We start from the raw sequence: 52,968 nt of genomic DNA, 5'->3' as shown, positions 1-52,968 counted from the left end.
CATATGTGTATTTTAATTTAATATCATTGATAGATACTTAGTATAATCATTAAAGGTGCCCTAGAATCAAAATTTGAATTTACCTTGGCATAGTTGAATAACAAGAGTTCAGTACATGGAAAAGACATACATTGAGTTTCAAACTCCATTGTTTCCTCCTTCTTATATAAATCTCATTTGTTTAAAAGACTTCTGGAAAACACGCGGATCTCAACATAACACAGACTGTTACGTAACAGTCGAGATCATTAATATGTACGCCCCCAATATTTGCATATGCCAGCTCATGTTCAAGGCATTAGACAAGGGCAGCCAGTATTAACGTCTGGATCTGTGCACAGCTGAATCATCAGACTAGGTAAGCAAGCAAGAACAATAGTGGAAAATGGCAGATGGAGCAATAATAACTGACATGATCCATGATATCATGATATTTTTAGTGATATTTGTAAATTGTCTTTCTAAAAGTTTCGTTAGCATGTTGCTAATGTACTGTTAAATGTGGTTAAAGTTACCATCGTTTCTTACTGTATTCACGGAGACAAGAGCCGTCACTATTTTCATTATTAAACACTTGCAGTCTGTATAATTCATAAACACAACTTCATTCTTTATAAATCTCTCCAACAGTGTGTAACGTTAGCTTTAGCCACGGAGCACTATCAAACTCATTCAGAATCAAATGTAAACATCAAAATAAATACTTTACTCACATAATTCGAAGCATGCATACAGCATGCATGACGAACATCTTGTAAAGATCCATTTGAGGGTTATATTAGCTGTGTGAACTTTGTAAATGCACTGTATTATAGTCGAGAGCTGGTGTGGCAGGGAGCACGAGAATTTAAAGGGGCGGCGCGCTGCCAAAATCAGTGTATAGTTAATGATGCCCCAAAATAGGCAGTTAAAAAAATTAATTAAAAAATATCTATGGGGTATTTTGAGCTGAAACTTCACAGACACATTCAGGGGACACCTTAGACTTATATTACATCTTGTGAAAAAGCATTCTTCGGCACCTTTAACTGAAATTTCGAGGGAGGACCTGACTTGTCATGACACCGGTCAGGTGTTACAAGTAGGAGCACTTAGAAAATTCCCAGATTACAAGTTGAATGCTTTTTAAAAGTTGGAATGTCGTAATTGCGACACAGTGTGAGCGCACCTTTATACTCTATGAAACAAGCCTCCAGTAATGTAACAGAAGGTCACAGACTGTGGCAGTTTATGTAAATGTAATTGTGCCCACCTTCCCGTCAGTGCTGTGAGTGGAGTGGGCGCAGAGACCGAGCGCCGCCAGCTCAAGTTCAGTGCGTCACAGATGATCATTCGCTCTGACAGATTCAAGGGTTTGAACCATTCAGAGCCATTATTCAGGCGCACACAAAGACGGCTATGGAAATTAAAGGTAATTACGACAATTCTGTAATTGTAATAAGACGTAAATCGTCTTATTATAGTACGTCCATATCTATAAAACCATATAAAATGTAAAATATTTTTTTCTAACATATCCCAGTCCTTGGATCAGATTTGGTATGTATCGTCTAGAGACCCTCCTGACAAAAACCTTCAGAGGTGTCTAATTAGCAGAAGAATTGAATTCATTTGATGTTATCCAAATTGTGGTGGTTAGTTCCAGTAAGTGGAGACAAAAGCCACAAGCCTAAAATTAGCAACAACTGTCCAATAAACGAACACAAACACATAAAGCAATGCAGCAAGCATGTGTGAAAGGTATACCAAAAGTCTCAAAGAGAGGGGAACTTTATTATAGTAGTTCATGAACAATGAAGGGTTTCACTATGACATGGTTGCTGGTGTGTCAATGACAGTGTAGGTAACAGTGCAATTACTAAAGAAAACGTCTCGCCATCCGCGTCACAGTGACGGCTCACAGCGCTCGCTGGAGATGCGCAATCGATGTTTGACACCATCAAATTTCCTTGACACCTGTAAAGTGACGCTGAAATTTAAACATCTCTTCAAACATGAGTTCATGAGATTAAAACACCAGTTAAACATTTAGCAAATGGACACGTCCCTCCTTTGCATAGTTAAACTTCAAGCAGATGAAAAGTAAAACGTTAATGTAACCACAACTACAAAAACAACACTTTCAAAACATGTTTTGGATGTACTTGAAATACCGCAGGACTTAATTTTTCAGTCACTATTAGGGAGAAAATGGCTAAATAATGCAATGTATGTATTTAAATACCTTGCATGTTCAGATCAAAAGACCAACCTGTGGTCATTCTTGTATAAATGTGAGCGATGCCATAACATTTGCATTCCTGATCTCAAACGCACATTCTGTTCACGGTCACAACATCAAGATTATAAACCAGCCAGCATTCAAAATATTAATCATAAGAATCCAGTATGCAAAATATGCAACTTCACAGTCAGGTTGTTTTTTTCCACACATATGCTTTGTTCCAGATAAATCACATGTTGAGTTAATATTAAAGACAGCAGGACCACACTGACATTTCCTCCAAATTCGATATACTTTTTCAAATAATGACCAGCAGTCAAGGATATGAGGGTGAATCTTACGAAGAACATGTCTGGGTCGTATTTCACCAAAACATTTGGGAAAATGGGAGAATTTTACCAATGTAAACAGATAAACAGATTTCCTCAAATTATTATTACTGTAACCCTCTGATGCTGCTCACGTGGCGATCAAAAATGACTTTTTTTTATTTCAATGAAATTAATGTACTGTATTTTAGTTCGATAATGATTTGCATTTAATATTTAGTATTTTTAGGGGATTTTATGGAGCGACATTATATTTATGATCCATTTATTACTTGTTAATCACTTTTTGAGGATACACCTGAAAATTTAATTTTAGACAAACTGTTGTAAATCTTGAATGCTTTGGAGCAAAAGACTGAAGTTCGGTTTCTTTTAAATAAAGACACGTAAAAGTTAAAAAAGTTTATTATGAAAAATGCATTGCAAAATTGTATATGACATATAAGTAACACTTTATTTTAGGGTCTTTTAATTAGTTGTTTATTAGCATGCATGTTACTAAATATTGGCTATTTATTAGTGCTTATAAAGCACATATTAATGCCTTATTCTGCATGACCTTATTCTACATTCTTAATCCTACCCAATACCTAAACTTAACTACTAACTTACTAACTATTAATAAGCAGTAAATTAGGAGTTTATTGAGGGAAAAGTCGTAGTTAATAGTTTTTGTGTGTTCCCTATACTAAAGTGTTACTGACATATATATTTTCTAAAACTGTGAGAAAATCAAAGCCATAGATATAAACAAGTTTTGCTTTAAATTTGAGGTTGATATCTCAAAAAATGAGCTTTCAGTGAGATTTTGTTTGGGCGCAGTACCAAACGCTTCCACTAGATGAAATTTGTCTCCCATTCTATTTTTATTTTTTTTTGACTGCAAACAATACAAATATGACCTTTTCAGGGCCATTTAACCTTTACCAGTAAAAAAAAAAAAAAAAAAAAAAATCTAAAAAAACAAAACGTGAAATTTTTCGAAAATGTCTGAAGAGCACCAGAGGGTTAATGTGCTATTTTAGGGTTAATTGCCATCAGCAGCAACAACAAAAAAAAAATATTAAAAATTATACATTTTTTGTTTTTAATTCAATTTAATTTAATTAAATTTTAGGGTGACTCTTACACTTCACATTTAAGAGATTCACCCATCTGCATGTGAAATAACTATTTGAAAACGAAAAGTGTTGTCCTAATCTAGTTGTCAAATAAACCTAGCATTGTGTATTACAGATATTGTTGGCTTTTGAAGAATTACTTTTGTAAGTCACTTTGTATAAAGTGTCTGCTAAATGCATGAATGTAATGTAAAAGTACCGTCATCATCATAAATGTGGCCTCACATTTGATCTCTTTTACATGCTAATGAAGAGGGAACTTCAAACTAATTGGACTGATCCTGACCAGAGCTGTTTTCAAGCATCATTCCCTCCAAATAACACTATAAACTTCAGATATAGTTCTCATTGGGGTAAAGCCTTGTCGTTCATCTGCACATATTTCAATGACAATAATTAATCGGCACAGATAAACTGACGAGGATCTCACAGAGGGCCAGTGAACTCTCCCTAACAAAACGAGACGTTTAACCTAAAATGAGCCTTTGCAATTTCCCAGCCCATCCACAAAAACAGGGCACTATGGGTGTAATGAAGCAGAAACGATGTGAACAGATTTCCCTTTCGCCCTCTGTGAACGGTTAACATGGCTTCAATAGACTCACTCCATGTGAGTTCATCATCTATTTCAAATTTCTACCCATAAAAGAGATTCTTGACCCATTAAACCATTTAGATTGGAACAAAGCAGTTTCCCGCTAGACTAAAACGCATGAATCAATGTCTACAGTACGCGACTCCCTGCTTTTTGGGGTCTTAAGATTGGGCGACGGGATTGATGTCATGTGTTGGCTTCCATGGCTAATTTGGGAGCACCTGCTCTCCTGAAGGTCAAGGGTCGCTTCCACCTCAGATCATTGCGACCGAGGTCCGCTTCAGCCCGACACGACCTCTCGCGGAATACACGCTTTTCAAAGAAATCTTCACATCCTGACAGGTTCTTCAAAGCTCTGTCGGGTAGAAAAGTCCATTTCTTCTTTCGTTTGAAATCCCACATCCCATCAGGACGCGTTCTCTTTGTTGCCCCTCCATAGCGCTTCTATGAAACAATACAACTGGGAACAGGCAAGAAAGAGCCGTCCTGAAAACAAGCAAATAAAAAAGAACCGTTTCTTGAGAGCGTCTTCAAGGCCGCGGGGCGTTTTGCGCTCACTGTGACGGTTCGCTGTGGTTCTTCTTCTCGGCGCTCTTGAAGACCTGCTCGTACGAGGGCGGCGGGTGATTGCAGTAGGAGGGCGGCGGAGGGTACGAGCTCACCAAGTGTGCTGGAGCGGTCTGACCGGGGTAGGCAGGGGCCAGGGTCGTTGTCATGGCACCGCAGGGGTCAGCGTAGCCTTGCATGCCCGGTTGTTGGGAAACTGTTGGAGAAACATGGAATGAATTCAGTCAAGGTTTACTAGCGCTATAAAATGTCAACATGCTGTTACTGGAATAGTGCTTTTTCAAAACATCAGTCTGTATGTGAGCTAAACTATGGATCATTTATCATTGCTTTGGCCCAAAATCCATTCAATTAGATGAATTCATTTTTCACTCAGGCACCAAAACTCTTTTCAAAACTGTTAAACGTAAGTTCAAAACCTATTCAAGCTGCAAGCAGCACTGAAAGGGCCCTCGCACCCGGGTCACCGCCACCTGGTGGCCTTAGGAAAACAGTGAACAGTGACATGCATTTAAGTGGGTAAATATAGGAGAAATATGGAAAAGTCATTTTGATGTGCCACACTTCCTGCTGCCAGCAGGTGGTGCTTTGACTATAACTGAATATTGACATGAAGATGTCTTCAGGCCAGGACTCTTATCAAACGTGAAGTTTGGGGCAAATCGGACATTGTATGCCTGAGTTAAAACAATTTCCTGTTTCATGGCGAAACATCAGACTTTGTCAGGCCGCCGCAGACACGAAAAACTCTAGATCTTCGCAAGTTAACATCTCAAAGATATGGAGTCAACTTAATGCCTTTGCACAAAAATAAAGTTTTGCAAAGCAAAAAAAAGAATTGAGCAATAAAAAAATATTTTGCAAACAAAAATAATAAATTGCTAAATAAAATAACGTAGTGCAAAAATAAAAATATAATCAATTACAAAAATCAATGACAGCTGTAATCCTAGTTTATCTTTGCCACATATTTTTCATGCTCAAACCTACTAAATCATTTGCAACGCTCATTTTATTCTGCGTTTCAGTCAAGCGTGCGCTCACGACACCGGTTTTCCTTTGCGCTGCACTTTTCTGTGCGGTTCTCTTTATGGCACTGGTTTGACGTGGGGGTGGAGTCAAGAAACGGGGGCACGCCTCCGCGAAACACGTCATCGGCAGGAGACGCAGATCGGAACAGAACAGATCAAGCATAGAGACAGAGCGCATTTATTATAATCTGAAAACCACGCCCACCGGGGGAAAAACAATCCAACCGTCTCCATTGACTTTGTATTGCGTGAGGCTGCCTTCTTGTCTTTTCTGACTCATTACAAAAAACAGAACAATGCCTAAAAGCTGCTGTGTGACAAGGTGTACAGCTAACAAGCTAAAAAAAACGCAGAAATAAGTTTTTATAAGCTGTCGACCCCAAAAAACGAATGTTTAAGGACACAAAAGTGGATACAGGCAGTGAGACCGAGCGCAACGGGTCATATTACTATAAGAAATGCAATGGAGGGGGTCGTAATCGGCGACAACATATGCTAAACAAACCAACAAAAACAAACCATTCATTATTTTTAACCATGTCAAAGAATTATTTCACCTGTCGCCGATTACGTTCCCCTCCAATGTATTTCGCGGGGGCGTGCCCCCGTTTCTTGACTCCACCCCCACGTCAACCCAGTGCCATAAAGAGAACCGCACAGAAAAGTGCAGCGCAAAGGAAAACCGGTATCGTGAGCGCACGCTTGACTGAAACGCAGAATAAAATGAGCGTTGCAAATGATTTAGTGGGTTTGAGCATGAAAAATATGTGGCAAAGATAAACTAGGATTACAGCTGTCATTGATTTTTGTAATTGATTATATTTTTATTTTTGCACTACTTTATTTTATTTAGCAATTTATTATTTTTGTTTGCAAAACTTATTTTTTTCCGCTCAATACTTTATTTTTCCTTTGCAATTCTTTATTTTTGTTTGCAAAACATTTTTTTATTGCTCAATTCTTTTTTGTGTTTTGCAAAACTTTATTTTTGTGCAAAACTTTAAGGCATTAATTTGACTCCATACAAAGGCCTTAAAATTAGACGGATCTGATTAAAGCTCTAGGACGAGTTGGTTAATGTACGTGTGGAAATGGCAAAAATTTTGCAAAGAAAATTCAAAATATCTGACTTCCTGTTGGGTTTCAGATTTTGCTCCAAGAGACTTTTTTGTAGGTATTGGGCTGTTAGATGTGTGTACCGAATTTCATAGCGTGAAGGGCACTTCGTTGAAATTTTGTAGGTGGCGCTATCGAGCCATTTTGCCACACCTAATTCTGAAACCCATATCAGACGTAAATTTTCACTACTTCTGACGCGTATGCAAAGTTTTTCCACACGTTTAGGCCCTCAAAAATGCGATTCATTTCAGAGAAGGAGAAGAATAATAAACAGAGCAATTCCAATAGGGTCCTCGCACCATCTGTGCTCGAAACGAAATATTTACACATCAGAACTGAATAAGACAAGAATTTGCTACATTTCTACAGTAACACCAATTTAAAATTATTCAGAATCTAAACAATGAAAACAATTAGATGCAGCTGAACTATACAATCTATCTATACAAAAATGGAAACAAATAATTTGGTAACAAACTGCAGTGAATTCTGAAGAATAGAGAGCGTCATTCTTGTTTTGTAAAGATATTTTACCAAATAAATCATTGTATAATGCTCCTGATAGTGCTTTTTAGGACTGTGTTTTATGAGTGACAAAGTGTGTTTGTTGAGTGAAAACTTTTAATGCCTGTTGTGAAATGTGAAATTAACTACTGTGAAGCTGAAAGTTGGTAAGAAGAACTGTGTGAAGAGTTTTGAGAAATGTATCCTAATGATTTTGGATATAGGATAAATATTAGGGCTGTCAATGTTAACGCGTTAATGTATGCGATCGATTCCAAGTCCTTAACACATTAAAATAATTTAATGCAAATAATTTTTTTCTGTAATGTTTTTTATTTTATTTATTTATTTATTTTTTCATGGGTGTGCATAAATGTATGAATTACATGGACTCCTTATATCTATATATTTGGTTATTTGGTGTCCTTTTGGAGTCTCCAATTTCCCTTTTTTTCTTTTACCTTGAAAAAAGTTTGCAGAGAGTACAGTTTTGTGTGAATCAGCCTTCAATCTGATTGTTTACTTTGCTGGATAAAGAAAATGATGACAAAATGACCTTTAGACAAGATAATTTTACAATAAGTGTGCGAACAAAAGGGTGTGATTAAAACTTTTAATCTGACAGAGCTAATATAGATTTTTTTTTTTTTTTCCTCCAAAACTTTCACTCTCTCTGTTCCTCTCTGGTGAAATGAACTGCCGGCATGTTTACAAATATAAGATATCATTGGGATTTACTGCAACCTTCAGGAACTAGACCTCTAGCAGCTCTGTGGATTTAGATTCAGTCTCTTATTGATGCAAGTAATGCTTCATTTGCTTAAGATGGAGCTCAAGTGACCCATTTTATTTTGTTTTTTTTAGTTAACTATGTACTGTAAGATAAACAAGAGAGTGCTTTTTCTTTTTTAATGTTAATTTGTCCTTTGAACAAAACTGCCTCAGAAATAAAAACCTAAGGAATTGTAGCTTTATTCAGATTTTCAACTCAATTTTCCACTCAAGTAGCAAATATAACGACAGTTCATTTTCCCTCAGAACAAAGTCATATAAAAGTGACCTATTTTCCTAATATGCCTTTTAGTGGTTGGGAAAATAGTTTGCAATGTTTTATTTTCAGTATATAATCAGTTCTGTGCACTAAAACTATTCAATAAGCAAAACAGGGTTGTAATTTAATGAAAACTGATGTCAAAGGTAAACCATATTATGTGCATCTGTCGCATGCTTTCTGAGAATTTCGACTCATTCCTCAGTGTGTAAAAATGAATGTGAAACATTTCATAATAAAAGTCTAGTAGGAACGTGTGCAGCACTGCATATAAATGTTTCAAATGTGCAACTATTACACTGTTTTAAAAACAAAGTATTCCACATGCTGCATGAGACTGTGACAGAATCCTTCATCAGCCTGTATGGACTACTGTCACTCTTTCAACTCACGTCTTAACCAGCTAAAACCTGTTACTTTCACTTGGTGTTCATGCAAGGATACCAGAAAGAAAAAAACAGACCAAAATCCACCCCAAAACAAACAATTTATAAAGAACCGGCAAAAGTAATGATTATGAATGTGACAAAAACAGTAAGTTAATAAAGTAATGTTTTCTGAATCAGTGTCTGCTGGGAAGATGAAGTTGACATTGCTGACTCTCATCATCTCCACATGTGGACGCGCTTGGAGAGAGAATGCACATTTCATTCGGATTACATAATAAGAGTAGCCTATTTCTTTTTGTTTTGAATTATTTCTATAAAAAGTAGACATTTCAAGCTTTCTATAGATATATTTCTCATGTCTGTGAGGCAAGCTGCCGCTGAGTTTCGGTTCATTTAGCCTATAAGACGCAAGTGATCGCGCCGGCGCCTCCATGTCATGAATATATTGTCTGCTATATTTACTTCTTATTTATTAAATCCAGGCAATTGGTTGATAAAACATTGATTAAAATTAAAATTTTTACAAAATGAAATTCACTTTAAAGAGAGGCTTTCTACAAAACAAAACTTAATGAAGTGGTCAAAATCATGTCTGACCCACTCCTTGTCTCCCGATATATTGTGCATCTTATGATGCATCCTATCTTACTCGTGCTGTTCACTTTTCATAAATAGATTAATTTAAAACATAACAGGGTTATTTAAACATAAATATTAAACTACGTTTTCTTTAATGGCTAACAACATGTAGTACAGTACAGAGAAATTTCATGTCGTGAGCAAGAGCGAGTCACGAGTCGGATCAAGCATTATTTATGTTTAGACATATTTAATATTGGGGGCATCCAAGTTATTTGACATATTTTGACATTTTTTTAAGTAACGCAATAGTTACTTTTCCCTGGTAATTAGTTAGTTTTATAATGATGTAACTCCGTTACTAACTAAAGTTACAATTTGTGAGAAGTAACTATTAACTATAACTAATTACTTTTTTAAAGTAATGTGTCCAACACTGCAGCTCACATGCCAACATTTTTTGTTTTTGTAAATCCTTCGACAAAAGTCTGAGCTTGGTATTTCTGGTATTAAAAAAGGTAATTGCGATTTTATATCTCACAATATTCTCAGAAAAAAATTCAGAATTGCTAGATGGTACATCACAATTGTAAGGAAAAAGGTCAGAACTGTGAGATAAAAAAGTCTTAATTACCTTTTTTTTGTTATTCTGTGTTGGAAAAAACAGAACTGTGAGTTATAAACTCGGAATTTTAAGAAATAAAGTCAGATTTGTAAAAAAAATAAACTTGTAATTTTAAGAAATAAGGTCAGAGTTGTGAGAAATTAACTCCCAATTACAACAAATAACGTCAGAATTGTGAAAAATAAACTTGCTATTTTACAAAATAAAGTCAGAATTGCACGAAAAACAGATTATGAGTTTAAACCTTGCAATTGTGAGAACGAACTGTGAGTTATAAACTTGGAATTGTGAGAAATAAAGTTAGAAATGTGCAAAAAACTTACAATCATGAGTTTGTACCTTGCAATTGTGAGAAATAAAGTCAGAAATGTGAGAAATAAACGTGTTGTATTCCGTGGCAGAAACAAGCCTCCATGCCAACATGACACAGACGCAGTGCAGAGGAAGAGAAAATAACTGAATACTCCTTTGAAGATCCAAATTACACCCTTGTTTTGCTGCCAACTGAAGCAACAATAGATATGACAGGGAACGCATGAAAACAGCTAGTAACTAACAATGCACTAGCTTACAAAACAGGCTGTCCAGAAACACTGTTTACTCCATCTATTGAGAACAGCAGGGCGTTTCTGGCCATATGTTGGCAGCGTATCTGCTCACACACCAGAATGGCTCATTTGCAATTTTCTGCTGGTTTGGCACAGAGACGGGGAAATAAATCAAGTCTGTGGTGAAGTGCCAACCTTGGCTCCGAGCAAGAGCCGACTAATAATAACTGCCTGTTACGAACCTAATAGTGAGGGAGAATTCGGGAGGTGCGTTTCCAAACCTTGTTTGGCTCAGAAAAAGGCCAAATTGTGAGATGAGGGACATATTTTGTAGCAGTAGCATCATAATCATAGTCAATAAGGTCCTGTCATAGTTTCCGAATACAACATGACTCGGGCTCTGTTCCAAAACATAGTGAGCTGTTCACAAAGGCAGCACCCTGACCTCACAGACACTGATTTAAAATGCTCTACATATCAGTGACCACACAAACAGCACTCAAAAAACAGCACAAAAATACACAGTACTCACAAAAGTTGGGAGTAACATTTAAAAAATGCACTTAGGTGGTGTCAATCAATGATCCTGTAGGCAGAGTTTGGGAAAGACATGCATTTTTGTTCAAACCTTCAACTTTTCTGATTCTTTGGGCCTATAAGATGGATCCTCACCTGGCGTGCTGACCGGCTGTCTGGTGAAGGACACATTAAAGGCGGGCTCCTCGCTGAGCGGAGACGGATACATCCGCCGGCGAATGAAGAAGCCTGCGCCGCAGCAGAAGAGCACGCCCATCATCAGCAGCAGCCTATCAGAAAGAGGAACACACAATCTTCCAATCACAGCTTTCTTGAAGCAAAAAGTCACAGATTTTAAATTCAGCCTTAATTAACTTCATGTTGCAACTTGCAACAGATATTAAAGGGGTCATGAATTGAGAAATCAAATTTTCCTTGAACTTTTGATATATAAGAGTTCATCGTACTATAAGAATAATCTGTAAGTTTCAGAATCGAAAACGTCCTTGTTAGTCCAAAAACAGCTTTTATTGACACCAGACCCAGATAATGACTCATCCCAGAAGATGAAACTCCGCCTCCACAGAAGAAATCAACGCCTACTCCATCATTGCAACATTAGCTCCGCCCACTGGTGTGTTAGTGAGATGAGGAGGAGAGAAGAGCGATACAGGACTGAAATAACATTACCTTTCAAAGGATCCTAATGCTGGTTATTTTCATCAATGTGAATGTCTCAGTTGAGCTTTATTTATTAGTATTCGGTTCATTTCACTGTGGATTCTTTGGTAAATCAATCACATTTCTTTGCAAACAGACTTTTACGACATGAACTGGACAGTAATGCAACAACATGTCAGTAACTGTGTTCATTCTAATGCCTGATCTGATATTAATGATTCATGTACAGTCAGATGATCTTTGTCTGTGTGTCAGTAAATCAAACCCGTGACTAAACGCTCAACTTCACCTTGTTTCTCTTAGTAGGATGAAAATAATCTTTAATTTAAAGTTATTTAACGTGATTAAATTATATATTTACAATCACTGGAGCTGTCAATCAAACAGAGTGAGTTTATCAGTGACTAAGTTCTGAACTCAAGCCAAAACTCCCGTTTTATTCAACAAATCTCTTATTTACATCGCGTTTGCACTGTTAGTTATGATGAAAACATTCGTTAGTGTGCAGAAACTGAGTTTCAATGACGAGATCACTGCTTTCATGAGCTCAACAACATGACTGTGATCGACTACAATGTTCATCACTGCAACCTTTCATGCCACGATCTAAATATAGAACACCATAATCATCACTTTTCACGATTAGTAAACCTTGAGAGCTGTAATAGTAAAAACGTGATAAAAGTTTTCGACAGTTCCACATAGAGAGTAATACTTTAGCTATTTCATATGCAGAGATGTCAGCCAATCACAGCAGTGGGCGTTTACATTGAAGTCTCACACAGACACGCCCCTTAAAACAGAGCGTTCAAATTAGAGGCTAAAATCATTTTATTTCTAAATTATGACACTTTTTGATATAAAAATAATACTAACTTTATAAGTGCAACAGGAAACATTATAAAACAATAAAACAACACAGTTCATGACTACTTAATAAAATTCTGTACAGTTTTTTAAATACACTGTCAAAAATTATTTGTCAAAGTGGTGAATAAAACAAAGATTATTGGAATACATTTTCTTTCTACTTAAAAATTTCACATTTAATTCAATGCCATTTCTTTGTAATTATTTGTGAACAATTATTTACTAACAAAAGTTTTTCGTACTTTTTTTTTTCCAGTGTACACTCTTCAAAATAAAGGTTCCACCAGCTTTATTTCCGCTTGTTTCCGCCACTGAATAATAAAATATAAAAGGGAAATTGCAAGTTTATATCTTGCAATTCTAACTTTTTTGTCTCAAAATTGTGAGATATAAACTTTCAATTGTGATTTATAATGTCCAAAGTGTGATGTAAACAAAAATATTTACAATTTCCTTTTTTTATTTTATTTTTTGACTCCCCAAAGAACTTTTCAGTGATCAGTTCTTAAAAGAATTCTTTTTCTTAGTGTGAAGAATGTTTTGTCCAATGGAAAGTTTCCACGGATGTTAAAAGTTTTTCATGGAACCATTGATGCTAATATCCAACCTTTATTTTTAAGAGTGAAAACATTTAAACTGTCGAAAAGGAGAAGAAAAGGCAGTTGTTACCAGAAGTACCAGAGCCTCTGGATGGACAGGGCTCTGACGCAGCAGCGCGTCCCACAGCAGTCCTCGTACGAGCGGCATCTGTGGAGGAAACCAGAGGTCAAGACGACATGATTGAAAGATGCTATCGGATCATTTCCATTTTTTACAACAAAGCGTGCTAGAAGCCCTTCATTCAGAGCCGATATGATCTTGCTCAGAAAACATGAACAATGATGAATGAAGCAGCGGGAAACTGGACTGAATACTAATATTTCACTAGATGAACGTTCAAAGAACATCAAATGTCCTTGTAGGATTTGAATTCATGATGAAACCATTAGTGTAAAGTTTCTCTGCAGTATTTGCATTGTTCTACTGTAAACAATCAAAATTCTCCTTTAATAAAACCATGGAAATGCTTCTCGATTGCAAAGGAAAGTAAAGCGGTGTGAAGGAACGACAGCTGAAGAGACTCATTTTCATCACAGCAGGACTTTTCCAAGTGGTGAACAGGGATTTTCATTTTGTAAGTGTGTTATAATGAGGGGCAATTAAAAATGAGATTATGTTAATCAGATTTGCTGAGGAAATGTTATTATATTATAAATGTTTTTGATGTTTTCTTCTGCTCTCCAAGGCTGTGTTTATTTGATAAAAAATACAGTAAAACAGTGAAATATTATTCCAATGTAAATCAGCTGTTTTCTATGTGAATATATAGTAAAGTGTAATTTATTCCTGTGATCAAAGCTGAATTTTCAGCATCATTACTCCAGTCTTCAGTGTCACATGATCCTTCAGAAATCATTCTGATATGATGATTTGATGCTCAAGAAACATTTATGATTATTATCAATGTTGAAAACAGTTGTGCAGCTTCAGATTTTGGTGGAAACCATCATACATTTTAGTTTTTCTATTCTTTGATGAATAGAAAGAACAGCATTTATTTGAAATAAAAACATAAATGTCTTTACTGATCAATTTAAGGAAGAGTACTTGATGAATAAAATAATTACATTTAGCTGCAAGCAGCAATTATCGAGGCCAAGCACAAAGAACATGATAAGTCACGCCTACATGGCTGGAGCATCAGACCAACTGCAACAACATGCAATTAAAGATATTTTAAGATGATTTTAGGCAAAAAAAAAAAATCATAAAAACAGTCATTTGTAATCTGATTTAATGGTTTATCACTTTCAACCAATAGGTGTCGCTATGACTAAATTGATGTGGTGTGGTCAGAGTGACACCCAAAATGGCTGATATGGGAAAATTGGTCTCTTTAGATTCGGTGAAGCATGCCGAGTCGTAGGGCTGGACGATTAATCGAAAAGTAATCGAAACCGAAATTCAGAACCTCTAACCGACGTAATTTTCCCAGGTCGGTTATTTCGTTTTTTTAATCCTGCTAATGCTTCCCCCTTAAAAACATACTACCGCGTGTGTAGCCACGCAATCGCTCTCATTATGTACTGGTACTGTGCTAATTTATCTTTAACTGATTTACAACAAGCAGAAATCTGTAAGAAATGTTACAAACCATATAAAATAACTTCTGAAAGTGAGCTGTTATGTCAGATCACTCTTTTAATAGGGAAAAAATATCCCACCTTTATCATATTTACAGTACAAACCTTGTCAGTGAACTATGAGGGCGAAAAAAAAAAAACCCAGAAACAAAATAATCGTTTTCATTAATCGTAAACGCACGGAAGAGGATTAGGGCCAAGCAATAATAAAAAATAAAACCATCTCGAGATTAAAGTTGTTAAATTTTGAGAAAAAAGTCGAGATAAAATGTTGAGAATTAAGTCATTAAATTACGAGAAAAAAGTCGTTAAATTACGAGAACAAATTCGTTAAATTACGAGAACAAATTCGTTAAATTACGAGAAAAAAGTCGTTAAATTACGAGAAAACTTGTTAAATTTCGAGAAAAAAGTCGAGATAAAATGTTGAGAATAAAGTCATTAAATTACGAGAAAAAAAGTCGTTAAATTACGAGAACAAATTCGTTAAATTACGAGAAAAAAAGTCGTTAAATTACAAGAAAACTTGTTAAATTTCGAGAAAAAAGTCGAGATAAAATGTTGAGAATAAAGTAATTAAATTACGAGAAAAAAAGTCGTTAAATTACGAGAAAAAACTTGCTAAATTTCGAGAAAAAACTCGTTAAATTTCGAGAAAAAAGTCTAGATAAAATGTTGAGAATAAAGTAATTAAATTACGAGAAAAAAAGTCGTTAAATTACGAGAACAAATTCGTTAAATTACGAGAAAAAAAGTCGTTAAATTACGAGGAAAAAACTTGCTAAATTTCGAGAAAAAACTCGTTAAATTTCGAGAAAAAAGTCGAGATAAAATGTTGAGAATAAAGTAATTAAATTACGAGAAAAAAAGTCGTTAAATTACGAGAACAAATTCGTTAAATTACGAGAAAAAAAGTCGTTAAATTACGAGGAAAAAACTTGCTAAATTTCGAGAAAAAACTCGTTAAATTTCACGAAAAAAGTCGAGATAAAATGTTGAGAATAAAGTCATTAAATTACGAGAAAAAAAGTCGTTAAATTACGAGAACAAATTTGTTAAATTATGAGAAAAAAAGTCGTTAAATTACGAGAAAACTTGTTAAATTTCGAGAAAAAACGCGTTAAATTTTGAGAAAAAAGTCGAGATAAAATGTTGAGAATAAAGTAATTAAATTATGAGAAAAAAAGTTGTTAAATTACGAGAACAAATTCATTAAATTACGAGAAAAAAAGTAATTAAATTACGAGAAAAAAACTTGCTAAATTTCGAGAAAAAACTTGTTACATTTCGAGAAAAAAGTTGAGATAAAATGTTGAGAATAAAGTCATTAAATTACGAGAAAAAAAGTCGTTAAATTACGAGAACAAATTCGTTAAATTACGAGAAAAAAAGTTGTTAAATTACGAGGAAAAAACTTGCTAAATTTCGAGAAAAAACTCGTTAAATTTCACGAAAAAAGTCGAGATAAAATGTTGAGAATAAAGTCATTAAATTACGAGAAAAAAAGTCGTTAAATTATGAGAACAAATTCGTTAAATTATGAGAAAAAAAGTCGTTAAATTACGAGAAAACTTGTTAAATTTCGAGAAAAAACTCGTTAAATTTTGAGAAAAAAGTCGAGATAAAATGTTGAGAATAAAGTAATTAAATTATGAGAAAAAAAGTCGTTAAATTACGAGAACAAATTCGTTAAATTACGAGAAAAAAGTAATTAAATTACGAGAAAAAAACGTGCTAAATTTCGAGAAAAAACTCGTTAAATTTTGAGAAAAAAGTCGAGATAAAATGTTGAGAATAAAGTCATTAAATTACGAGAAAAAAGTCGTTAAATTACGAGAACAAATTCGTTAAATTATGAGAAAAAAACTTGTTAAATTTCGAGAAAAAAGTCGAGATAAAATGTTGAGAATAAAGTAATTAAATTACGAGAAAAAAGTTGTTAAATTACGAGAACAAATTCGTTAAATTACGAGAAAAAAAGTCGTTAAATTATGAGAATAATTTAACGACTATAATTTAAAATATAAAATTTAAAATATAAAATATAATTTAAAATATAAAATATAAAAAATAATTTAAAAGTCATTAAATTATGAGAATAAAGTCGTTAAATTACGAGAAAAAAAGTTGTTAAAGTCCGAGAACAAATTCGTTAAATTACGAATTTGTTCTCATAATTTAACAACTTTTTTCTCGTAATTTAACGACTTTATTCTCATAATTTAATGACTTTATTCTCAACATTTTATCTCGACTTTTTTCTCAAAATTTAACGAGTTTTTTCTCGTAATTTAACGAGTTTATTCTCAACATTTTATCTCGACTTTTTTCTTGAAATTTAATGAGTTTTTTCCCGAAATTTAACAACTTTAATCTTGAGATGTTTTTTTTTTTTTTTTTATTATTGCTTGGCCCTAATCCTCTTCCATATAATCGAGGTAAAATGTTCAATTAATCAAGGTTTTGATTTTAGGCCATAATCGCCCAGCCCTACCGAGTCGAATGTGATTTTTGGCCAAACCGTTCAGAAGTTAAGCAAAAATAACAATTTTTCATATCTCCTGACCACTAGGTGGCACTGTGCTGAAATGTTGCAAGTAGCCTCAGGTCATGATTGTCATAACACACACCAAGTTTGGTCAGAATACTCTAAAGCGTTGCAGAGATACAACCTCACGTTCATTTTGGTGGGCACTTCGCTGAATTTTATCGCACATTATTCGAGAATAATTTGACGAATCAAATTGAATTACTTAACTTTTTGTCAGCATGATGTGTAGATGATCTGGTTCTGGTAGTTTTTTTTTTTTTTTTTCAAAACATTGAAATGACGTTATAGAGTGCAATCGAATTGCTTTGAGCCAAAATAATTTTGCTTCTAGCCCTTATGGTTCAAAAGTTACATAAACACAAGTGAAAATTTGGACAGTAGGTGGTGCTAGTGGGATTGAGTTAGAGACTCCAAATTTGCTATGGTGACAGTTCAGACTGTCCTCTATCTGTGTGCCAAATTTCATAACTTTCCCACAAACGGTTCTATGGGACGCCATAGACTCGGAAGAAGAAGAAGAAGAAGAGCGCCAACGATTACAATAGGAGCTTACACACCTTCGGTGCTTGGCCCCTAATAAATAAAAAAATCTTACTGACCCCAGACATTTTATTTTTTCAGGATTCTTTGGTGAATAGAAAGTTCAAAAGAACACTGGAGAGAGGATTTTCTCTCAGGATGAGGAGCAGGTCCTCCAGGAAGTTACATCATTTTTGGCGTGAAAACGAGCACAAGCATTAGCTGCACAGAGACAGAGACTTCATTAGATAAATCCAGCATTTTACTTTCCCTCAAACGTCTTTCTGAGCTTTGCTAAACAGCACAACACTAAATGTGACGTGAGAGACGGGAAGCTCATCGGGGCTGATTTGATACGTAATGAAGGTTTGTTGAGCGGGTATTCTGTCCCGTGACGGCCAGAGATCAAACAAGGATTCGTGCTGGAAGCTCTTTAGCTTGACAAAATGACAAGGAGGCTGTATGAATCAAAGGCAGGAGCTTCAGCTCAACGGCAGCCTGCTAATGACTGAGACTCGCTAATCAAAGCGCTCAGAAACAAAGCTCTCGTCACAGTGCCTGAAATCCCAGCTCATTCAGGCCTCTGGAAATCCTTTTTTCAACCATATATTTTTTGTGACCTGAGAAAGCTCCTTCTGATGGGCTACAGCTTTCTTTTTTTCATGCTGTGCACTATTTTGAAAAGAGCAGAGAGGAAATAAATGAGCCCCATTAGAGTGACGTGGATGTATTAACATACTTAATGGGCCATTTCTGAGAGAAGCAGAGGGTGGAGCACATGATTATCACCATTAGACGAGCAAACAGAACAATCACAATGACACCTCCATTTGCAACAAACAGGCCAAAATTAGAACTGTATTAATAACAAAACAAACAAAAATAAATCAGTAGCCTGTACACAAGACATACCTTTTAATGTCAACCAGGTTAATATATTCATTGATTTAAATGATGATGTCATACCAAACACCAGAGAGATCAACCATGATCATGATTCAGTTGTCTGGAGTCAGTAAGATTTTTATTTATTTATTAGGAGCCAAACACTGAAGGTGTGTAAGCACGTATTATAATCGTTGGTGTATTTTCTTATTATTATTATTCCATTTTTTTCCACTTTGGAAGTCTATGGCAGCCCACAGAAACGCTTGGGGGAAGTTATGAAATTTGGCACACTGATAGAGGACAGTCTGACTCTGAACTGTCAGCATAGCAAATTTAAACAGGGTTCCCACTCTTTTTCAGCGATCATTTTCCAGGACTTTTCCAGGACATTTTCAATTTTACAACAATGGGAGTAAAAGACTGGGATTACGCCCTAAAGTAATATATTGCTCTCTAAGTCTTTGAAAGGTTTATTGCCATGACTTAACTATAAAATCAGTTTTTAATATGAGCTCTTAATCATACATTATGACTATGGAAGATTGTTTCCGTAAAAAAAAAAAAAAAAAGGTAATTGCGACTTACTTTTTATCTCGCTATTCTGATTTTTTTTCTCGCAATTGCAAGTTTATATCTCACAATTCTAAGAAGCAAAGTAAGAATCGCAAGATATAAACTGTCAAATGCCAGAAAAAATAATAATTGCGAGAAAAAAAGGTCAGAATAGCGTGATATAAACTCGCAATTCTGACTTTTTTTCCTCGCATTGCAAGCTTATATCACAATTATGTAAACTCGCAATTGTAGGAAAAATATTTAGACTTGTGAGATAAAAAGTTGCAATTAGGCTAACATTATTTATTTATTATTCAGTGGCGAAAACAAGATTCCATAGTTTATTGTCATTATTAACTACTGATGCACACTTCTATTTTTTGGCAGTAGGTTTTGGAAGATCATTATCTTTGCAAGGTGGACTTTTCAAGATAAAAGATGGACTAAAAATAAACTCCAACACCTTACAGCTAGATTCTGGAAGATAAATTCTTCAAAGAGTGGTACAAGAGGATGTGGTGCTGGTCCTTCAAGAGTCACTCTCAATCTGTCTGTCTATAAAGCCTATAAAAAATTCTGTCTTCTTGTATTTTACTACAATTCAGTATGTGATTCTTAAATGAGGGGCATTTTTAGGATTCTTTAGCTAATCTAAGTCTCTGAGATCCTGACACCTCGCACTCCTGGAGAATCCAGGTAGGTTGAAGTTCTGGAAAATGGTGGCGCTGAAGACTAAAGGGTTTCTGATGGTTTCACACTTAATTCTTCATTATTTTGCAGTTCTTATCCACCTGTTTTTGTCTGACCCTGCTGACCCAATGAGCATTTTGCTGTCCAATGGTCATGCCTTAACTGCAATCTCTAGTATTGCATTAGTATTGCATCCTTCTTGTGGGAATTTGATCATTTTTGACTTTTCAGTCTGAGATAAATCTCTTTTTGGCTCATTTTATCTGTTAAAGAAAACAAGCCTTCATAAACTAACCTCATGACTAAATACAAAATTAATAGTAGTTATTAAGATTGATTGGTTTGGAATTGGTAAAATGTGCTTGGGAAAAATATGATCAGAAAATCAACTTGCATAATAAATAAGCAAAAAATGATGCATTTAATCAGTTAATAACATACTATAACAATATAATTACTGCTGCAAGTGGCAACACAAGACTAAACATCATCATTGAAAAAATACTACTCTCACATGTCAAAACGCAGCATTTATGAACATTGCGCTTTCTGCAACTAATGGTGATTGTTTTAGGTCAGTGATAAACTCTTTGGTCTCGACTAAAGAAAAACCCAAGAACTTTTTAAAAAATAATTTTCCAGGACAACTACAAGATTTTCCAGGACATTTTACATTTTCTATAATTTTCCATGTGTTTTCCAGGACTGGAAAATTTGTCATAAATTTTCCAGGTTTTCAAGGTGGGAACCAACTGTCCAAAGTTGCACTCACATTTATGCTAATAAGCTGTGAACCGTAAAGGCTAGAGCCCCTTTTCGTCTGATTCCTTGGCTCAAGGTGATTCGATTGCACCCAGCGTAAATTTTTCCACTATTTTGAATCTTTTGACAAAACTACTACTAAACTACGATTTTCACAAAAATTGAATTAGATAATCTTTAGACCTTGAATTCAAGTCGATTCGTCAAACGTTCTCGATTAATGCATGATCGAATTCGACAAAGTGCCTGCCAAAATAAACATGAGGCAATATCTCCGCAACGCTTGAGCATATTCTGGCAGAGTCGAATGACACCCAATTTTCCCATTTCAGCCATTTTGAATTTTGCCATAAAATGCTATATTTTACAAGCGCATTGGCGTATCGTTACGAAACTTGGCAAGTGTCTTTTGCACCATGCTTTGACAGTACTCAAAAAGTTTTGGGGCAGCTCCACCTTGTGGTCAAAAGTTATAATGAAATTTCCAAAAAAATGCTAATAACCTTTGAATAAATTCCTTGGGTCATGCCGAGAACATTTTGCCATAGTCGGCTGAACTTCCTGTCCGCCATTTTGATTTTCTTTAAAAACCTACTTTTTCGAACTCCTCCTAGACCAGTGTTTCTCAACTCCAGTCCTCGGGACCCACTGCTCTGCACATTTTGTATGTATCCCTTATTTAACGCACCTGATTCAGATCATCAGCTCATTAGGAGAGACTCCATGACCTGAACTGAGTGTGTCAGGTAAGAGAGACATACAAAATGTGCAGAGCAGTGGGTCCCGAGGACTGGAGTTGAGAAACACTGTCCTAGACCATTTGTCTGATTTTCACCAGATCATTTTCAGACTGTGCCGACAAAAAGTTATGGATTTAGTTTTGATAGACGAAATCATTTTCGTATACTGCAGCAAAAAAATTGAGGCATGATGCCAAAACGACCCTAAAGGCTGCATCTCTGCAATGCTGTGGCATACTGACTCCAAACTTTGCATGTGTCACTGTCACCTCACTCTGACCGTACCGCATGCATTTGGTCACCTATTTAATAAACCATTAAATCAAATTACAAATGACTGTTTTTATGATTTTTTTTTTTGCCTGAAATCATCTTAAAATGTCTTTAATTGCTCATTGTTGCAGTTGGTCTGATGCTCCCAGCCATGTAGGCGTGACTTATCATGTTCTTTGTGCTTGGCCTCGATAATTGCTGCTTGCAGCTAAATTTAATACTTTTATTCATCAAGCACACATTAATTTGATCAGTAAAGACATTTATGTTTCTCTTTCAAATACATGCTGTTCTTTCGAACTTTCTATTCATCAAAGAATCCTGAAAAACTCAAATGTATGACAGTTTTCACAAAAATCTGAAGCAGCACAACTGATTTCAACATTGATAATAATCATAAATGTTTCTTGAGCATCAAATCATCATATTAGAATGATTTCTGAAGGATCATGTGACACTGAAGACTGGAGTAATGATGCTGAAAATTCAGCTATATTAAAGTAGAAATGCAGCCTTGTTGAGCAGAAGAACATAAAAACTAAACATATGTTATTTTTTTTCAGGTTGGTCCAGCTAAAGTTTATCTTGATAATCTCTTTAATCACTACATAATGGAACATGATGTGAATTATATGTTGCTAGCAAATCATTTATTTTTCTTGGAAAGCAGGACTTCATACAGTTTCATTTATTTTTCACTGAGTGACATATCTCATCCTTCTCTGTCGTGACACTTCATATCATAAGAAAATCGCGGCAGGAGCTGTAGGCCTCCAACGGAGTGCAATAAAGTTTAATCTTCAGTATGACCTTATTCATAAGTAATTCATATGCACTGAATCTGCTGAACTGGAGCAACTGTCATTCAAAGTTCCTGCATGTTCATTTATTACATATTGTGGCTACTTTTAAAATAGTTCCAGAATGACTTCATAGTTCTCACATTTCTATGTTTAAGCAGATTTTTTCCTCAGTATTCAGAGCATCTTTGGGTCGATCTCCTCTCTCAAGCGGACAGACGGACGGCTGATGGAGTCCACAAGCACTCAAAGCAGTTTTGCTAAGAACACAAATACAGCCACTCGAGCTGAATCAAGCTCTCTAAGTGCATGTAGATGTGCCAAACTCTCCGAACTGTCTGAAACACACGGTCTGAATCTTCAGCACATTAACCCTTTAAGCCCTGAAGCCATTTTTAGAGTTGAGTGACATACGCAAAAGTAAAGACTCATAACTCCAAAACTAGAGCAAGAAGAGTCAAAAAGACTTTTTCATTACATTTGGATATTCTTATGCTGAGAAACTGCTGATAAAAGACAAAAATATACTTATAATTTTACATATTTTGGTAACACTTTATAATAACTGCACTCTATGAAGCATTAGTTAAGCATTAGTTAATAGTTATTTCATCACTTATAAAGCATTAATAGACATTAGTAAGTAGTTTATAAATACAGCTATAATTGCTTTATTCTTGATTTATAAGCATATCTATAATGAGTTTAATAATTGTATTTTCATACTTTATTAATAATCAATTTATCATTTCTAAATTAAGTATTACATTATTTACAAACCAGTTATTTAGGAGTTGTCAGTAGTTCATTTAGTAAGTGTAAGTAAATGATTAATAAACTATTTAAACATTCATTTATACATCTTATTATTTAGACACATAGTAATAGTTACTTAGTGTGTTAGTAAATGCTTTATTAACATATTCCTACTGCAATTCATGATTAATTCAGGTAATTATAAAACATTTAGAAGCAGTCAGTTAACTATTTTTGTGAGGTCATCTAAAGTGACGACTGTTTATGCTTTCTAAAGCTTTTATAAATGAGATTTAAAGGTTCAGTGATCTTCTGCACTGCTGTTCTCTAATGTTTTAAAGTTAGTACCGAGGTAGTTTTGACACTAGGAATATGTTAATAAAGCATTTATTAACACACTGAGTAACTAATACTATATGTCTAAATAATAAGATGCATAAATGTACATTTAAATATTTTATTAATCATTTACTTACACTTCCTAAATGATCTTATGAACCACTGACAACTCCTAAATTACTGGTTTGTGAATAATGTAATACATAATTTAGAAATGATAAATTGATCATTAATAAAGTATGAAAATACAATTATTAAACTCATTATAGATATGCTTATAAATCAAGAACAAAGCATTTATAGCTGTATTTATAAATGGCTTACTAATGTCTATTAATGTTTTATAAATGATGAATTAACTATTTACTAATGCTTAACTAATGCTTCATAGCGTGAGTTATTCTAAAGTGTTACCCATATTTTTCTTATTTCACATGCATAACAAAAGTTACAGTATTTTTGTTTAGCCCTTGACGCCCCCTAATGGACATTTCTAAAATCGTTCCTCCATGAGGAATATCTCGTGATCAACGCAATGCATTTTGTTGATTTCGGAATCATTTCAATCCACTGTAAGTAAAAATGTGCCATTTTCTACAATCTATGCATGTTTCATGAAGTTATAAGCAGAAACGCCACTTGAAAGCTACATCTGATTTTAGTTAACACCTGTGTCGTAACTCTGTGAGGAATATCTGTGATCGACACATTGGATTATGTTTACTTTAGACTCATTTTAATTGTGAAAATCTGCCATTTTCCACAGTCAGAGCATGTTTCATGAAGTTATGAGTGAAAATATGACATAAATGCCGCATCTGTATATCATTTACACATGGGTCTTGCGGGGCTTCACTTAAAAAACTTGCTCAAATTTAGTCAAAGCCCAAAATGCTTGTTGTATTCTACTCTGTGAAACCTTTCAAATGACATATGACACACAATTATCTGAGCTGTATGATGTTTTTGACACATTGCAGTACATAGTACAAAAAAATAAATTACATGCTTTACACTTCGGGCTTAAAGGGTTAAAGTCTGAGCAGCCAGAGGAACGCTTCACGTTCTTGTTTCCTGTTCTGTCTGCCAACTTTTTAGTCTTTTTGTAGTTTTTCCATGTTGATTATTTCCCTGATTGTTCCCATGTGTGTCTTGTTACCCTTGTGTTTCCTTTGATCTTGGCCAGTCGTTCTGTAACGCGGGGAGCAAGAAATGCAGGAGAAGACGAGGATCTAAATGCAGGGATTTATTAGTAATCCAAACAAAACAACAACCAGGAACACAGGGAGCAAAGAGAACAGGAATCCACATGAAACTCCAAACAATGACTTCTGTCTTCGAATGGCACCTTGAATAAATTAATTGCCCAAAGAGCACAAGCTGCACTACCCATCTGATTTAGACAACCAGATAACAGATAAGCATGAGTATGAAATATAACCCAATCCTATTAAGATACGAGCGATAGCGTCAGTCTGTGCTCGAGTGTTTAAAGAGTAGTGGAAACCATGACAGTTAATCTCACAGTCCACTGCCAAGAGCAACGCAAATCTGCTCATGCTTCACACAGACAAACAAAACGAGTCACGGTCAACTCATTCCTCCTACTGTAAAACAAAATATCAAAGTGTCACATGTAAAGGTCAGCATTTTGTGCTGACCAACCGCAAATCTCTGCAATAGGGGTTTCCAAAGAAAACGTGTGTTTGCCTGTGCAAACCTTGCCAGCACAAAAAGAAATGCTCCAATATCTCAAACAGATCATTTGCATAATTCTTCTTGTGAACTGGGTCCAATGTTTGATGTAGAGAATGAAAATAATCCCTAGTTCTACTGTGGTTTGCCTTGATCTTCTTATCTGGTTCTTCAGCATCCAAAAGACCTTGAATGTTGATGCTATGACGGGTCGAAATGTTGTTCTCTTTGATTGTACCTTTATGCTTCAGTGCTTTAACTGTGACGGATGATTTTTGGATTGACTTGAGAAGCTAAAAACACAAACATCTCCACAAAATGACTGTCAAGCAAGATTTTCAATGATTCGCACTTTAAATGTTAGTCTTTTCCTCACATGTATCATAATGCTTCAGAAGACTTGGGATAAAGTTGCATGGTCTGATTTTACAGTATCATTTTTTGACATTCCCATTTCTAGTTCACTTTAACTGTACTGTCAAAACTTTTGTTGATAAATATGATTTCATTGTAATGTTGCTGTTTGATCATAAACAACATCTGCAAAGTTACGACACTCAAAGTTCAATGCAAAGAGAGATATTTTCTTTTACAGAATTCTCTGTTTAAGGACTACAACAAACGGCTGGTAGGGACTACAACGAGCTTCTTTCTGGGTTGGTGACATCACTAACCCTAAAATTTACATAAACCCCGCCCCCAAGAACACGCAACAAAGGGGGCGGGGCCATGTTGGGCTGCTTTAGAGAAGAGGAAGAGTTGTTGTAGTAGAGTGTTGTTGACATGCCGTCATTTTACGCCGGACTGCTTCACAAACGAGGGTCAATTCAACACAAAAGATGAACATGACGGCACATGCTAGTGGATGAGTTGAATCAACTCCACAGCAACTACATCAATTTATCCACTAACCATTCAGAAACGTCTAAAAGTTGTAACTTCTTCCTGAGTCTCTCCATCAGTGTCGACTCCGGTTTGAACAATGTAAGGCTGAACACTTTCGTCATTTTGGCTGCGTGAGATTCTCCAGCTTTGTTGTTGTTGAGCTGTTAAAGCTCCGCCCTCTTCTGGAAAGGGGGCGGGAGCAGCAGCTCATTTGCATTTAAAGGGACACACACAAAAACGGCGTGTTTTTGCTCACACCGAAATAAGGGCAAATTTGACAAGCTATAGTAAATGATCTGTGGGGGATTTTGAGCTGAAACTTCACAGACACATTCTGGAGACACCAGAGACTGATATTACATCTTGTGAAAAGGAGCATAATAGGTCACCTTTAACTGAAATCAATGTTTTTTTTTTTTTTTGTTTTTTTTTCATCAGCCAAAAGTTCAATCAAATCAAAAGTAATTATTAATGCATGTGCTCATCTGAAACTCAATATGTCAGTCAATATTTTGCATCGGTTTTGAAATTGTAATATAAAACCCAATTCTTGTGACACATTAGCATGCTGGGTAAATACTTCTGCCACTGTGGATGCTGAAGTGGATAATTACCCACTGATGATGACCTTTCAACAGAACATCTGTAACCGAACATCCTTATTATTACCATCACACTTTAAAAGCTGCTGCCCTTTGAGCAGAACCGTCCGGACTGACTTTGATATTTACAGCAAGTCTTTGTTCAGTGAGGTGTAACTCTGACGAAAAGTCACACTGCTTTAAAAATTAATATTTTTAAGAGTGTGCATGTGACAAATAATCATTTCATTAACACTCTGGGGTCGGCGGTCACGCCGGCGTGATCACCGCGTTTTTTTTTCTAACCAGTGTGAAAGAGACTCAAAATACTCCGTCAGTGTTGCACATACAATTAAGAGTTATACACCATTTTAATCTGTGGAATATCTTCTTTTATTTGTGTACACTCAGAGTAAAAACTAAATTTTGTGCTTTTTGTAAAATAAAGAAAACTAACATGATGCGTGATCTCTCCTCTCCCTCTGAACGAACTCCAATCTGATAGTTCTCAGAAAATGAACTGTAACTTATGAATACTAATGACAAAAAAATTAGACTTGTGTCTAAAGAGATGTTGAAATGTCAGGTTTTAAATCGTGTAAGTCAAAACGAAAACAAACATTCTGTGTTTATGTAATCTGTATGAAAAGAGAGCCATGTCAGAAGTCCTTGATTCAGCTCATTATCCGCTAATGCGGCCACACCCACGGAGCCAGCGCTATTCAGACGCAAATTCAGTCTATACATGCATACATCGTCTTAATCGTGTATTTATTGTCTTGAAAAGTGTTTTGAATAGCCATAGTTAGCGATCTCTGTCCTCTGTTAGTTCAGTTATTTCCTGGATTGCCTGTTCTTCTTTAGCATTGGCATTTGTGGACTAAAAGTGCACAGAGCGCCCTCCGGCTGCAAGTATGAATTGTAAACACAGTATCCAGCGTTCACAGTGACGACAATAAATAATGAATAAATATTACTCCTCTGTATAGAAAATTGACATAAACATGAGAATCCATCAATATTTCTCCAAATGTGCATGCTTTTAAGCTAAAAGCCTATATGAAATGCCATAGAGGTAACATAACTGTTCAGACACTTTGTATCATAGAAATGCATTATATTTTAATAATAGAATACCATTATTTTAAATTGTAATAATATTTCACAGTATTGCTGTATTTTCTGTATGTTTGATTTACATTATGATGAGCTGAGACATGATCAACAGAGGTTTTTTCACAGCCTATCTGACTGAAAGGCCTCATTATTTATGCAGGTCATTAGAGCTCTTTATGCGATTCTTTTGTCTTCTCAGGTGAGAATCACCCATTATTCATGATTATTCACGCCTCCACGCATACTGTGTTACTTGACCAAAGATGTTTTAGAAAATTTAAATCTCTCTATTGTTTTATATGAAGGAGTAGGAATGATACTTTTTACATAATTTTGAAGCAAAAACTCTAGTTTACAACCTCCAATACCCAGAAGTCTTGTGAACACAGATTTAATATATATTTTTTGGCTTTATTTCAGTAACTTAAGTTTTTTGTTTTTTCAATAATCACGCATAAACGTTATTCCTTCAAAAACACAAACATGTACATACATGTTCCTCACATATTATTGTAGCCTAGTTTGTGCTGAATACAGTGTAATGACACTTTTTCCATTAATATGTTTATGAACAACTGAAAAAAGCACAAATGTCAGGGCATGTCAAAACTTCTCCAGGCCCCAAATCAGCCTCAGACTCCAGAGGGTTAAAGGAATTGAAGACTGTAACAAATACACCATCTTGACTGAAACTTTAATGTTGCTGCTTCTGCTCTCAATAACAGAAACACTGACTTGAGCACAACAGACTCAAAGTCCATCCAGTATAAAACAGAAAACAGCGAGCTCTGATCCTCCAGCACAGCCTGTTCTTGTTTTGCAGAAGTTAATTGTTGGTTTACGGACTCGATGTCCTCGCCCCGGATAGTGACAGGATTTGATTATTTCCAGAAGAGACGCATCTGCTGCTACTGAGGAGGTTTACCTTCACACACACACACACACACACTGCCTGATCCACATCCTCTAAAACAAGATGATAACCCTTCAAACTGAGAATAAACTTACTCAGACTTTACTCTTCAGAGAAGTGGAGAGCTGACAGTCAAACCGCGAGAGGAAGCCGCTCTCATGTAGAGCTCCAGTCAAAGCGGGGAGAGTCAATGGACCGGATCAAGTGCTCAGACTGGCTTCATTTCCCATTCAACTTCAAATAACTGATACAGCGGATGAGCGGAGCTTTGCTCAAGGACACTGCACGGTTAAGAGACGGCAGGAGGTCGATGTGACCGCTGAAGTGCAGAGAGAGGATGACGATTCTGATTCTCTGTGCTGAATTACTAAAATAATCTGCTTAATAAATTCCCCACGTTAATGTCATCAACTAGGTCTAAATATGCCCTGCCATGTTCGTATGATTGTCTATGAAACATGCAAGACTGTGTCCAGGCACATTTAAAGTCTTCATAAATTATAAAGGAAGGCTGTGTATTTACAGGCCTTCAAAGAAAACTTATGATCTATATTTAAAAGGTGACATTCACCATATAAGTCCACACAACAACCGATACTGCAGCATTTCAGAGTTAATTCTGTGAAAATACACCCTTGATGTGATGATAAATGTGTAGTCGTCGCTCATATCTGAGCACCAGCGCAGTGATTTCTGCTCGGATGCACAGCACGGACTGAAGGGATTCTCAGCCCTTAATGCAAGCGTTTAATCTTTCAGGAAGGGTGCGTGTGAATGCACAGAGGCGGTGAAAGAGAGCTGAATCATCAGAAATAAGACGATTTGCCTAAACATCTACAGTTTGGGAGGAAATAAATTCACTGCCACTGCTGCAGAGAGAGAAGTTTGACTTGATAGTTTAATAGCTTCAAGAGAAAATGTCATTTTTCTTGGTTATGGGAACGTTCCATTTTCTCATTCTCCAAACATTACGGGAATGTTACTTTTGAATGTTCTCTGAGTGTTCTGAAACAAGGAGTAACATTAAAAAACGATGTATAAATAATGTTTTTGCAAGCTCTCATTGGGTCCACTTACTTTCAGCTCTTTGATAGATGCCCTCAGATTCTTCACAAGCGCTCTCAGGCTCAATGTGAAACTCTCTCTGACACTCTGCAGCCTAATTTTCTACACGGCAGGTTAAATCATGGGTTGATGAAGCAACTACAGTCAAACCTGTCAGATCAGATCAGAACTGTTGAAAAGACCTGGTCTATATAGAGTGGTTTTAATTTTCTTCTCTTTAAAAACACTCCGAATCAGAATATTTGACTCTAAATGAGTTCAAAACCCTTTCCAGATAGACATCAACAGTCTTTCTTCCTTCTTTCTTCTGATGGACTACATATAATGTTCATAACGCACCGTATCATCTCAACCAGAGGTCCCCGGATCACATTTTTGATTTTGTTCATTTTTTTTTTTTCTGTAGAAAGACAAACATAAATAGTGGTAAAAGCCCAAATATTAAATGAGATTTGGAGCCAAATTAGCAACATGTTCTCCAACCAATACGACTCGTTTGTCACTTCCCTGAAATACAACTCATAGGAGCGTTTGCTAATGCTGCGCCCCTTTCGACAGCAGGACACTTTCATTTTAATGCATTGTTCCCTTTTATCTGCATCATATTTCAGGTTTCGCATATAGCTCAATTGGCAGAGCGTTGCAATCATGTGATCATGCGATCGTGGGTTCGATCCCAGAGAACGCATGTGCTCATAAAGTGTAAATGCACTATAAATCACTAAGGTTAGGTTAAGGGATGGGTTGGGTGTAGTCGTTAATAAAAAAAATAGTTTTGGTAAATGGAAATAGGAGAAATGGTGTAAAAAGTCCACACACTGCATTTAAATGAACATGCATTTTGATTGGTAATGACAGTCATCATTTCATAACGACAGATGTAACAACACACTGTCATTATTTTTACACCCGCTAGAGGGCGCATGACTTCAAAACGTAAATATAGGTCGTAAATATGGTGCTTGAAAAAAGACCTATAGGGTGTTTTTTTTTTTTTGTTTTTTTTTTTTGGAGGGCAGTCTCCAATTTAGAGGGGTGTAAAAATGACTTTATAAAGATGGCAGCATCATTATTTTATTTTCACACAGAGATTGGTAGATCTATTAGTAAAATCTGTTGACTTTATCAATCTTTGATTCATTATATGCCAACAGTGACAGCTCAAAAATGGCAAAAAGCACTTCTTGTGTTTTTTTTGTCTCAAGTTTGCATGTCTGTAACTCAAGAAGTATTAAAGATCTATTAATATCCTTTTAGATTCTGGTTCTTAAACTTTTCTTTTGGTATTTTCATTTTAAAGGCCCTCGATGGTTCAGTTCCAGAGATATGGAGATCTTACTCCATGAGTAAATTGGTCGATTGCACACATTTTCAGTGGTCAGAAACCAAATGCATTCAGTATATAATATATAATATCTGAAGAACAAATAAGGTTAAAACTAGAAATGTATCTTGTGTTTTTCTATCATCTCAATTGCATAGAAGATATGTGTCCGAGTGCCATAAATATTCCTTTTCCAAAGTTTGCATGCCTGTAATTTAATGTTATGTTAAAAAGTATTCAAGATATCTTAATATGCTTCTAGATTCTCATTTTTAATAGACTTTTCTTTTGAAATCTTCATTTTTAAGGCCCTATATAGTTCAGTCCTATAGATATGAGTATCTCAACGTGACTCCATGTCCAAATTGTTGAATTTGACCCATTTTCAATGGTCAGGAACCAAATGTAGACAGATAGTTATTGTGTTCAAAGAAGACTAAAGAACAAATAACACTAAAACTAGAAATGTATCTTGTTTCCTCTAGATATTCCTCTTTAATTAAAAGAAAAGAAGAATCAGCTGAATGCATTTGGTTTTTGACCACTGGAAATGTGCAATTGACCAATTTACTCATGGAGCTGCATTAAGATCTCCATATCTCTGAAACTGAACCATCGAGGGCCTTTAAAATGGAGATACCAAAAGAAAAGTTTGTTATGAACCAGAATCTAAAAGGATATTAAGATATCTTTAATACTTCTTGAGTTACAGACATGCAAACTTGAAACAAAAAAACACAAGAAGTGCTTTTTGCCATTTTTGAGCTGTCACTGTTGGCATATAATGAATCAAAGATTGATAAAGTCAACTGATTTCACTAATAGATCTACCAATCTCTGTGTGAAAATAAAATCATGATGCTGCCATCTTTATAAAGTCATTTTTACACTCCTCTAATTGGCTCCAAATCTCAGGTTGAAAATGGTCATTTTGATCCTCCTCTACAAAATAGTGCATTACTCAATAAATATACATCTGTGATGTTTAATATTTTGGTTTTCATCACTATTTATGTTTGTCTTTCTACAGAAAAAAATATAGAAATCTGGTTGATTTGACACGGTATGACCCGCTTACAAAGACTTTGCTTACTTTCTAGATATATTAATCCCATGACATGTTTAGATGTAAACACAAAATGTGCCAGTCTGAGTTCAAACACAACATGACTGATCTGAGCTAGAAAGCTCATCATGCTCCTGGTTAAGATCGAGTTCTTCCTCTTCCTTCACTAGATCAAAGGTGCCAGTCACTCAACAGAAAATGGGCCTGCAGTGCAGAAGAACCAGAGAGGAAAACATAAAAATTCTGGTCCAATTTCTGTCTGTCAGGGTCTTGGCTTAGGCTGTGTGATGGGTTTGCTATCTCACACGGAGCCGGCGCGAGCGCTGCATTATTCCACCGTTTCCCACCGCGCCCAACTCCTACATTATCTTCCAACCAAAGCCATGCAATCACTTCCCCCAAATGAATACCACTGCAGGTATTACACGAGGACACACTCGGAGATAAAAGCAGGCCAACGGGATGTTCAATTCGCCGCAAATCCTTCGACTTGTTACGAGCGGAAAGAAACATGCAGCATTATAATTGGAGGCCTGCCGATGAACTCCTTACAGACTCCCAGCGGGCGCTTCATCCAGCCCCGGGATTTAAAGGGACAGTGCGCGCACAAATAAAACATGCATCATTCTGTCACTGTTCCAAACCCTCCCGTCGAAAAAACAAAAGGAAAATGTACTGGTTGTTCTTTTACATACATAAATGGGACTTGGTGCTTCAAAACGAGCACAGACTTCTGAAGGCATTCGATAACTCTGCATGAGGAACATTGTTTTTTTATTATTAATATCCAATCATACATATGAAAAAAAATCATTTTTGCTTAATCACTTTTAATGATTTTTTAGCAGCTATTTTGAGCCATTTTTTGAAGCTTGAAAGCTCCACTTATTGTAACTGGATATAAATCAGAATTTCTTCTTTTGTGTTCCAGAGGGAAAAAAAGTCACATGGAGTTTGGAAGGACATGATTAAACAATAACCGAACTGAACGCAGCAGATGTTTGTTCTCGTCAGAAATCAGCCCTGATATTTGTCTGTTTCACTGTAGAATGATGTGAATAGCCCGTGAGAGTGTTTTCAAAGTGCTGCTGTGATGATGAGGTCACTGAGCTGGAAACATCCTCCGGCCAATCACGTGTCTCCATCAGTGCAACTTCCTGTCGGGTGAAGATCTGCAAACGCTCACTGATTTCTGTGTCGTTATTGTTAACTAAAACTATTGAAATCCTGGTAACACTTTACAATAATAACATGAACTAATCATGAAGAATATATTTATTAATATTACACTCTTAAAAATGCTGGGTTGAAAATGGACAAACCCAGTGATTGGGTTAAATGTTTGCTGGGTAGTTTTATTTAACCCAACTATTGTTTAAAAATGACTGGCTCAAAATGAACCCAAAATATGTTGGAAATTAAAAATCAGACACATAATTACTAGAGGAAACAATAATAATCAAAATGTGAACATTTATTAATAAGAAATTCAATCAATGTTTATTGTTTAATAGTTATTCATTAAACTTATTAATAAATGTTTTTCCAAGTTCAATGCCATTATAAAGCTTGGATATTTATTAATATATCTCCAATTGTGTTCATCAGAAAGAAGAAGTCATATACACCTAGGATGGCTTTAGAGTGAGTAAAGTTTGGGGTAATTTTCATTTGAAAGTGAACTAATCCTTTAAATCTTTGTACATACAGTGGCACAGTTAGATTTTAGGGCACTTAAATATTTAATATACCTTTATCCACAAGAGCGTAGAGCTAAAAGTCAGCCTGCACTGGTGTGATCTCATTGCATGGTGTTAACAAAGACTTCAGACGGCATGAATGTGAGAAAGTGCTATGAGCAATATGGCGGAATAAGTCCCGCCTTCTAAATAAAAGAGCCAATCTCTGATTGATCAAGTTTTTTCGTCATAATTTGAGGCCTGATTTATGAGACAATTGATTTCATTGGTGATTTTCTTCGTTTAAGGGACTGCACTCGTGGTCTTCAAAATGCAATTTTTTAACAATATAATATATTTTTTAAAAAACAATGTAATTTTATTCTGTATATTAATGTTTTTACTCAACATTTGTGCAGTTTTTGAAGGATTTGTGATATCTTTTAAATTTATATAAATAAATACAAAAATATTATTTTAAATAGGTTTTTATGCAAAAGCAGCTTTTTATGTAAAATTCACTTTATAAAAAGGCCCAGATTTCTAACTTTCATTCATGTGGATAACATGGATAATTTGACATGGTTTAGTGTAAGATTTTTGCCCATCTTTTGGAAAATGCAGTTATAAAAGGAAAAAAACTAACATTTTTACCAGTAGATGGCTCCAGAGCTCCACTATTTGCTATTTGAATAGTCCAGCACTGAAAGACATCTTTTCACAAGTTTTTTTTTTCAGTTGGATTCATATCTAAATGTTATGAAATCACAATTATAACAATAAAAATTACTTTTTGTCAAAGTTTAGCATTTTTTGTACTGAAAAAAAAAATCAGTTTTTCAATAATATCACCAATAATGTAACCCACAGAGACCCCACTTAGAAACTGGACAAAATCCATTCTCAAAATCAGAAACAACGCACAACACACAGACAGAAATGAAGTGGAACACTTCCAAAAATGCAAAAACATCCCCAATACAAAATGGACATGCTCACACACACGCGCGTGCACACAAAAATAAAAATTATTTATTTTATTATTTTTATTATAAAATTATTATTGAAAAACTGATTTTGCCCTGCACAAAAAATGCTAAACTTTGACAAAGTAAGTTTTATTGTTATAATTGTGATTTCATAACATTTAGATATGAATCCAACTGAAAAAAAAAACTTGTGAAAAGATGTCTTTCAGTCATTCAAATAACACATAGCAAATAGTGGAGCTCTGCAGCCATCTACTGGTAAAAGTGATAGTTTTTTTACTTTTAAAACTGCATTTTTCAAAAGATGGGCAAAAATCTTACACTAAACCATGTCAAATTATCCATGTTATCCACATGAATGAAAGTTAGAAATGTGGGTCTTTTATAAAGTGAATTTTACATAAAAAGCTGTTCATGCATAAAAACCTATTTCAAAAAATATTTTTTAATTTATTTATATAAATGTAAAAGATATCAGGAATCCTCCAAAAACTGCACAAATGTTGAGAAAAAACATTAATAAACAAAGCAAAATTACATTGGTTTTTAAAAAATATATTATATTGTTACAAAATTACATTCTGTTGCCCAGGGTCTCCAGAGACCCCGAAAACCACAAACGTAACTTTTTTTTTTACACTAACATAAAAACAATTTTATTTGTAGATCTTAAAAGTGTTAACCACCGTACAAAGTCTCATGCCATTTGGACAAAGAGAACATTTTTTAAAATTTGAGCAAACATCATTTGCGGGTCAAAAAGACCCAGAAGACCGCACAAGGGTTCAATTGTAAAAAGCTTTGGAGAATTTGATGTTTCTCCATTCAAAGATAGAGGAGCTGCACTGCATGAGGGAAACAGCTGCGCGAGAGACTTTCAAAGATGGCCGCAGAGTGAAATGACTTGACTTAAAGGGACAGCTGTGTTAATGAACAACGCTTGACAGATGGCAGGATTAATTCAAGGTAATGTCAGATTTTGCGAGTTATAATGGAGATGATGCATGATGATTGTGGAGATGAGTGAATGTTAGAGCTAATAACATGTTTGAAGAAAACAGTTATGGAAATAAAAGTGATTGTACTTACATGAAATAGATGGGGTATCCTCCTTCAAAATACCAGCAATACTTCTTGGCTTCTATGCACTGCAACAAAAGATAAAAAATATAATTAAAATTAAAGATATATCATTTGCAATTATACATTATATGTAGACGATGTTTTGAAAATGTTACAAAATTAATTATTATTTTTTTTATATATATATTATTATTATTTTAATAAAATCTACCACATCCTGGGTAAATCAATGACATATACACATTAATTTTCAGTGAGTATTTGGACACTCAAGTCTGAATATTACTATATTATATAAAACATATCAAACCGAATGTCTGTCAAATGATGAAATAAGACAAACCAATGAAACGCACTGTAACTCTGAAGTCATTTGAGGTATTCGCTCTCAGGAAGACCTTCTAAAAGACCTTCCTCTGGTTTATGGGGTCATTGATCCTAGAGGAATGACCTCTCAAACAGGACAAACAAAACAAACCGAGCTGAGTCAGACGCTCGCTCATGTTCGACAGCCACAACAGTTTGAGGGCATACGAAAAGAGATTTCATTTGTACATACAGTGCCATTACAGTGTTATTTCATTGGAAAATGTATTCTGCTTTTGTCCATGTTCATGTTTCTTCAGTGTGTAATGTTGCTGTTTGAGCATGAAAAAGTCCCTCCAGCATGAGTTCTTCACAATATTCCTCATTTAAATAATTCATGCGCAGAATAAAGGGGCGGAGCCTGCTTGAGTTAGTTAGTAGTGTGGAGGTTATAGTAAGGGGCGGGACATTTCCCAAACACCAATCACAACACACTGCTCCAGCCGACCAATCAGAGCACATTATGCTTTTCAGAAGGAGGGGCTTCATAGAGACAGGAACTAAACAGAGCGTTACTGACAGACTGGGAAGAGAGGAGCTGCAACAATGGAGAATATGAGGAGAATAATCAACATTCAATCTAGTAGAGCACAAAAACAACATCAAGACTTTGAAGAAGGGCTTAATATGTCCTCTTGAAAAGAACTCCTATTTGTATTAATGTAGAATATTGCACTGGTTTCATCTTTTTGTGTGTGTGTGTGTCGACTCCCCAAAATGTTTGTCGAGACTTGGTATATTTATTTATAAACAGCAAACTCTGCCTCTGCTTCCAGGAGGACTGGACTTCTGCTGTATCTCATTACACCGGGACTCATTCATCCATTATGACGGACTGCAGCACAGCCTGTCAGTCGGATAATCAATACAGCTCAGCCGACATCCCTCAGCTGCTGTCAAACGCCTGCCATTAGGCAGCGGATCTTCATTACACTGAGGAATGCCGTCTAACTTCAGCCACACCATTAAAACAGTGTGTGTCTGCCAGAGGAAGCTGCATCCAGTCAGAGGAATGACAGCAGCATAAAGGAGAGAGAGTGATGGAAACAACTAGAAACAGCAGTGGCAGCAACCAGAGACCCACTTCTGAATTATAGCAGACTATGTAGGCACTTCCCACAAATAGAGTTAACTTTGGTGAATTTGGTGTCTGTATATATATATATAACACCTATAACATGGGAAAAAGTTAGTTTTAACTCATCAAATGTCTGTTTCCCCTTAAAACAATGAGTTTGGCTTATAAAAAGTCTTGATTTTCTGAACTGTATCCACTAATTAAAATAATAAAAAAAAATGCCATAATATTGACCATATTTTTAAAATTATTACGTAATAAACGTTCCTTAAAATAGTGACACTGAGGAACATTTGGACCCTACAAGTAAATTATCTCATTTTATAATAAATTGTAGTGTTGGCTGAATTTATCAAGTTTAATGATTCATTCCTGTTACTTAAGTTATTTTAAGTAAAAATAATAATAATAATATATATATGCATACACACACATATGGAAAATAAGTTTATTAATAGTTAGTCATATTTAGTCAATAGCTATCAGTAACTAGGCTAAATTTGCAATGTTGTTACTCAATTCAATTTAAACACAAACTGTGTTTGGGTCATTGACGAATAAGATTTTTAAAAGTGCAAAAAAAAACATAATGGAGATATAATTAATTTTGAAGTTTTATTAAGTGTTAACAATGAGATTATGTGGTTTTTGTAATCAATTAACACTGCTTTTGTCATTTTTTACAAGCTGGACAAAATTTGTCACCAAAAAAGTCCATGTTTTATAGCGGTTGTACTGAATGACCTGATGTTTCGGGACAAGTGAAAACATGAATCTTTCAAATAGTTAAGAGAGAGTTAGTTACTTCATGCCCATGTGGTCCTTTGCAGGTGTCTGAATGATGTCACATCCTGTAACATGATACTGACCGCATGACTTGATCCAAAATTGTCCCTTTATATTGGTTACTCCGAATGACATCAATGAAATTCATTTTTCCAGACATTATTTCTCATAACAAAGCAATGACTTCTACACATAATTTTAATGCCATTTTATATTTGATGTTATAAAATTATGCCGGAATAAAAAATATATACATTTATTATGTTTTAAGATGTTTTAATCACAAATGAAATGGCTGTATTGGTCTTTGGACGGTTAAACCGAATGACCTTTTGACAATTCAAAATCTTTAAAATACCTTTAAATGTAGCAAAATATAATTAAAACCTTTTGTATTCAATAAAAGAGATCTAGTTGCACTACTTTACATACTTTGGATGTCATATCTGTGTTTATTATTATTAAGGCCTTTGCACAAAAAAAAAAAAACTGACCCATCATGTCAATGACCCGAATAACAGACATTTCATATATAAATATAAAATTTTATAAATAATAATAATATATATCATTTTGATATTTATTGTAAAATTGAAAAAATTCAGGTATGAAAAAAATGTCCCAAAAAATGGCAAACCTCAGATACAATTAATAGTGCTGTCAATCGGTTAAAAAAGTTTTTTTTTTTTTCCCTGTAATTAATCGCAATTAAAAACATTGGAGTTTTTTAATATTTTTATATTGTAATAATTTCACAGTTACTCTCCAAATTAATGTAGAAACAACTTAAAGACAGTATATATTATAAATATTTGTTTAATGGCATCTAATGGGCTACTGATGTCTCTATGAAACTTTTTAAACATTAAACATTTAAACATTAATTATAGACATTCAACATTACAGTATAACTAAAAACTATCAATTTCAACATTTATTAGACTTTAAAAAATAACTTTTACCCATAAACCCATTATAATAAATGTCACATTTACCTGTCTAACAGGTAGGAAATATACTTGAATAAAGTTATCAAACACTTTACAGTCTTCACTGCATAAATTATAAATGAAATATAGATTAATCCGTATTAAAGCTACACTTTTCTCTGTTATCTTTGTTCTTTGATGAACATTAATGACAGACATCACAGAATCTGGTTTATTAGGCTGCTGTCACTTTAAGAGCTGCCGCTGCCGAACATGACGCGCATCTCATTTTCTCACAACTCTTTAAGTTCATTTAAGACATTATTTAAGAGGATATTTGACAAAATGGGCATTTTGTCATAATTCTGTGGTTTATTGTTTGTTCAAGGTCGAAAGAGAACTCGATACTGGCGCGTGTCTTTCTGTCACATGACACGACATTCACAGACAGCGCGTTCTCGATTGTCTTGTGGCGCTTGAATGGTTTAAAAGCATTTCATATAATGCACGATCATATAATGTAACGCTAGTTAGTTAAATGCGTTAAATATTTTTAACGTGTTAAACTGAAAAAATTAATCGGATGCGTTAACGCGCTAATTTTGACAGCACTAAAAATGAATAAAAATAAATAAAACAGCTCATATAATATTTGGTTTGATGAGCTGATCTTGAGCTCGAAGCGGCCTGTTTTACTGGCCATTTGTTAAAGAGTTTCAGGCCAGTTTTGTGCCCTATTGTAAACAAACATCAGGAAGATTAAACAAGGCCATTCTCCGTCGCAGGCGTGAACACTTTCGCATGAGTCATGTAATGACTAATACTGTGAACAGTAGCAAAGTTAAAGTTTACAGACTGTTTGCAGAGCTGATCTGAGTGTTTGCCAAGCAATTCCGGACTGATGAATATGTATTAGACAAGCAAACTGTGCTGCTTACATGTCTCACTGAATTTGCATGACGAACGCTATCTGATGCCCCGGGACGGTCTCAACAGCTAACACAGCAATCTTACGCTTTACTTTCCGGTGTTCATCTAATGACCATTTCTCCACTTACCTATAGAATCAATATTCATGCACTTATGAGAACAGCAGCAGCATAATGAATACAGAAAAGGAACATGAGCAATTCCTGAAGACTGTCACTGCTGTGGTCGACTGATTTGTGGAGTACCAAGCGTTTTTGTCCTGCTAAGCACTCTGTTGATGACAGTAGCTTCGCACTGACATGATATATAAGCTGCTCAGTTTCTTCTCCTGATCCTGGCCAAAAAACAACTGCAAAGTGGACCAGACTTTGTGCTGATAGTCCGTGGAATATTGTGTCGTATACGACCATGAGATTGTTTTTCTTGTCTGGGTGAATCAAGGCAAACTCGGTTTCAGGCCAGACAAAAGATTTAGCAATCAGAGGAACAGCTTCATTTGCCCGAGGGATCAATGTGTGTGGGCGGAAATATCCAGAAACCAAACATCTCCCCTGACTCTCCATTTGTCACGGGGTGAAACAAGCGAGATCTGACAGTGAGAGAGAAAGGTCACAGACGGGTAATTAACCCTCCGTGTCAGACGAGACCTTTCACTCGTGCCATGTAATTTGCGCTGTAGGTGTGGCCGCGCTCTCCAACGACAACATCGGTTTACTGTGAACTTACATAATGCTGAATAATGGATATGCAATTTTGTAAACACCTTAAAAATACACTTTGAAAAGCATAAAATGCTGACTTTCACACCTCACGAATATGACACATCAGGATGCTGATACAGCAGGACAGATTTAACCACCGGACGCCATGACAAGACCTCTTTTTGTCCTAACCAGACGTGACAGTATTTGTTTGCGCTTGCAGAGACTCCGCCCACACACTCTTCTGATTGGCTGTGAGTTTTGATCGATTTGGTTACGAGTGCAGTGTGCTTTCAGAGGGACTCCGCCCACACTCTCTTCTGATTGGCTGTGAGTTTTGGTTGATTTGGTTACTAGTGCAGTGTGCTTTCAGAGAGACTCCGCCCACACACTCTTTTGATTGGCTGTGAGTTTTGATCGATTTGGTTATGAGTGCAGTGTGCTTTCAGAGAGACTCCGCCCACACTCTCTTCTGATTGGCTGTGAGTTTCGATCGATTTGGTTACTAGTGCAGTGCGCTTGCAAAGAGACTCCACCCACACACTCTTTTGATTGGCTGTGAGTTTTGATCGATTTGGTTATGAGTGCAGTGTGCTTTCAGAGAGACTCCGCCCACACTCTCTTCTGATTGGCTGTGAGTTTTGATCGATTTGGTTACTAGTGCAGTGCGCTTGCAGAGAGACTCCGCCCACACACTCTTTTGATTGGCTGTGAGTTTTGATCGATTTGGTTACGAGTGCAGTGTGCTTTCAGAGAGACTCCGCCCACACTCTCTTCTGATTGGCTGTGAGTTTTGATCGATTTGGTTACTAGTGCAGTGCGCTTGCAAAGAGACTCCGCCCACACACTCTTTTGATTGGCTGTGAGTTTTGATCGATTTGGTTACGAGTGCAGTGTGCTTTCAGAGAGACTCCGCCCACACTCTCTTCTGATTGGCTGTGAGTTTTGATCGATTTGGTTACTAGTGCAGTGCGCTTGCAGAGAGACTCCGCCCACACACTCTTTTGATTGGCTGTGAGTTTTGATCGATTTGGTTACGAGTGCAGTGTGCTTTCAGAGAGACTCCGCCCACACTCTCTTCTGATTGGCTGTGAGTTTTGATCAATTTGGTTACAAGTGCAGTGTGCTTGCAGAGAGACTCCGCCCACACTCTCTTCTGATTGGCTGTGAGTTTTGATCGATTTGGTTACTAGTGCAGTGCGCTTGCAGAGAGACTCCGCCCACACTCTCCTCTGATTGGCTGTGAGTTTTGATCGATTTGGTTACTAGTGCAGTGCGCTTGCAGAGAGACTCCGCCCACACTTTCTTCTGATTGGCTGTGAGTTTTGGTTTGCGAGTGCAGTGCGCTTGCAGAGACTCCGCCCATACGCTGTTCTGATTGGCTGTGAGTTTTGATTGATTTGGTTTGCGAGTGCAGTGCGCTTGCAGAGACTCCGCCCACACTCTCTTCTGATTGGCTGTGAGTTTTGATTGATTTGGTTACGAGTTCAGTGCGCTTGCAGAGAGACTCCGCCCACATGCTCTCCTGATTGGCTGTGAGTTTTGATCGATTTGGTTACGAGTGCAGTGCGCTTTCAGAGACTACGCCCACACTCTCTTCTGATTGGCTGTGAGATTTGATTGATTTGGTTACTAGTGCAGTGCGCTTGCAGAGAGACTCCGCCCACACTCTCTTCTGATTGGCTGTGAGTTTTGATCGATTTGGTTACTAGTGCAGTGCGCTTGCAGAGAGACTCCGCCCACACTCTCTTCTGATTGGCTGTGAGTTTTGATCAATTTGGTTACTAGTGCAGTGCGCTTGCAGAGAGACTCCGCCCACACTTTCTTCTGATTGGCTGTGAGTTTTGATTGATTTGGTTGCGAGTGCAGTGCGCTTGCAGAGACTCCGCCCATATGCTGTTCTGATTGGCTGTGAGTTTTGATTGATTTTGTCGTGTCTCGTTTTTGTTGTCTTTACAGCTAAATGTACTGATAAGCATTTATGGTAAACTAAAATATACTTTAATGTAATTTCTACTGAAATTTGTGTGGCATGAATTTAAATATATTTGTAATAATGAAGTTGCAATTTAGTACATTTAAAAAATATGAACTATATGTAATATCGAATTACACACATGCAGTTAAAAACATATTCAAGTTATTTCACATGTGCATGTTAGTCAACACCAAAATAAGTGCACTTCTTTAAATGACAAAAGAACATGAAAGTTATTAATGATTAACTCTCTTTAAGTACACTTAAGTGGCCTTCATTAATATTATATTATCTGAAAGTGCATTTTTAAAAAACTGTATTGTACTATTTAAGATCCAAGGGCTCGTACCGTCTGATTCTCTCCGAGATAAAAATAAATCTCTGGTCATGCTGTGTTAAATGCTACACATTATTCCACTATATATGACAAAAGGCTGATCTCAACAGTCCATAATATGCAGAAATTTCTGTTCAAGATCTGAGAGGTCGCTATCATGGTGTCAACAAGCGATGACGGCAGCTTTCTCCCATAAGTCCTTTTGCATGGCCGCATAATGATGCAAGCTTTAAGGCTAAATCCAATCAAACCTCAAGTCCTTCTCACCAGGGAAATCTAGTGGAAGAAGCAGAATAATTTCCTCAGTCTGTTGTTAGTCGAGCTTGAGTCGTGTATTCTGTTTAGAGAAACAATGTCAGTACCAGCAGAGGGACTCGTGCCAGGCCTTTCATTCACTGCGCTGCGGCATAAACACATAATACATGCAAGGAATCACAAATATGCTCTAATTGTTCTTGGCGTGGAAAACAACAGATTCATAAACGAGGCCGATATGGGATGCTGATCCCATGGGAGCTTGCTGGATCTTGGCTACAGTAAACCGTGTCCCAATCCCATTCCACCTCCAATAATGCCCTGACTCTCTGCTGTATTGAAGCATAACTTGGAAATAGTTCCAGTTAATTGGGAGATTACAGGCCACACTCTGAGACAGCACAGCCCACAGTCTGTTCCCTGACCGTCTCATGCATATTCAACAGAGAAATCAAGCTTTTCACTGATTGGCTGACATTTTTGGCCAAATGCATAACCCATATAACTTATTCAACAGTTCATTAAAAATGCATACATTTCATGCACACAACAGCTTCATGTTTATCAATTATCATGTTTTAAAATTCTGAATTAAAATCCATTTTGGTATTTTATAATAAACAGGGAAATAAAATGATATAATGATACTTTTTCATATGGCAATATTAGTTCAGGCTGTAAAATGTCATAATGATATTTATGCATTAATAATACATAATAAATAAAACACTTTTTTAAAAATAATGATTAAGATGCGTTCTAGACGTAAATATAATATTTTACTGCGTTTTACTTGATGGTTACGTCACATGACCGTCAGAGCCATTCAATTTGGGAACTTTTCTCAAGTTTTTCAAAGCCACATGAAACTAATATGAATACCAACATAAATTTTTAAAACATGTCTTTGACCCTTTATGTAATTTCAACTGGAAACAATCCTGTGTTTTTACATACTAGATATGAAGCACAGTCAGTTAATGCAGAGACGATAATAAACAAACACTAACACTTTACAATAAGGTGTCATTAGTTACCATTAACTAACATTGAAAATACTTCTACAGCATTTCTTAGTATGCATATATGCAAATGTTAATTTAGTAATACATTATTAAAATCAAAACTTTGTGAACTAACATGAACAAAAAATGAACACTTATATTTTTAATAACATTAACAAAGATTAATAAATGCTTTAAAAATATATTGTAATAGTTCATAGCTAATGCATTAACTAATGTTAACAAATGGGATCTCATTGTAAAGTATTAGCAAAAAAATAAAACAAAACATTGTCAAAGAAACTATACTACACTCTAAAAAATGCTGGGTTAAAAACAACCCAAGATATGTTGAAAATGGATAAATAATACAAAAAAGATCTGCACACTGTTTCAGTCAGGCACACACAAACCCAGCGATTGGGTTGTTTAAACCCAACAATTGGGTTGTTTTAACCCAGCGATTGGGTTGTTTTAACCAAGCAAAAAAGGTTGTTTTAACCCAGAGATTGGGTTGTTTTAACCAAGCAAAAAAGGTTGTTTTAACCCAGCGATTGGGTTGTTTTAACCAAGCGATAAAGGTTGTTTTAACCCAGCGATTGGGTTGTTTAAACCCAACAATTGGGTTGTTTTAACCCAGCGATTGGGTTGTTTTAACCAAACAAAAAAGGTTGTTTTAACCCAGCAATTGGGTTGTTTAAACCCAACAATTGGGTTGTTTTAACCCAGCGATTGGGTTGTTTTAACCAAACGAAAAAGGTTGTTTTAACCCAGCGATTGGGTTGTTTTAACCAAGCAAAAAAGGTTGTTTTAACCCAGCGATTGGGTTGTTTTAACCAAGCGATAAAGGTTGTTTTAACCCAGCGATTGGGTTGTTTAAACCCAACAATTGGGTTGTTTTAACCCAGCGATTGGGTTGTTTTAACCAAACAAAAAAGGTTGTTTTAACCCAGCAATTGGGTTGTTTAAACCCAACAATTGGGTTGTTTTAACCCAGCGATTGGGTTGTTTTAACCAAACGAAAAAGGTTGTTTTAACCCAGCGATTGGGTTGTTTTAACCAAGCAAAAAAGGTTGTTTTAACCCAGCGATTGGGTTGTTTTAACCAAACGAAAAAAGGTTGTTTTAACCCAGCGATTGGGTTGTTTAAACCCAACAATTGGGTTGTTTTAACCCAGCGATTGGGTTGTTTTAACCAAACAAAAAAGGTTGTTTTAACCCAGCAATTGGGTTGTTTAAACCCAACAATTGGGTTGTTTTAACCCAGCGATTGGGTTGTTTTAACCAAACGAAAAAGGTTGTTTTAACCCAGCGATTGGGTTGTTTTAACCAAACGAAAAAGGTTGTTTTAACCCAGCGATTGGGTTGTTTAAACCCAACAATTGGGTTGTTTTAACCCAGCGATTGGGTTGTTTTAACCAAACGAAAAAGGTTGTTTTAACCCAGCGATTGGGTTGTTTTAACCAAACGAAAAAGGTTGTTTTAACCCAGTGATTGGGTTGTTTTAACCAAACGAAAAAGGTTGTTTTAACCCAGCGATTGGGTTGTTTTAACCAAGCGAAAAAGGTTGTTCTAACCCAGCGATTGGGTTGTTTTAACTCAGCAATTAGGTTGTTTTAACCCAGCGAATGGGATGTTTTAACCCAGTGAATGGGATGTTTTAACACAGCGTTTGGGTTGTTTTAACCAAGCGAAAAAGGTTGTTCTAACCCAGCGATTGGGTTGTTTTAACCAAGCGAAAAAGGTTGTTTTAACCCAGCGATTGGGTTGTTTTAACTCAGCAATTAGGTTGTTTTAACCCAGCGAATGGGATGTTTTAACCCAGTGAATGGGATGTTTTAACACAGCGTTTGGGTTGTTTTAACCAAGCGAAAAAGGTTGTTTTAACCCAGCGATTGGGTTGTTTTAACTCAGCAATTAGGTTGTTTTAACCCAGCGAATGGGATGTTTTAACCCAGTGAATGGGATGTTTTAACACAGCGTTTGGGTTGTTTTAACCAAGCGAAAAAGGTTGTTCTAACCCAGCGATTGGGTTGTTTTAACCAAGCGAAAAAGGTTGTTTTAACCCAGCGATTGGGTTGTTTTAACTCAGCAATTAGGTTGTTTTAACCCAGCGAATGGGATGTTTTAACCCAGTGAATGGGATGTTTTAACACAGCGTTTGGGTTGTTTTAACCAAGCGAAAAAGGTTGTTTTAACCCAGCGATTGGATTGTTTTAACTCAGCAATTAGGTTGTTTTAACCCAGTGATTGGGTTAAATGTTTGCCCAACCAGCTGGGTAGTTTTATTTAACTCAACTATTGTTTAAAAATTACTGTATTGTTGCTTAAAATGAACCCAAAATATGTTGGCAATCAACATTTATTAATATGTTTTTATAAATGAGCATTTATTAATAAGTTTAATGAATAATAATTAAACATTTATTAAATTGTTTATTAATAAATGTTCACCTTTTGATTATTATTGTTGTCTCTAGTAATTGTGTCTGATGTTTAATTTCCAACGTATTTTGGGTTCATTTTAAGCCAGACATATAGTCATTTTTAAACAATAGTTGAGTTCAATAAAACTAAAGTATATTAAAACAACCCAATCGCTGGGTTTGTCCATTTTTAACCCAGCATTTTTTAGGGTGTAATAATTACATGCCTTTTCAAGAAGCGGTTTATGTTTGCACATCCTTCAGTAACGTCATCACTTACGAAAACAAAATTACAGAGATGTAAGCAAACAATTCCAGTCCTTTCCTGGTTGAAGGTCAATGGTTGTTTACGGAGAAGAACCTTGTTTGTTATGGCCAACGGCTCCACAAACGCACACAGCCTAGACCTCCTTTAACAGAAGCCCTTGTTTAACACTGGCTGCTGTTCAAAACCCTCAGTGAGTGAAGGAGAGGACAGAGATGGTGTTAACTGAGCATTAACCAGGGGCATTAGGCTAAAACCTTTGTCTTTGGTAAATATAGATTCACAGGACCGAGTGAGCAAATCCCTGTATCAATGCTACAAGGCCAGCACAACGCCGGATCAAACTCCCTGCTGGTGTCTGTCAACTTCTGACTGATCCCACAGTCTGTGCAAAATGCCTTTTCTCAAAGTCACAGAAGGCGGCGGCGGGAATCAATGCGGTGGAAGGGTTCCAAAGCCACAACAGGACACGGATACTAATTGACACAGTAACTACAATATAAAACTAATGTTAACAAAAGGAACCTTATTGTAAAGTGTTACCAAAAAAATGCTATTTAAAATGGTTATAGATGCAGTAAATAATGCTGGTTTCTTAAAGGGGGGGTCTAATGCTATTTCATGCATTCTGACTTATTTACACTGTTCAAGAGTTGGATTATCATGCTAAACATGGCCAGAGTTTCAAAAAACGAGTTGGACGTATAACGGAGTATTTCTGTGCCAAAAATACTCTTCAGATTGCTAACAAACTTCAGACATTTTTTTTCAGAGTATGGCCCTTTATTATGTAATAAAGGGTGGAATTCCTTCCCCCGGAAGAGCACAGACATCGAGCAGAGCGAGAGAGCAAGAGCACGCCCATCAACGCGCTTCCTTTATTACCTTGCTTCCCAAAGAACCCAGCGTTAAGTGGAGCTGACACGCATTACATTGATGTGCTCTGGATATTTGTCATTAAAATAACCATAGAAACTGATAGTTGCAATCACTTTTTTATTGGTTAAAATGAATGGAGAATATCTCGTTTTTCCGTGGCTGCTCGACCCCTCAGGATCGGCGGTTATGGTTTCATAAACAAGGCCCCGCTGGATTTACAGATCGTTTGAAACTGAAAGGTGGAGCGGTCACAGCGATTATGATCCCGGTCATGAGTCGGAACCGCAGGTGGAGAGTAAAACTGCTTCAGATGTCTGTTTTGTTGGCAATAGTCGCCTGAGTGCATATAATGTAAACAATACAAACGTAGAGAATTCATAAATTCATTATTCATCATTCACTATACGCTATATTCATTATAGTAATTCAAAAGTTATCCAGGGATAATGCGATGGTGTATTGTGTTCGCTACGCAAAAGCTGTGCATGCTCGTGACTCTTTAGCTCCGCTCACACGACACGCCTCCAGAAGCTCGGCTGTTTTCGGAAAGACTCGGTACAGCGTATTTATCTTTTATAAATATGATAAAACTAAAGACTTTTCGGACAAATGAAGGATGCACTACTACTCTACAGGTACTCAAGATTAACATGAGATTGGCAGAAACTGTGTGTGATACCCCCCCTTTAAACAACCCAAGTTGGGTTGAAAATGGACAAACCCAGCAGTTGGGTTAAATGTTTGCCTAACCTACTGGGTAGTTTTATTTAACTCAAATATTGTTTACAAATTACTATATGGCTTAAAACAACCCATTCGCTGGGTTAAAACATCCGATTCGCTGGGTTAAAACATTCCATTCGCTGGGTTAAAACATCCCATTCGCTGGGTTAAAACATCCCATTCGCCGGAATAAAACATCCCATTCGCCGATTAAAACAACCCAATCGCTGGGTTAAAACATCCCATTCGCCGGAATAAAACATCCCATTCGCCGGGTTAAAACAACCCAATCGCCGGGTTAAAACATCCCATTCGCCGGAATAAAACATCCCATTCGCCGGGTTAAAACAACCCAATCGCTGGGTTAAAACATCCCATTCGCCGGAATAAAACATGCCATTCGCCGGGTTAAAACAACCCAATCGCCGGGTTAAAACATCCCATTCGCCGGGTTAAAACATCCCATTCGCTGGGTTAAAACATCCCATTCGCTGGGTTAAAACATCCCAATCGCTGTGTTAAAACTCCCAATCGCCGGGTTAAAACATCCCATTCGTTGGGTTAAAACATCCCATTCGCCGGGTTAAAACATCCCTTTCGTTGGGTTAAAACATCCCATTCGCCGGGTTAAAACATCCCATTCGCTGGGTTAAAACAACCCAATCGCTGGGTTAAAACATCCCATTCGCTGGGTTAAAACATCCCAATCGCTGTGTTAAAACTCCCAATCGCCGGGTTAAAACATCCCATTCGCCGGGTTAAAACATCCCATTCGCCGGGTTAAAACATCCCATTCGCCGGGTTAAAACAACCCATTCGCCGGGTTAAAACAACCCATTCGTTGGGTTAAAACATCCCATTCGCTGGGTTAAAACATCCCATTCGTTGGGTTAAAACATCCCATTCGCCGGGTTAAAACATCCCATTCGCCGGTTTAAAACAACCCATTCGCCGGGTTAAAACAACCCATTCGTTGGGTTAAAACATCCCATTCGCCGGGTTAAAACATCCCATTCGCCGGGTTAAAACATCCCATTCGCCGGGTTAAAACAACCCATTCGCCGGGTTAAAACAACCCATTCGTTGGGTTAAAACATCCCATTCGCTGGGTTAAAACATTCCATTCGCTGGGTTAAAACATCCCATTCGCTGGGTTAAAACATTCCATTCGCTGGGTTAAAACAACCCATTCGCTGGGTTAAAACAACCCATTCGCTGGGTTAAAACATCCCATTCGCTGGGTTAAAACATCCCATTCGCTGGGTTAAAACATCCCATTCGCTGGAATAAAACATCCCATTCGCTGGGTTAAAACAACCCAAACGCTGGGTTAAAACATCCACATTTGCTGGGTTTAAAAAAGAAAAAACAATCGCCGGGTTTTACATTTTCAACCCAACTTGGGTTGTTTTTAACCCAGCATTTTCTAGAGTGTATCACACTGCAGGATATGTCATCTCCAAAAGTGTCGTTTAATACACACATTGACTGGTTATACTGTTTGATCTCACAGTTCTAACTTTTTTTTAAAACTAGCAATTATACTTTAAAAACAACAACAAATGCTTTAATAGCACTACCCATAATGCCTTCTACAGATGGATATGAGTCATAAAAGATGCAGGTGCAGATGTGTCATAACTCTCAATTGAACCAGCATTCCCTATTCAAGTTATGCTCAGCTTTGAATGTGTCCTACCTACTCACTCAAGTATGCTCTAAAGAGCACATCATTACACTGAGAAACTACATGTATGTGCATGAAGAATCAGAGCTTTATGACCTGTCTGGATTGAACTGATGTTACACAACAATTTATGAGTGAATAAACAGGCATATTGATTTTTCCCCCTCTAAAGTGCTTATGACAAAGTATCTCTGTGTTCTCTGACAGGCCAGTTTAATGATGGCAATGATGAGGTGTAATACCATTACTGTAACTGCAAACGCAATGTACTGCTGTACAGTAAGACGGGCTGATGGTGCTTGATGCCTCAGCTTTGCAAGTCTTTGAAATGTAAATGCTGCATATCAAAGGCTGGGAAGATGTTTTGGAAAACAAACAGCCAACCCATAGCAAAATGGTACACACACACTCTCTAAAAAAATGATGGGTTAAAAACAACCCAAGTTGGGTTAAAAATGGACAAACCCGGCAATTGGTTGTTTTAACCCAGTGATTGGGTTAAATGTTTGCTCAACGTGCTGGATAGTTTTATTCAACCCAACTATTGTTTAAAAATGACTATATGTCTGGCTTAAAATGAACCCAAAAAATATGTTGGAAATTAAAAATCAGACACATAATTACTAAAGGCAACAATAATAATCAAAAGGTGAATATTTATTCATAAGCAATTTAATAAATGTTTGTTATTATTAATTCAACTTATTAACAAATACTAATTTCCAACATAGCCTATGTTGGTTTCATTTTAAGCCAGCCATATAGTAATATTTAAACAATAGTTGAGTTAAATTAAACTACCCAGCACGTTGGTCAAACATTTAACCCAACCGCTGGGTTAAAACAACCCAATTGCTGGGTTTGTCCATTTTCAACCCAACCGGGGTTGTTTTTAACCCAACATTTTTAGAGTATATATATAAAAACACACACACAAATGTGTCTTTGATCTCATTACAACTCAAATAATAATAGAAACTGCATTTCATTAGGACTTTTGAACTGTCTAAGAGTACGAAACAAAAGAAAACTAGCATATTTTTACATTCAGACACACATAACTTCCTTCAAAGGCTTTTTCATGAACATGATCCAACAGTGAAAATTCACACGAGGCCAGCGCGAGAATACAGTGATCAATGAAACACAATCATGCCACGTCTAATTTCATTTCGGCTCTGAAAAGAAAAACAAAGCTGTAGACTAAAACAATCCCAAAACAGCTCTAAACACACTGCAGAGTTGAAGATAAGCACACTGTGAGCTGATCAAACACACTGATGTTTACAGTATTTCTTCATCTCTGTGTTTTATTGTAGGAGGAGCGGACAGACAAAGGCTCAACATTACTTGTGTATAAAACACCGTTTATCAACGCTACAGCCCAACTCTACACCGGCTGATGGAGAAATAATGAAGTTTAACCTCGCAGAAGGATGTGAAATGACTAAGAAGCAGCGTTTGTTGTGCTGTGCGGACGCGACGCGACGCGACGCGACTCACCTCGAGGATCGCGCACAGTGTCAGCAGCGCCGCCGCTCCGTGGCTCTTCATCCGCTCCTGCATTTCGGCACCGAGGCACAGAGTGAATAAATGCTGTCAGGACGGAGGTTTCATAGCATTAAACCCGTGATGTTCACGGCAGGAACGCGAGCACGACGCGCGGAGGAGAGAACAGCGCCAGCATCTCCGCTGCGGCTTCTCGGCGCGATCTGCTCTCGAGCAACAATCAAACTGATTTCCGCTGGTGAAAAAATAGCACACGATATTACCACAGCACAAACCGCTGAAGGCTTCTGTCTCATCCTCCCCAATCCCAAACTGGGTCTTTAATGGAAGAATCCAGCGTTTATTAGCGCACAGTTTACTCAGAGGGTTATGCTTACTTTAAATGAAAAAAAAAAAAAAAAAAAAAAAAAACATGCATTGATTTCTCCTACAAAGTAGGCTAATGTTACCTGGATATAGAACCTGGAAGATACAAAGAAAGTATAAGGACGTTTGAATGTCACTGCACCACAACAAAATATGAAAACAAATCATTTTAAGCACACTCCTCAAGCAAAGATTTCACTTTAAATTCTAAATCTATAGATGACTGCAATACAAATAAAAGTTTTCTGTTTTAACTTTGGGATTATATAATTATTAACTAAATTCACTTTCACAGTCTTTCTCTTTGGAACCAAAAATACTGATGACTCATCCTGCACTACTCAGATTTTTGTCCAATCAAATGCTAGAATGAGAAAGTCCCCTGTATCTGATTATGCAAGCAGCAAATCATTTCTAAGAAAAGCCTACTGGATTTTTAAAAAAAGATGCACTCTAAAAAATGCTGGGTTAAAAACAACCCAAGTTGGGTTAAATATGGACAAACCCAGCAGGTTGGGTTAAAGGGCACCTATTATGCCCTCTTTCACA

At 36.3% G+C, this 52,968-nt stretch overlaps 1 protein-coding gene across 1 annotated transcript; it reads right to left on the bottom strand.

Annotated features, from left to right (window-relative positions):
- Nucleotides 1-3,746: 3,746 nt before the first annotated feature.
- On the bottom strand, nucleotides 3,747-52,429 carry vopp1 (VOPP1 WW domain binding protein). Its single transcript, XM_048174827.1, has 5 exons — nucleotides 52,048-52,429; nucleotides 36,208-36,266; nucleotides 13,419-13,496; nucleotides 11,355-11,488; nucleotides 3,747-5,032 (listed from the first exon to the last, which is right to left on the bottom strand). Exons 1-5 carry the CDS (start codon nucleotides 52,108-52,110, stop codon nucleotides 4,824-4,826), a joined length of 543 nt encoding a protein of 180 aa, XP_048030784.1. The 5' UTR covers nucleotides 52,111-52,429; the 3' UTR covers nucleotides 3,747-4,823.
- Between the last annotated feature and the right edge of the window lie 539 nt (nucleotides 52,430-52,968).

This window comes from Megalobrama amblycephala, linkage group LG22 (genome assembly GCF_018812025.1).
Source record: "Megalobrama amblycephala isolate DHTTF-2021 linkage group LG22, ASM1881202v1, whole genome shotgun sequence".
Taxonomy (NCBI): domain Eukaryota; kingdom Metazoa; phylum Chordata; class Actinopteri; order Cypriniformes; family Xenocyprididae; genus Megalobrama; species Megalobrama amblycephala.
Note: the sequence above shows the minus strand (reverse complement) of the source record. Positions and strands in the feature narration are given on the sequence as shown.

Bases quoted from the DNA above. Each gene is read 5' to 3' on its own strand.
- vopp1 (XM_048174827.1), bottom strand. From the start codon at position 52,110: ATGCAGGAGCGGATGAAGAGCCACGGAGCGGCGGCGCTGCTGACACTG. The intron at 36,267-52,047 runs GTGAGTCGCGTC...CTTTTGTTGCAG, and splicing joins CACTGTGCGCGATCCTCGAG to TGCATAGAAGCCAAGAAGTA. The intron at 13,497-36,207 runs GTAAGTACAATC...TTTCCTCCACAG, and splicing joins GGATACCCCATCTATTTCAT to ATGCCGCTCGTACGAGGACT.